The following is a 70,363-nucleotide window of genomic DNA, read 5'->3' on the forward strand; positions in this document are numbered from 1 at the left end:
GTCTTGGGCTTACCCTTTCAAAATAGGGTCCCTGTCTCCATGTAGAGTTCTTTCCCTAAAAAAAAAAAGAAAGAAAAAAAAAAAAAGCATTCTTTCCCTGACCCTGGCCTGTCCAAGCTCTTTCCCACTCTCTCACACTCTGCCCCACATCATGTAAGCACCCCTGTGACGGGTGTCACCCCACATGGTAAGACAGAACAGGGCACAAGCTGCACGCGGTTGAGGTGACCCCTGAGAACATTCACCCAGGGCTTGGCTTTCTTTGCATAGGTGGACCGCCCTAGGCAGTTCATCCATGGGCTGTCTGTTTTAAGCCGTTGTGGCCATCAGGGTAGGGGCAGGGGCAGGGGCAGGCAGAGGTGAGCTCCTAGGCACCCGCCAAGAAGCTGCATGTTGGGGTGAGCATATGGAGATGCGAGTCTGAACAATTCATGGGGAAAGACAGGCGAGACATAAATGGGCAGAAGACCAAAAGGCAACTAATGAGCGGAGTCCTGGTCGGGCCATTTGGACGACTGCCTGTTTGTTGAAGAGATCCCACAGGAGGCTGGGGCCCCAGGGGCGGTGGTTAGGCAGACTCCCTCCACAACTCAGCCCCCAGAGTTCTTTCTTGTGTGCCTGTCAGACTCTTCTCCCCTTTTCTCCTACAGGTGCCTAGAAAAGCTGCTTTCTCACCTGTTTCCCCAGTCTGCTTGGATCATCCTTTGCCGACTTTTACCCAAGCACATAGGATGTGAGCTAAGTACACGAGAACTCCTTTCAGGTTTCAAAAGACATTTTGCAGTTAATAATTGCAGGCAGTTCTTGGTTTACTTAGGCGTGCCTTATTTGTATTCTGGAATAGTGTTTTCTGGTAGGTCTTGAACTTACATAGAATAGCACTTTTGAGTATGGTATGGACTGCCGCCCTCCACAGTGACCACAGTGCCCACGCACAGTGTGTTATTGGGCAGTACCTGCCAGCATCGGGTCAGAGCTGATGCTCCGTGATATGGCAACCTATCCTACCACTTCCCTTTATTACCCTCCAAGTTTGCTCAACCTAGCTGGGTACCTTAGTGCTACGTTTGTGCTTATCCAACACTGAAAATTTTCTGTCGGTAAGCCCTTGAGACTTAGTGGCCACTTGGAGATCTGCTAGGATAAACCTAGGAACCTCTCTACCTCCTGGAATGTGTCTACTCTTTCCCCCTACCAACTCTGCCACTCATTCCAGTCATTTACAGGAAGATGGCGTTATACAGGCTAGGTAGGACACATGATGGTTCTCAACCTTAAGCATGCATCAGAATCATCTGGGGGCTTGTTAAAGCGTAGAAACCTGGGCCCCATCCCCAGGGTTTCTCGTCAGTAGATCTGGGAAGAGTCTGAGGTTTTGCATTTCTAACTAGTTTATAAGTGATGCTGATGATTGTGGACCGGGCCTGTACTTCGAGAACCCCAGGCTAGGGTTATGGACTATGATATCTCTTTGAGAGTATGTAACTAAACATTTGATTTTTCCATGCTTTCCTTAACACTCTCTTGAGAATATGAGGAAAGCCTGGATCAGGGTCCTGAATAGGAATTGACAAAATAAAACCAATGGTGGATCTTTGGACCTAGTTTGCCGTAAAATGTGGATTGGACTGAGCCTGATTTTTCACAAGCCTCTTGACTCATGCTTTAAGTTTCATTGAAGGAGGAAAAATTACAAAGAAGGAAGAGATTTTCTGAGCACCAATTAAAAAACATTATTTTTTAAAATATTGAATAGTCCATCTGTTTCCGTTGCTGATGCAACAAATTACCACAAACATAGCAACTTAAGAGAGCACAAATTTATTTTCTCACAATTTCTGTTAAGTCAGAAGTCCAGGTGGGCTAAGCTCCCCAGCCCAAAATCAAGGTGTTGGTGAGTCTGTGTTCCTCACTGGAGGCTCATGGGGATAGTCGGCTTCTAAACTTGTTTACAATTGGGGTGCCTGGTTAGCTCAGTCGGTGGAGTGTGTGACTCTGGATTTCTGGGTTGTGAGTTCAAGCCCCACGTTGGGTGCAGAGATTACTTAAAAATACAGTCTGTTAAAAAAAAAAAAGAAGAGGGAGTGCCTGGGGGGCGCAGTCGGTTAAGCATCCAACTCTTAGTTTCAACTCAGATCGTGATCTCAGGGTTTTGAGATCGAGCCTCGCGTCAGGCTCCATGCTCAGCACAGGGTCTGCTTGAGATTCTCTCTCCCTCTTCCTCTGTGCCTCCCGCTTGTGCTCGCTCTATCTCCTTCTCTCTAAAATGAATAAATAAATCTTTAAAAAGGAGGACATTGTATTTCAGGTCCTAAGTGAGTAGTCCCTTCTGACCTGGATGGTGTTCAAGCTCTGACTCAAAACAGCCCCGTCTTTTGAGCCTTTGGGAGGCCTATGGCTTCCTCCCCAATGTCTCCTTCTTTCATCTGTTCTCAGAGTTGTCTTCAGGTGTCTGGAGAAGCTTCATAAGCTGATCCATCTTCACCTAAAATAGCAAATTTAGCTTACAGCAGGCTCGGGCCCTCAAGGCACATACTGTCTGCCTCTTGTTTCAAGCCAGTTTCCTACCCACTCAATCCCCCCATCTCCATGAGCTGTCTCCACCCTCCCATTCTGTCCGGCAGAGGCCTCAATGTCCAGCCCCAGGGTCAGACAGAAAGGACTGAAGTATCCCAGAGGGCTCCTTGGGGGCTGCTCTGCTCATCCCTTCAGACTCTCTCTGGTGACTCACCAGCGACGGGTCCCCCAAATCTTGACTATCGCCACTACAAATGCTCCCAGGGGAAGTCACTACACGTTCAGACTCAGTCATCCGTGCAGGAAAGGGCGGGTGTTGCTCCCGAAGGCGTGTTCAAGGGCTGGGGAAAAGCAGACCAAGACACAAAGACAGGGCCTGGGCCCCGGGAAAGATCAGAAAGGGACAAGAAGTGAGACAGATGCAGATCCCCTTTCATCCATTGGGATGGATTTCCTTGTAATCTGTCAGTGAGCCAGATGGGGCAGAGCTTCCAGATGGAAGGTAGTATGCACTGTTCCCTATCCACATCACGAGTAGACTTCACTTACTTTCCTTTGCCGCTGCTCAGCGCCGGTCCTTCTTTCAGTTCCCTCGACCTCACCACAGGACCTTTGCTCTGCTCTTGGCCTACACCACTTCTTCCTCTGACTCACTTCTATCCACCCCTCAGGTTTATCTGAAATAACCTATCCTGTGGGAAACTGCCTTGTACCCCGTGCTCTGGGTTGGGTCTCCCTTCTATGCTATTCTTATCCTTCCATAGCCTAAATGTCATTATTTCAGAATTAGCTGATCATTTCTTCACATTCTGTCTCCCTATAGGCTGTGAGCTTCATGATATCCATTACATTGCCCCGCATACACCTGACCTCAGTAAATACTTGGTGAATGATTGAATAAAAAGGAAAACAGAAGCAAATAATTAATCATTCCTTCATCAGTGATCGCTTAATAAATTCCAGGCACTGGGAATATCAAAATAAAATTCGACATAGCCCCCTACAATCAGGAAATCCACAGCTGACAGCGTTCCAGGAAAAGAAGAGTCCGATTTGAGCAGGAGCAGGAGTGAGGGAGGAGAGAAGCCCAGGCCGTGAAGGCAGAGCGCTTTCCATCTGCTTTGAGTTCCTGCCTTTGAATTCTGGGATAGGACCTTCCTGGCCTATTTTTGCCCCAGATGACCACTTGGATTTCTGGAGAAAGTAAAAGTCTTCTTTGTCACCCTTAGTTACTGACCCCAGGAATCTGGTCCTCTTTCTCCTCACTGGCTTGCCCCTAGAATTTCTTATCACCTTTCCCCGGGTTCCTGCATCCCCTTTCTCTTCTCGGCCCTGGTGGGTTTTTTATCATGCACTGGAGCCCACCCAGGTGGCCCCTTCCCTCCAGCCTGAGTCAGCTCATCACCCTGACAAAAGCTGCATTTAAAGATTCATTATTTCATTTGCATATAAAAGGTAATCCTTTCTGCCCTGGGGCAATTCATTTCTTGTATTACATCTTTAAAAATATTTAAGACCCCTGTATTTGCATGTTAACACAGACTCCACAGGCTCCGTGTTTGGAGGTGGAGTCACCCCAAATCTCTCCATTTGTGTTTGGAGGTGAGGAAATGTTGCCTAGGAGGTTGCTCTGACATAGAACAATTTCAGATGCAAATTGATGTTCCTGGTTAGTTGGGGGTGGTGAGGGGTTGGCACACACAACCCCCAAGCCTGGATCTTGACCCCGGAGGGACTGACCCTAACCCTCATCACCAGTACAACTGAGAGGTGGTGGGGGAAGGATTAGGGGGTCCCTGGTCAGTCTTGAAAGGTAGGCCCTAATTATGGAGGTATTCTCTCATTTTTTTTTCTTTTTTAAGATTTTATTTATTTATTTGAGAGAGAGAGAGAACAAGCAGGGGCAGGGGCAAAGGGAGAGGGAGAAGCAGGCTCCCCACTGAGCAGGGAGCCCAATATGGGGCTCAATCCCAGGACCCCCGGATCACAACCTGAGCCCAAGGCAGATGCTTAACGGACTGAGCCACCCAGGCGCCCCCGTGGAGGTATTCTAAGCCCTATTTCGGGAATGTTTTGAAGACTGACATGGCCTTTTTCTCCATCTTGACCCACCTCCTCCACTTGAACTGGTCTCTGGGGTCATTTTCCCTCAGCTTGGAACTTCCGGTGTATCACCATCCACAGATTGTTTTCTTCCAGGGGACCTTAGTTTCTCTCCATAAACCAGAGCTGCAAGCACCTTTTCGTCCACATCGGGAGAGGGCAGTAAGGACAGTGTGTGGGCCTCAGAGGACAGATGCGCTCACCCCATAGCTGGTTGCCTGGGCTCAGCCTGGGCCTGCCATGTCTGTCCTTAGGAAAGCTGCAGGTGTGGAGACACTCCTTTCACTTTGTGCTCCGGGAGCAGAGGAACCAGGCTTTGTCCTCTAACTGCGTGCCACGTTGGCAGCATAGTCCCGAGAGAGTGCCCGAGGTTGGTGGTAAGCACAGGGGATCTTGTCGATGGATGGAGGAAATGTGATTATGTTTGAGGGAGGGCCATGGAGTGATGGGGGCAGAGGAGAGGGAGTGCTTTTCTCCTGTTCTCTCTACCTTCCTTTTCTCTTCTCTCCAGTTCAACAACCACCAGGCACCATTTAAATATGCCTCAAAATAAACCTTGATACTTGGAGCTCTGCTCTGCTGGACTTTGCTGACTTCCATCCCTGGTAAACCATCACTGGGGAGCAGAAGAGACTGGATGGGCCCCGTGTGGGATGAGGAAAGCATGTGTCATGTCCTCCTCTGATGTCTCCCTCCTCCGTCCTCTGGATGTTGCTCGGGGTCACGTCAAATCTCACCTCCTTTATGAGGCTGTCACCAGCTCCCCTCCCTGACTCCCAAGGGATTTGGGTCTTTTACGTGTGTAGACAGTGCCATGTATTGGTATTGAACTCTTCCTGGTGCACCTGCCTCCAGAAACGCAGTGGCTTTTAACTCTGGCCACACATGGGAGTCACTAGGGAAGCTTTAAAAAAAAAAAAAATACCAGTACCCAAGTCCCAAGCCCGGGGATTTCGATTTCATTGGTCTGGGGTGGGGCTTAGATGTGTGAGGCCTGTAAAGTTTTCCAGGTAATGTGCAGCTAAGGTTGAGAATTGGAGAGCTGGGCCCAGCATTCTGTAGGGCTTTCTTATGTCGGCATGAATGGAAGCATTGACCTGAAAAGGACTTTGGAAAGCAAGTGGCCTGAGAGCCAGTCACTGGCCCCTGGGCAGTCATGGGGGGAAGGGCAAATAGAAGTCTTTAGGAGGACGGTGGTGAGGGCACGTGTGGTAGGCATCATCAGCTCATTCTCCAGATGTGTGATGTGTTCATGGCCTCCTGGCTCGTCTTGGTGAAGGACACTGAGGTCCATATGGAGCCCTTGTTCAGAACCCTCTGCCCTCGGGCAGGCATAGTATAGTGGTCCTAGCTCAGCCACTGACTATGTGACCTGGATGGAGTTTATTAACTTCCTGGACTTTAGGTTCCTCACCTGCCAAATGAGGATGGACGGCTTGCTCACATCCCAAGGATACCGTGAGCATTCCAAGAAGTGATCCCTGTCCTGGGCCGAGCCCACGGTAGAGGCTCAGAGGATACTGCTCTCAGTGTTCTCACTTGGTCCCACCTCTTGGTGGCTGCAGAACTGACTCCATGGGTTGGCTATTGAAGCCTTGGGGCCTCAGTGTCCACACCTTCTGCAATAGAGACAATAACAGGTCCTTCACAGATTTGGAAGGCGTCAGTAGGTAAAGGGTAGAGCATAAAAGAGGCAGTCAGGAAGCGTGGACTGCTGCCCTTCTCGCTGTGCCTCTGTCTCTCTGTGTCTCCTTGTGCAGGTGCCTCCTGTGACCCCCCTGAATAGTCATAGATTGGGAGGCTCTGGATGGAGCTTTGGGGCTAAAGAGGAGGTGGAGAGATATAGAACAGGGATAAGGAAGTGCATTTTGGGGATAAAAGACCTGCTTAAATCAGAGTAACAGAGACCGTCCAGGAACAGCTCTGAGCCCTGTTCCTGATGCTCCCTCAGTGACAAGCACTGAAGCCTGAAAGAGGCAAGGGAGGCTATGTGGCCTCTTCCATCCCCTTACCTACTGAGTAACCACTGATGGAGTTGTCGTGATGTGCCAGGCACCGTGCTTGGTGAGCAAGAGTCTCTGCCGTCAAAGGAGGTGCATCCTTGTGGTCGAAACACACAGGTGCCTGGAAGATTTCCATGTGGTCTAAGTGCTAAGATAGGGGACTGAGCAGGAGAGGGAAACTAACCAGCCCCCCGACTTAGTTTTTGTCCTGGGGGAAGGGACCCAGACTTCTGAGAGTAAAAGTCGTGCAGGCTCTGACTGGAAAGTAGGAGTTGGCCAGGCAACGGGGAAGGAAAACCTTTTCCATGTGAACATGTGCTGAGTCCTGGAGGCAACAGGAGCCTGGCTTGTTCAGGGAGTGGCGAAGAATTCGGTTGACTAGCAGGAGATTGTGGGGTGAGCAATAAAACTAGCGAGGTGTTCTGGGAAACTTTCGCAGGGTTTTTGGAAGAATGACGTGATCTGCTTAGCTGTACTGACATCTGTCCTTCAGAGAGGAGAGGGTCCTGGAAGAGCTTGTGCCCTACAGGTAGATGAACAGAATGTAATCCTTGGAGGAGGCAATTCTCAGAGAGGTGAGGGCTCCCGGCTGGCTCAGTCAGTAGAGCGTGTGACTCTTGATCTCAGGGCAAGACTTCGAGCCCCACATTGGACATAGAGCTTACTTAAAAAAAATAGTCAGGTGGATGCCTGGGTTTCCAAGGCAGTTGGCCCTTTCCCTTCTGTGTTCAAGAATAACTCAGCCACCATCCATCCAGGAAGTACAGGACGTCCCACATTTGCCTGGTCAACAGATCGTAATAAAAGTCCTTCACCCCAAGAAGGCTGAGGTCCTCATGTCTATAGTAGAGAAAATGCTGGCCCAAATCGCACAGTCACACTAGGGGCCATTTCTTGCCACGTTGAAGGTAGAAAGACAAGGGTATTGGCATGATTAAATTTCTGAAGTAGCCAGAGCAAAGGACCAGAATACAGGCTCACAAGGTATGACAGGTGTAATAAAGAAAGAACCGCCACTCCACCCCCCAAAAATAGGAAAATAGGAAAAGAATAGGAAAGAAAAATAAGAACGGAACAAAGAAAACTATAGAGAGAACAAATGTTGGTGCTTGCAAAGAGTGTGTTGGAGACTAAAAAAAACAATGAAAGAAAAGGTGACTCTGAGACAAGGCTTGATTCCTAGAGATACTTCAGTGTTTACTGAAGATGGATAAAATGAAATACACACAAACAAGAACAGCCAGCCCAGGCTTATCGATAGGCTATTGGCATTTTTCATCACCTCCTAGGCTACCATGTGTGATTGTGCACGATGAGCACTGCACAATTCTAGGGGGCACCGTTTACATCACTGACATAGACTTATCTAGTTATTACAACAACCGTTCCGCAGACACCACAGAAACAGGCCATGCCAGTGAACAGCTCTGCTGACTGCCCAGCCTTTGCTGGACATTCTAATCTCATTGACCTCTTCTCCATTACACCAGGTTGAGAAGACCCAAGGGTCTACTACCTGCAACAAACACTCAGAATTTTCTTTTCCTCTCTACTTTCTTTCACTCACTCATTCATTCATTCATGTGTCCATTCCTGTCTGCCCACTTGCTTGCCTGCAGCAGATGTTTTGGGGCATCTACTCCAAGCTGGGCACCGATATACCTAAAGGACCCAGCAGTAAACAGCCCTTCAGAAAGCCCTCGAGCAGCTCTCAATCTGATATGAAGACGTGTATTAAACAACCAACCGTGGAAATATGTAGATATGAATTATAAACTGACATACATGCTGAGGAAGAAAAGAAAAGGATCTTATGAAGAGTGTCGCAGAGGAGCTCTATTGAGATGGCAGAGTGTTCACTGAGCGCGTCCCTGAGCGGAAGCAGTGACGCTGGAGCCTGAAGGATAAACAGGTGTTGGCCTTGTAGAGGAGTGGAGAGGCCATTCCAGGCAAAGGGAATCACACTGAAAACTCTTCGAAGAGCAAGGGTTCGCCACACGTGAAATGCTACAAGAAGGTTGGTCAGTGGGCAAAAGGGAGCAGGTGGGGACAGGGTGGAGAGACAGTCCCAGGACCAGATAAAACCTGGCCTAGTAGATCAAGAAAGGGAGTTGGGTAGATTTGAAAGGTTTTCAGCAGGAAAGGACAGGAGGGCCATGCTGAGAGTTTGTGCCTTTAGATCTGGAAAATCTAAAGCTGAGCTGCATGGTTCGCTGTGATAACTTTCCCTTGTCACCACAATTCGTATTTCGTGGCATTGGCCCTTGTTCTTTGTTTAATTTAGTGTTCTGTCTTTTCCCCTTATTCATCCTCACATTCGCTTCTCTGAAACTCCTAATACAACCAAACAGATTAGGCATTCTACTAATCTCATCTTGACAAAATGCTTTCCCAAAGCCTCTTTCACCAGTGGCAGCTGCTCAAGGACAGGTCCGCCCTCTGCGAACAGCCCAGATCCCGGCTCCGGACTTTCCTTTGCGAGGCTGGAAACTTCCTCAGTCCCTTCCTTGTGTTGGACCCTCTGTCTCCTGGATTCCCTGAATTCCTTTTTTTCTGGTTCACCCTCTTGTTTTAGATGACGTGGAGTTCTTTACTTCGTCCCCAGTGTTCTGCACTCTCACTGCAATGGCCTTGCCATGGTTCATTTTCAGCCGTCTGGTGGGCCTCTCAAGGACCCTTTCAATCTAGACTCTCATGTCTTTCTGTTCTAAGATATTTTCTTGAATTATTTCTTTGGCTTTTCTCCACTCTGTTTTCTCTTTCTGGAACACGTTTTCTTTCTTTCTTTTCTTTTTTTTTTAAATAAATCGATGGCCTTATTATTTTTTTTTAAAGATTTTATTTATTTATTTATTTATTTGACAGAGAGAGAGGCAGCGAGAGAGGGAGCGAGAGAGGGAACACAAGCAGGGGAGTGGGAGAGGGAGAAGCAGGCTTCCCGCTGAGTAAGGAGCCCAATGTGGGGCTCGATCCCAGAACGCTGGGATCATGACCTGAGCAGAAGGCAGACGCTTAATGGCTGAGCCACCCAGGCGCCCCTGAAACATGTTTTCATACTTTTGTTTTTTTTCGCTGTTCATCTTTTAAAAAAAATCTTTTCCCAGGGCCCTCTGGGTGGCTCAGTGGGTTAAGCGGCTGCCTTCAGCTCAGGTTATGATTCCAGGGTGCTGGGATTGAGCGTGTCAGGCTCTCTGCTCAGCCGGGAATCTGCTTCTCCCTCTCTCTCTGCCCCTCCACTGTGCTCTTACTTTCTCAAATAAATAAATTAAAAAATAATAATAATTAAAATTTATGGGGCGCCTGGGTGGCACAGCGGTTAAGCGTCTGCCTTCGGCTCAGGGCGTGATCCCAGCGTTATGGGATTGAGCCCCACATCAGGCTCCTCCACTATGAGCCTGCTTCTTCCTCTCCCACTCCCCCTGCTTGTGTTCCCTCTCTCGCTGGCTGTCTCTATCTCTGTCAAATAAATAAATAAAATCTTTAAAAAAAAATAAAATTAAATTTAAAAAATCTTTTTCCTCCACTTTTTCTTTTCTTTGTGTTTTTAGTCTACTTTCTGGAAGATGTTAACTTTATCATTCAACTTTTCTGTAGTTTTTCATTCTTACTCTCCACCATTTGTGCCGAGTTAGTTTTCACTCTTTGACTATCCGTTCTTTATAACACCCTGTCCTTGTTTCACGGTTATTGATATCTTCTCTTACCTCTCTGACAATAATATATTGGATGAAGTTTTCTTCTCTCTCCCATACTCTGTCCTCCAAGATACTTTTTTGCTCTGTCATAAAATAGCATACCTCAAGTGTAGTGGCTCCTGGATGTCTGCTTATATTTAAGAATGGGGGATGGGCACCTGGGTGGCTCAGTCAGTTAAGCCTCTCCCTTCAACTCAGGTGGTGATCCCAGGGTCAGCAGGGACCCTGCCTCTCCCTCTCCTCCCTCTCCTCTCCTGTCTGATCTCTTGCTATCTCTGTCACTATCTCTGCCTGTCTCTCTCTCTCAAATAAATTAGATAAAATATTTAAAAAAAAAGAGTGGGGTAATAAAAGGATGCTAGAAGCCCTGTGTATGTGGGGGAGGGGTGGTGGTCGGCCATCCCTTGTGCTATAAAAGTGATCCAATAAATGCCTGTATCTTTTTTTTTAAGATTTTTAAAATTTATTTGACAGAGACAGCCAGAGAGGGAACACAAGCAGGAGGAGTGGGAGAGGAAGAAGCAGGCTTCCTGCTGAGCAGGGAGCCCAAGAATCCTGACCTGAGCGGAAGGCAGAAGCCCAATGACTGAGCCCCCCAGGTGCCCCCGTCAGTATCTTTAGGGCTATTGCCAGAGGCTGGTGAAAGCCCTGGGGAAGGCTTCTCCCTTTTCTTCACAGTGGGTACGAAGCTGGTTGCTGATGTCTGAGAGACTAGTAGGGAAAAAATCTTGTTAAATCTGCAAAATTTCAATATTATCTTCATTTTTAGTAGGGTACGCCATCCTTAACTAGGCTAGAAACTGTTTCTCTTCCCCCAAAGAAATTTGCAGTGCTCTGCTAAAGAGAGTTCAAATAGAATGTCTGTGGCTCTAGGGGTTTCGTCTTTGCGTTTCAATGGTCTAATTTGGGAGCGCCAGACTGGCTCAGTGGGTGGGACATGTGAGTCTTGATCTAGGGATCGAGATCAAGCACCATGTTGGGTGTAGAGATTACTTAAAAAAATAAAATCTTAAGGGGCACCTGGGTGGTGCCGTTGGTTAAGCGTCCAGATGATTCTCTTGATTTCAGCTCGGGTCATGATCTCTGGGGCTCCATGCTGATTGTGGAGCCTATTGGAGATTCTCTCTCTCTCCCTCTGCCTCGTCCATCTCTTGTGCTCTCTCACTCCCTAAAAAGAAAGAAAGAAAGAAAGAAAGAAAGAAAGAAAGAAAGAAAGAAAGAAAGAAAGAAAAAAGAAATATTTTCATGTGTATTATTTAATACACACACACAAACTTACTTGGTAAAAAACAGTAGGAAGAACATGTTATTCTCCCCTTATTGCAGATAAAGGCATTAAGCTCATAGATGTTAAGAATTTTTTTTTTTAATCACACAGCAATTCCTTGAAAGAGCTTATTTTTTGCTTCCTGAAAAACTCTGGCTATTAAAAGCACAAGCTCCCAGTATTCAGAAAAATCATCTTTGCCCGATTATATCTGTTCCTGTGTCTCATCTTTGCTAATTGGACTCTCCTCCAGGGATCTTCCCTTCTGTCTTGAGGTGTGGTCTCCCACACCAGAGGCTCCCCACCACCTTGAAGACCTTCTGTTTCCTTGCTGCGTGGGAAGGCTGTGGGTGGAAACTTGCAAGTGCAGCTGTGTGACCTTGGGCAAGTTACCAACCTCCCTCCAGGTTCTTCAGTGTACTCACGGGTCAAGGAGAGCTAGCAATAGTCCTACCTTATAAGATCACTACAAGGATTAAATCAGTAAATATATATAATTCCCAATAAATTTTAGCTATTATCATTTCATTGTTTTAAACTCGGGGATCAGAGAACCTTATTTATCTTCTGTTGAAGTGGTATGTCCAGCGCTTCAAACCTTCCACCAGAGTTAAATCTCCTCTAGTTTGCTGAAGGTTACATATACCAATGGCATATAATTCATGGAATTGATGGGGGAAAGCAATGTTTTAATGAAAATACCTCTCGAATGTTTGTGTAGCCATACACCATCTTTAATTCTGAAAACCTCTCCTGTCTCCAGTTTTGGGGTCATACGCGCCTGTCCTTTCAGACTTGGTTCCCTTTAGGTTAGGCTTTGTAATCACTAAAAGACACTTTGGTTCCCTTTTTCTGCCCAGATTTTTAAACACAAGGCCAGTTCTGCTTCTGATGGTTGTCTTCAATAAAGTGTAAAAAGCAGAGCCCTGTTCCATATTTTACAGTCTCTGCGCTTGGCAGAATATTCTCCCAGAACGGCCTCTCCATTTTACACCGTGCAGCAGTTCCCCTCTCTGCTTCTGTCTCAACATCTGGGTCCTCTACTCCCCTGGCCCAGGTAGCTTCTGGCTGATGCAATAACTCCAGCCTCAGGACCCACAGCCCTCCCCTGGCTTTCTGTACTTCCCAGCTGAGTCCTGAGCCAGAGTCTCCGGAGCCAAGCGTTTGGGATGTGAACATTAGCTCTTACTTTTAACCAAAGCTTTTGGAAGGAGCTCTGCTCTGGTACCTTAAAAAAACCTTCTAATGACTTACGTTCAAAATGGGTGATTTTTCCCTTCCTACCCTTCTGTTAGTCAATTGGTCTGTCTTTACTACTTGTTTCTTGTGATTTCATGGACTTGTAAAAAAATTAATCTTGAACTCGTGATGAGGGAATTGTTAGTTCCTCTGTATTTTCACTTTTGGATTTCTTCTTGTTTATGAGACGATGACCTTTTTACTTTTTAGAGAAGATGATGACAAGGGGCCCCAAGGTTCCAGACGTTTAGAGACAGAAGAAGTGGAACTGCTGGACGGTTTGTGGGTGTCTCTGGGGTAGAAGGCCTTTAGAGGGGGCAGGGCAGGAGGGGTACTCGGCAAGTCTGTGGAACAGGCGTGTGTTGCAGAAGTCACTGGGATGGTCTTAAACGTCTTATTTAGCCTCACTCGATGCTCTGTCACAATAGTTATTTCCAGTAGTACTAACGGCTACTCTTTCTGGAGAACTTACTATGCACCGGGCACTTTGCATACATTCTCACAGCGGACCCTGTGTAGTCATTGATTTGTGACCTCCATTTTCAGATCAGGACACTGAAGTATAGAGAGTTTAAATAACATCGTCAAGGCCACACAGCTGCGAATGGCCAGGCCAGGGTGCAAAGGTAGGCCTGACTCCAGCGTCTGGGTATCAGGACTTGGTCCCACTCTTCTCTCCCCCCCGGAAGCTTCTGCCTCTTGCCCTCCAGCCCGTCCTCCCCGCCCCCTTGCTCTTGCCTCATACTTCCCTACTTCCTCAACTGTCCTGCTCCCACATCCCCGAATTTTCCCCCTAAAACATTTACCCTCTGTTATATGTACCTTTTCACCCTCTGTCTAGAGGGTTGCCCCACAATTCCCAGTCACCTTTGGAGGAGGGCTATACTTCCCAAAGTTCATGGGCAGATTTTGGAGTGCCTCCTTGTGGTGCTCGTTGTCTAAGACTATGCTCTGGACCCTACAAAGACACCCCAAACATAAACACACCCATATCCTCCCCTCAAACCTATAGAAGCCCACACACACGCATAAACTCACACCAACACATAGACACAAACATGCGTAGAACTGCCTCACAAACACATACTTAACACCCACACGCACACACGCACAGAGGCACGCGAACACATACAAACACACACAGAAATCACCCCACAAGCACATCAGTGCACACACACACATGCACACATGTAAACCCGTACTCTCAGGCCCACTTGCTGCCTCGGCTCTGCCAGACCCCGTCTTCCTTGCCTCTCTTTGGAGGCCTGAGCAGCATGAGGCTGGGAGGAAGTGAAACCCGAGCTGACAGGAAGTGAAAACAGGATGGTGAGCTTTTCTGGGGCTTCTGACACAGCTGTCGGGAGACTCGGCAAACAGTCTGCAGTTTCTGGAGCTGCTCTGAGGTACCTGGGATCCCCTGGGGTGGGCGTCTCGCTTGTGAGGTTACAGAAGGTAGCTGGGACACTGGCACTTGGGCTCTATGTACCTGCTGGCAGCCCTCCCTGACACCCCCCCCCCCCCCCCCCCCCCCCCCCCCGCCTGAAGGCGGTTTGTGCCTCCCAGTGGGGAGGAAGAGCACCGGCTGGCTCCACAACAGGCTTTTGAAAATGGCTGTAGACCCAAGGCCATTGACTCAGTCACAGATGTACATGGTCCATTTCTTTGTTCTTACTCTGGTAAAAAAAACTATAGAGTTTTCATGCACCCTCTTTTAAAAGTAAAGGAAACTTTTCATGAGGAGAGAGAGGAGTCAGCATAGCAAGTGTTATAGGGATGATTTTTCCTGATGCTCAGCCAACCTGGGCCAGGACCGGTGTTAGATAAACTTTTGTCTGTCAGGCCAGGAAATGTCCCTAGATGCTGGGCCGCACAACTGCTTCTGGGGTCTGTGGAGAGGACAGAGATGGAGACTGTGGAACTTAGTGGCCTCTGCTATGTGTCAGTAAGGAGAGAGGGACAAGGGGCTGGGGCCATTGATTGGAGGATGCAGCATGGGAGGGATGGGATGGTGGCATAAATGTCACTCTCCTCTTTCAGCTGTTGGCAAACATTGTAGTCTGAAGAGATTCGAAGGCTTGATGAACTTGCAGGGGTTCTTCGAAAGTCCAACTCTCTGATTAGGAAGGTACAGCCCCTACCATAGCTGTGGTATTAGAGTAAATAGTATCCAGTTCCTTCTGAAAATTCCCTCGTGGAGTCTGATGTACCTTAAAATAATTGAATTTAGCCTTGGAAAGAACCTGGGATATATTGTATTTCAGTGATTAGCAAGCTTTTTACCTTTGTCGTATCTCTGCATCTCTATTTACTTAATATCTTTCTTTAAAAAAATGATTGTATTTATTTGAGAGAAGGAGTGAGCGAGAGAGAGAGAGAGAGAGAGAGAGAGAGGAGAGCACAAGAGCACAGCAGGGGGAGAGGGAGAGGGAGAAGCAGGCTCCCCACTGAGCAGGGAGGCTGATGTGGGGCTTGATCCCAGGACCCTGAGACCATGACCTGAGCCGAAGGCAGATGCTTAACTAAATAAGCCACCCAGCCGCCCCTACTTAGTATCTTTCTTTCAGTTAACTTATTTAAAAAATTTTTTTATTCAACCTAAACAGTGGTATCTTGTATCACTGATGATACCTGTATCACACTTGGAGGGCCACTGATCTCGTGTAATTCACCCTTTTCACAGTGAGAAACTGAGACCCATAGACATTGAGCAGTTTGCCCAAGGTCTCATGGTTAAAGACATACTAATTTGAGACTGATCCTGAGGTCTTCCAAATTATAGCCCTGATTCTTTCCAGGATACTGTATCATACTTTCAAGTATGCAGAAAAAATTCCTTTATTTATTTATTTATTTATTTATTTATTTATTTATTTATTTATTTATGTAATCTCTACACCCAACTTGGGGCTTGAACTCACAACCCTGAGATCAAGAGTTGCATGCTCCTCTGATTGAGCCAGCCACACGCCCCATAATTCCTAAATGTAATTCAAACAAATGACCCAGGTGAAGTCCTAACATAATGCCCGGCATGAGGAGACCCAATAAAAGCAAGTTTCTTTCCTTCTGCCCTTAAATCCTTGCTCACTGCCAACCTGGACTAGCTGCTCTCTAGAAGCTTTTAACATCTTTTAGTGCTAACATTCCAAAATATCAAGATGATCTATCTTGGTGTAGCCAGTGGCAATTGTGCTATGCTAGGAGCTCAACAAGCCTCATTAAACCAGAGACTCAGGTCTTCCATTCTGGCCCAATTTTTTCTATTACTTATTTACTTTTTTCTCCTATTTTTTTTCTTTTTCCTTCTGATATGTCTATTATTTGGGGGTGGGTTTCCTGAGCCAATAATCATCTCATTTGTTTCTCTCTTATTTTGTCCTAATTTCTGAAAGATTGTCTTGAAATCCATCCTGTAATATTGCTAGTTAATTTTTAAAATTACAGCTTTTGTATTTTTAAAAAGATTTATTTATTTATTTTAGATAGAGAGTGTAGAGGGGGGAGCAGAGGGAGAGAGAATCTTTTTTCTTTTTAAATGATTTTTTAAATGTATTTTTGTTTTAAAGATTTTATTTATTTATTTGACAGAGATAGAGACAGCCAGCGAGAGAAGGAACACAAGCAGGGGGAGTGGGAGAGGAAGAAGCAGGCTCATAGCAGAGGAGCCTGATGTGGGGCTCGATCCCAGAACGCCGGGATCATGCCCTGAGCCGAAGGCAGACGCTTAACTGCTGTGCCACCCAGGCGCCCCTTTAAAATGTATTTGTCAGAGAGAGAGCGCCAGAGAGCACAAGCAGGCTGAGTGACAGGCAGAGGGAGAAGCAGTCTCCCTGCTGAGCTGGGAGCCTGATGTGGGACTCGATCCCAGACCCTGGGATCATGACTTGAGCTGAAGACAGATGCTTGACCAACTGAGCCACCCAGGCGCTTCTCAGCTTTTGTATTTTTAATTTCTAAAAGCTCTTTCTCATTGTTTATTTTTAAATTTATTTAATTATTTCGATTATTATTATTATTATTATTATTATTATTATTATTATTTTGAGAAAGAGAGCCCAAGAGAGCACAACAGGGGGAGGGTCAGAGGGAGAGAGAGAAGGAGACTCCCTGCTGAGCAGGAAGCCAGACGTGGGGCTTGATTCCAGGGCCCCGAGATCATGACCTGAGCTGAAGGCAGACGCTTAACCGAGCCACTCAGGTGCCCCTAATTTTTTTTAAGTAATCTCTGCACCCAGTGTGGGACTTGAACTCACAATCTTGAGACAAGGAGTTTCATGCTGAGCCGACTGAGCCAGCCAGCTAGCCATAGTATAAAAAATTACATTTTAAATAATTGCCTGTAGTTGTTTTATGGACACAGTATCTTTTCGTGTCCTTCTTGGGATATTAAGTATGGTTCTTTTGAATTTTTCTTTTATTTCCTGCATCGTCTCTGTTTCCCTTTTTTTCCTTCTCTCTCTGTTTTTTTCGTGTTTCTTTACCATGTTGGAGGCTTTCTTTATATGCCTTGTGATCTCTTGCTCTCTGACAATATTTAAAAGTGAAATACTAAAAAACTGATTGTAATGTCCTCTTCTATGTGTGAACAGGGCTCGCTAACTGAAAAGCTCCACTTTTTTCAAGGAGGGCTCATGGTGCCTTATTAGTTGGGAAACTCCTTGAGGTCTGTACCTGGAGGTCTTTCCTCTGCGGGCTTGGAGAAGAATCCTTCAGTATGCTGCCTCCTGGTAATCTGAGAACAGAGTGGGAGAAGGAGAATCAGAGTTTGACATTTAAATCTGTAGATTTTCACTGACCTACTCCCTTCTTTAGCCCTTTTGGGTTTCCATCTAAGCGATTTCCTCTTCCAGGCTTCCCGATGTCCATGGGTGGCCCGTTGGGGCAGCCAGCCCTGCTCTTCCTGCTTTTGGTGGTGGTGATACCTTTTTTCAGCTCAGCCATATCCATAGATGCAGCACGAACCCAGCTGTTGATGAGAGAGAAGATGATGCAGCTGGGGGGGCATTTGGTGCTGACCGAACAGGAGGAGCTGGCCAATGAGAGGCTCATGGCTCTTAAAAAGGCTGAGGTGACACAGGCCATGAAGATCCAGAATTTTCCTCCGAGCATGCACTTTTTCCAGGCCAAGAATCTCATTGAGAAGAGTGAGGTGTTTAATATCCTGAAGAAGATGCCAAAAGGTAGAGGTTTGGAGAGGGTGGTTTGGGGTGCTGGGCAGGTAGGGGAACTAAACTTGGAGCTAGCATTTTTACTGGAGCTGTTATTGTTCTAAATGGAGCAGTGAGGAGCATGTGGCTGGCTCAGTCACACAGCGTGTGACTCTTGATCTCAGGGTTGTGAGTTCAAGCCCCACATTGGGTGTGGAGCCTACTTTAAAAAATAATGATAAATAAAATGAAAATAAATAAATGGAGCAGCGAGAACCCCACTCAGCTATTCTGTACCTTTGTTCTTTCTTGGCAAACTAGGAAGGGGCTGGTCCAAGGTGGCTGCTGGTTTACCCTGCAAACCCAAAGCCCTGCTTCAGAAGGGACTCTGCCTCAGAGAGACAGTAGGGCATGGGAGCTGGGCATTACTGTCTTCCCTGACAAAGCGACTGCATCCACCCACAAGGGAGTATCTGGGCCCATAGGAGTATCCATTGACACTGTCCTCACGGCCCCTGTGCCCTGGAATCTGGACTTCACCTCTTTTGCTTCACCCCCACCCCCACCCCTCTTCCCTTTCCAGGGGCTGCCTTACATGTCCATGACTTCGGCATCCTGAGCATGAACTGGCTGGTGAAAAATGTCACCTATAGGCCCCACTGCCATTTCTGTATCACCCCAAAGGGGGCCCTGAAGTTCAAATTTGCTTATCCAACACCCCCCACCCCTCTGGCAGCAGAGTGTTCAGAGTGGGTTTTGCTGGAAAAATATCGAAAGGAGATGCAGAACGTCACTGAGTTTGACAGCAGGTGAGTGTGGCTTGGAAAGACTGTGTTACACACCCATCATAGTATCATAGTAGTGGGCAGTGTGCAGGTGCAGGTGTGTCTTCCTTAGTACAAACCAATATATGCAAATCTGGCCTTAAATAAAATCAGGAGCCTTTTTCTTTTAACTTTACAAGACACTTTACTTCACAAAAGCATTCAAATAGCAAGTTCCTGATTCATTTAAAATCCAATTTGATCTGTAAGAGGTATTAACAGTAACACTATTGTTGGATCAAATGAAATTTGTCTAGATGCTTAACACCAGAAAGATGAAAAGCTCCCAGCTCCTGGAATAATGACAGTGCATTGGTGGGTGAAACAGCTTGGAAATGTGATGGAGCAACTTCCTAACACACTTGAAAAGTAATATTATAAGTAATAACTGTTTTCATCATAGAACCATCCATAGAGTGCTTTTGTGAGCTTACTTCCCTTTACGAATAAGAAACATGAAGCTCAGCATGGTTAAGGAATCTGCCCATGGCCACACAGCTAGTACATGGCCACTCAGGGGTGAAGCGTGGGTGGTGTAGTTCCCATGTTTCCATCGTACATCCTGTATTAGCTTCCTGGGGCTGCCATAACAGAATACTGCAGACTGGGCGGCTTAAACAATAGAAATTTATTTTCTCACTGGTCTGGAAGCTAGATGTTCAAGATCAAGATCCTGGCAAGTTTGGTCTCTCCCGAGGCCTCTGGCCTTGGCTTGCAGTCAGTGGGTCCTCACATGGCCTTTCCTCTGTGTGTGTGTGCACTCCTGGTGTCCCTGACAACAGTCCTATTCTATGTGGGCCCCACTCTTATGACCTCATTTAACCTTAATTACCGCCATAAAGGCCCTATCTCTAACTATAGCCACATTGAGGGTGAGGATTTCAACCTATGGATTTTAGGGAGATACAATTTGGCGCAAACCCCGCCCCCCCATGAGAGCTTGATCTTGGATGTAAGCACAGTGGGGTTGGACTGGCTAAGCATGGAAGAGGGAGCAGGAGAGCCTGGTTGGTGGGAACATCCCACCTGAGCTGGGTCTTGAGGAGCATGAAGCACGTCTCAGGGAGCGGCCTCCATCAGACAGGAGTGCTTCCCCTCGCCTCTCATCACTGTTCACTTGATGCGTCTGGGTCAGCTGGTGGGAGAAGCAAGGTGGGAGGAATCCTGCAGGTGCCTGAAGGTGATGGCTTGAAACATGCCTCCTTAATTTACCCACTTTGTGTCCTGGACAGACTGCTAAAGAATTTCACTCTGATGACTGAGAACCCCGAGGTGGATTATGCAAACCAAAATATCGTCTGGGCCAAGTTTCAAAGGATCTTCTTCACAATCTCTGGCCTTGTCCACTATGCACCAGTGTTCAGAGACTATGTCTTCCAGGCCCTGGAGGAGTTCTACCAGGACAATGTGCTCTACCTGGAGCTCAGAGCCATGCTGTTCCCGGTGAGCCCACCTCTTTCCTCTGCTCTGGCTTCACTTTCAGATCTCAGTCTGTAGGTCTTCAAAGGCTCCCCACCTGAGTACTGGTATAGGATTGGATGCTGGTTTTATCCCAAATGGGATATGCGTCTTTCCAGGGGCCCCCATGAGCAAGGAAACCTGCACTGCTCTTGGCTGGCCCCCCAAAACTGTGAAAATCCCCTTTGTACCCCCTTCTCTCATGACCCCTACTTTTTACCTTCTCCTGGATACACCATGCCTCCTGGATGCTCAGGGTTCCCTGGCCTCGGACTCTGAGCAGTGCCTCATACCTGAACCTTTCTTGACCTGGTTTCCTTTCATATCAAAATTTAGCTTCCCAGAATCCCTCAAGACTACACTCTTGGTCCTGGGACAGCTGATGGGTCTGGTGAATGGATCACCTTGGTAGCACTGGGGAGAACGGATTGCGGTGTGAGGGTTGCCTGGTGAGAGAGGTGGGGATGGAGGCTGGGAGAGCAGGGAAACAGCAGGTTTGAGATGATGAGGCTGGGGGGACAGGAACAATGAGGAGGTGGAGATGTGCACTGTGCCGGAGGAGGACTCTCGAGGTCTTCCTGACTGACCATGTGAGGTGAGGACTCTATGATGACTGGTTGGCGTCCGGCTTGAGTTGAGTTAACTGGTGGTGACATTATTGAAGATAGGGGAAGTAACAGGAGGAGCAGGATGGGGAGGGAGAATAGAAATTTTGGTTTTGAACCTGTAGTGTTGGAGGTACCTCTGAGACAGCCCTTTGAAGATGTTTGGGAAGTGGTTGAATATGTGACTTTGGAGCCCAGAGGAGAGTTCTAGCCTGGAAGCAGATGTGTGATAATTTGTCTGCAGAAAGGTAATCCTTAAAACTGTCAGAGGGATGAGGTTCCCACAGAAACTGTGAGTTGAAAGGAGGCGTGGGCCAAGAAAGGGGCCCTGCAAACAGAAATAGGCTGGAAAATTCATGAAGTGGGCTGAGAAGGAGCCACTGTAGAAGGAGAGAACGAGGATGGCCTCCCCATTAGGGGACTCCTCATTGAGGAGAGCAGCTTCAGGTGATCAGATGCTCCTGGACCATTCCTTTGGGATGTCTGTGGGACAGACCTTCCCTGAAGACTATTTGTGGGGAGGAATTGGGTGTTGTGGGAGTAGGCAGGATTTCTGAATGTTCTATTTGGTGGGCTCACAAAGAGTTTGAGCTGGTTAAAGATTTTAAGTGGCTTGGGGAACCATGACCTTTGTGTAGAGCTCTCCCCTACATCATATCCTAACTAGTCCGCTTATTCATTGAAATATTTGTTGAGCATACCAATGCCTTGGTGACTGACCTTCAAGTTTGTGGCAAGGCCCACAGGGTGGCATTATTTTGGCTTTGTTACCATATTCCATGGTCTTTATAGTCTTGGAAATGTTATTGTTTGTGCACTCAGAAGTGATAGAGGACCAAAACACATTGACCAAATTCATAAGAGGCAGAAGTATAACAAGAAAGTCAGAATGCTGGTTTTTGGAGAAAACTGTCAATTAGACCAGACACTTATGCTTCTTTTTTTTTTTTAAAGGTTTTTTTTATTTATTTGACAGAGATAGAGACAGCCAGCGAGAGAGGGAACACAAGCAGGGGGAGTGGGAGAGGAAGAAGCAGGCTCATAGTGGAAGAGCCTGATGTGGGGCTCGATCCCATAACGCCGGGATCATGCCCTGAGCTGAAGGCAGAAGCTTAACCACAGTGCCACCCAGGCGCCCCCAGACACTTATGCTTCTTGACTGGGAAACTCTCTCTCCTTGAAGGCAAATCTTAGCCTTTCCTGAAGCCAAGTTATAGCCAGGATGTTGGTGAGCGGGAGTCCTAAGAAGCCCTGTCACTGGGCTCTGAGAATTTAAGAGAGTACACAACAGTGTACCTAATCTTTGGAAAATCTGATGAAAATGATCACCCTTTCCCCAGGGAGAGTAGAAAATGCTATAGTAAATTGACTTTATTAAAGACAGTGTTTCCACATGTATCCATATGTATCTATGAAACATTTTAGGAAATAATACAATGTACAGATATTGATACTTTTGCATTCTAAAAAATTTTTAAATTCTTGTTGGGATTCCTAAACTGATTTTACAAACCCCAGTTTGATCTAAAATCTTCAGAGACCCTCTGATGAAGGATATACCTGTCCCAAGAACCAGTAATTCCAGTTTGTGTGTCAGGGCTCCCTTTCCCTTCATCTGAGACCAAGCTTCCTCAAGGCTCAGCTCTCCGGACTGACCCACCTTTCCCCTCAGATATGTTAATACCCTCCTTAAGTTTAGCTCAAGGCTGGCCCTGGAGGATCCCAAACTGTAGGCTCTCAGCTAAGGTGCCTATCTCCCTCAGGATCTGACTGCTTGTTTGGTAGTTAAAGCCCTGAGTACAGTTCTTGGGAAATACGAGTGGGGCTGACCTTTGTCCACCAGTACAGCTTTCAGCAGTTTTGTGAACAGAGTAGGTAAGACCTGGACACAAATGATCCTTTTACAGGAAGCAAGGGTCCATCCACCTATTAGAAGACTTTCTAAGGGAGATGAGCTGGCATTTGGTCTGGCCTATGTGAGTTGGAAGAAATTGCGCTTCCCAGAACAATTTATTCCTGTGTTTTGGCCTGGAAAATCCTTTTCTCTCCAAGTATGGGCTCCACCCCATCTCAGCCCATCCTCCTCTCTGGGTTCCACTGAAACTGGTTTGTAGGTCCGCCAACCCCTCCTTCACCCCTGTATCAGGCCTGTGGCAGTCCACCTCTCCGTCTTTGTTTCCTAGTAATGTGGATTTCCAGCACCCAGTGTTTGTTGCCCCATGATTTAGGTCAGATTGTGAGATATTTCAGGCTGGCACCACATCTTACATTGCCAAGAGGCACCAGTAGAGATAATCGTGTTTGTTGACAGTGGTCCTCAGACTCAGAGGCTCGCATGAATAATCTGCAGGTACTCTTTAAAACTCGCGTTTGGGCCTCGACCTCCCCGGATTCTAATTCTGTCTTCTTGGGTAGGGCCAGGAAGCTGAGAAATTAACTCAGCTTATTCCCCTGCTCCCGGTGACTCTAGTGCAGATGGTCGCTCCCAGACCATACTTGGAGCAAGGGCCTTCTCCGCCTTGACCTTTACAAAGCTCTTGAGCTGCACAGCAAGCTTGCGCTTTACAGACATGAAAACTGAGGCTTGGGAAGGTCAAAGAGCTCGACCAAGATCACATCGGTGGTAAGGAGTGACTGGATAGAGGCCAGGGTGCTGGATTCTCTGAGCATTGAGGCAGCCATGCTCAATCTCAAAAGGAGCTGGTGGAGAGGGCATCCGGCTCATCCCTCCATAGGGGAAAGAGAGCCCCTGCGACTGGCTGAGCTAACGCTTCACCCAGAGTAGTGCTGGCCCCTGCTGGGGGCCGCTTCCTGTTGGGCAATCCTGGCAGTTTTCTCGGTGTGGAGCGTGGGGGGAGGTAGCCCATCAATCCTGACAGAGCCCTGGGTGCCTTAGGGGGTGGAGGGGAGGGGGGGATTGCAGAGGCTTTGAGTCTTGGTCCATTTGAGGGCTGTGACTTTCATCTTGAGCCGGTGGGGAAGCATTTAGGGGAAGGTGCTGAGAAACTGGAGGGAAATCAGTCGTTTCCTGTTCCATCCCTCCCCCTTTTCTCCTTCCCCCACAGAGGAGTGGGCTCTGGGGCATTTCACTTGGGGACCTTGCCTCGCTCCTAACCTCTTGTCCCACTCTGCTCCCCCCCCGCCCCCCCCCCCGGCCATCCTAGAAGGTGGAAGGCTGCTGGGATTTGGGATTCTGGAGAGGCTGAGGGGGATGGGATTTGACCATTTGTTCTGCTCTGACCCTGGAACAAAGGCCTCTTGCAATAGAGAGTCTGTGCCTTAATGCCCCCCATTAGCCAGAGTAGGGGGAGCCATCAGCACATTAACAACTAAAAACCGTCTGCACGGGAATTCTTTTGCTGAGCCGTGCAAACTCCCCCGTCTTGCTTGTGGGCTAATTCAGGGCCTGGGATGATGTTGATGGACTATCCTGGCTGCTCAGCCTCCTATTGTGTTACTAATGCTTGATAACAAAGGCTACTTGCCTTTAGCAACAGTTGCTGGGCGGGTCTTATCTCCTGGGCTCCAGTCCCTTCCCCCACGGCCAGAATCGGAGGCCCAGACTGGGTCCCAGCCAGTCTTCCGAGCCGAGCTCTTCCAAAACCCCAGAGGATTATCAACAGGAGATAGTGTTGCTGGCCCTTCCTGACAGGGGGTCTTAGGAGAGAGACGGCCAGTGGCAGAGAGAACCCATCGTGGTCGTTCCCGGACGTTTCCTTGGATGCTGTCACTTGTGTAAGGAACACTACTCGGGCTTTGCCTACCAACTCGCACCGCCAGGGTTTTTCCTGGAATTTTGGCCGAGCCGCCACTGAAAATTCCACCTGGCTTGTTGCTGAAGTGACCATTGTTTCCTGTTACTGGTGAAACTACGAGAATACTGACAAGCGAGGTTGGGGGACCCCCTTAATTGCTCCCCTTACCCTTGACTACCCTGTAGTCAAGCTGTTTACTTGTCTGTCAAGTCCACAAAAATGGTAGCTCTTAACCCTAGCTGTACATTGTATGTTGGAACCACCTGGGGAGGTTAAAATAAAAATGACCAACTGTGACCCCAGAGATTCTGATTCTGATTTAACTAGTCTGGGGTGAGACCGAGGCATCTCCCCCTGCCTAGGTGATTGTAATGTGCAGCCGGAGCTGAGACACTGAGACCCCTACCCGCCACTGGAGTATGAAGGTGAAGACAGGGGCTGCTCTGATGACAAGAGCCCCTCAGGGTCAGCAAGATTCTGAAACTCTGCAGACCCCCATTCCTCACTCCCACTGTGGAGTAGGACTGAGTTTCTTGACCTTTCTCAGCCTCAAAATCCTCATCTGTAAAATGAGAACTACCTGATAGTGTGGTTTTGAAGATTAAAGGAGTTTACGACGGAAGGCTCTTGACATTACCTGGCACATAATACAAGCCCAGTTAATGCACATTAAATGCATGGTGCTCGAGTTGCGTTGAGAGTTAGAAATTCTGAGTCCTGGTTTCTGGTTTGATACAAACTAATTGTGTGACCTTGAGCACCTGTCTGCTTTCACATTTCCTTTCGGTTCCTTCCACCTTTGGAATTCTGTAATTCCATGATATCATAGACAATAAAATTTTGTAATCTTACTTTGGCTTGCATAAATAGACAACTTTATAGTTTCACAATTAAACTGTAATGAAAAATGGAGATAATCTCATTGAATCCAGTGTGTTTTCAACTCAAGGGGGCTTATTACAGGGAGATAGTAGCTTTTGTATCACATAGTCTTAGGTAAATGACTGACACCACCTACTTGTACTTGCTAATTGTTCAATTCTTAGATATTAACTCATCTTCCTAGGGTAACTGCAGATTTTGAGTTTTTCTACATCTGGTGATAATAAGATTGGTAATAATAACATTATTATTAGTAGTTATCATTTCTTTTTTATGTTTTTATTGATCTTTTTAAGTAATCTCTACACCCAACGGGGGGGCTCGAACTCATGACCCTGAGATCGAGAATCACAGGCTCTTCTGGCTGAGCCAGCCGGGTGCCCCAACAGTTATCATTTCTGAGTGCTTTACAAATATTAAATCATTTGGTCCTTGCAGGGACCCTGGGAGGTATGATTGACTGGGGCAGAACATACCTCTACTGGGAGCCTGATTCCAGAAGGCTGCCCAGAACCCCCTCACCAGCTGAGAACTTTCCTTGAATGCCTGGCTTCACAGCAGTGTTCTAACTGGTAGTGGAGTGGCTTTGAGGCTGTCAGCGGTTGCAGGTCTCCTCGTGAAAAGGGTCTCTTGCTCCTTGAAATGGGGGTGCTCTTGAGCATTCAGGTCCTGTCCTAGGTGCTTCCATAAAGCCTGCAGTTTCTTGGCCAGGAGCCGGAAGCCCAGGAGCACAAGGCATGGGCAGACCCTGTGGTGATTTACTGAGGCACCAAGAGACAAGGGCTCTGGCATCTGCAGCCTCAGGGGCCAGATTCCATCTTCGCAGCTCTCCGTGCTATGGGAACTGGCAGTGGGGTTGGAACCCTGCAAGGCAGGAGTCCCGGATGCTCCCGCAGGAAGTACTGGAATGACAGAATTGATGGCTTGGAACTGCAGCCATATGCAAGCCCCCATCATGCCTCTGGTTGTGTCATTTGCATATCTGTACGTACTTGTTTAATATGCCAAGGAGCTTCTTTTAGGCAGAATTGTCATTTGTTGGTTGATTTTTTTTAAAAGGTTCTTTTGTTTCACTTCTGTTCTGCTAGCACTACTGTACCTGCTCCAATACCCACCTGTTCATCCCTTCTCTAAAACATGCTGCCCGAGGCTTAGGACTTTTGAAACTCCAAGTGGACAGTGCCCTTCTTAAGTGAACACTTATTTGTGGAGCTCCTACTCTGATGCTATAGGACGGAAGGTGGGAGGATTCAGAGGACCTGGAGCCCACCGCCAGTAGTTTAGAATCCTGTTGGCATGTCTGGCCGGGTGACTCAGGAATCACACAGCAGTCAAGGCATGGGGAAGAATTCTGTTTTTCCCTTCTGCAGATCAGCTGGGTAATGCCAAGACAGTGTCAAGTATCAATTCTAGGTTGGTTTAATGCATTGTTCTCACACTTGGACATTCAAAAATTTTGGAGTATCCCAAAGAGCTTTTGTTTATGTGGATTATATCTACTATATCCTGTATAATCTAGCCTGTATGAGAAATTAAAACTGAGGGGTGCCTGGGTGGCTCAGCCATTAAGAGTGTGCCTTCGGCTCAGGTCATGATCCCAGGGTCCTGGGATCGAGCTCTGCATCGGGCTCCCTGCTCAGTGGGAAACCTGCATCTCCCTCTCACACTCCCCTTGCTTGTGTTCCCTCTCTCGTTGTCTCTCTCTGTCAAATAAATAAACAAATAAAATCTTTAAAAAAAAATTAAAACTGAGAAAATTTCAAAACACAAGCCTACATAAGCACACAATCCATTATTTGTCAAAGCACTATTGTCACACATGGTACAACTTCTGGAAAATTCTGTACACTTATGAGAGAATGAGAATGAAAAAGACAAATAACATCTTAAAATCTTTATGAGGAGAGTTGTTGATTTTGCAGACTGCCTGGAAAAGTCTAGGGGACCCATAGGGGTCCCCTTACCACACTTTAAGTACTGCTGGGGTACAGGATATAGGTTCTCTGAGCATCAAAGATGTGAAGATTCTAACAGAGTGCCTGGAAGTCTGTTGAAGCCTTGATCAGTGACAGGAAGAGTTCTTTAAAAAATCCTTGGTAAAGTAGGAAAGGACGAAAGTAACTTTCCTTTACCCTCTTAAGGTTCTGTTTTGGGGGACTGCAAATTAAACTGACAAGAGCCACATTAACAGGAGAAAAGGCATGCACATCGTATTTGATATGAATATTTAATTTTTGTGTGCATGGAGGCCTTTGTAGAAAAAAATGAAGACCCAAAGAACTGGGTAGACCAGGTGCTTATACACTATTTTAACCCGTGGTGATAAGTTGTGGAGAAATGATGATACACAGGAAGAGGGGTTGGGGTTTCTGGGTCAGTAGATTGTGAAGAGAGAAATATATGGGGGAAACTCATAGAAGATAAGGGTTATGTTAGTAAGGTTTGCTTGTGCAGACCCATCTCGGTGGTGACCCTCTGTCTCCAGTGACAAGCCTTGTTCTCCTAGTATGGGAGATGGGAGGGGGAGCACCTTCACCAACAGTTTCTGTCCTGCTTGTAGGCAGATAGGAGGAGGGCAGAGAGCTCTGTCTGTGTTTGCTGCTTAATTGCCTTCCACTCAAAATAATCCTTATGGAAAAGTAGCATATTTTAGGGTGGTGTGTTCTGATCCCCTTCAGTAAAAAAAATAATAATAGTAACAGGCTAGTCTAGATACTGAGTTAGCCGTTTCTGAGATTCTCTCTTCTGGAAAGTTCTGGCCGCTTTAACATTCAATAAGCTTGAGCATGTCCACTCCTAGGCCAAGCAATCAGGGAAGAGCCACCTGCCCATACTGAGCCCAGTTGGCTGAGGCAGGCTTGCAGGGGATTGCATGAGAGGCCACGCCTCACTGGGGCAGCAGCAAGGAAACCAAAGAACCAAGGCCAATGGAGCCAAGAGGAGGGGCTAGAAAGAGCTGCCCATTCACCCCATTTCCCCCAACCCAGGCTGCAGAACAGGCCCCCTGGAAGTGAAAGAGCCAAGAGCCTGCTCTGTGGGCCTGGGGAGGCTGCCCTGGAACAGAAGGCAGCATCTCCAGGGTGCAGCTGGGAGGGAAAGGGGAGGTTCCCTGGGCCGGTAAGAGTGAGCAAGTGACTGGCAGGGGAAGGAGAAGAGCTTCCTGGATACCACCGGCTCTAGGACATAAGAGATGACCCCAGGGAGGAAAAGGGATTTCTTTCCCTTAGGTGGTGAGAGGGCTCGTGGCTCCCATTCTGCCTCTCTGCCCTCTAGCCTCTGCTCCCTGGCCATGCAGTTCTGGCTCTGTAGAACGACCGCTCTCTACACAGGACTAGCAATGCTTTAGCCAGAGGGGCCAGCCTGGAGCAGCCTCCTCAGGCCCAGCGCCATTTCACCCGGAAACTTCTCTGACCCTCTCCAGTTAAAAGGGACCCCCTTTCCTCTGAGTTCCCATAAACCTCTATTTAGCACTTAAGTCTTCCTGCTTTATATCGTAAAAATGAAGAGCCTGTCTCCACTAGATCGGGAACTTCTTAAGGGCAGCCATCTTGTCTTACTAGCATTTGCCTACCCCTTCCAGGGCCTAGCCTCATTCCTTGCACACAGCAGGTTTTTAATTGATGTTCATGAAAATAACTTCTGCATATTATTTCTTCCCATCCTCCCTTGCCCCACAATCTCTTTGGAAACTCCCACATCCTGTCCTGACCCTGAATTGCCACTTTGTGCAGGGCTCAGAGCTGACCCAGTGACGGGAGGGCAGAGGGAGCGGCAGGGACGCGTCACTCCAACCCCCTCCAGCTTCTCAACAGCGGGCTTGGTGTGGCCCAGCCTGCAAAGAGGGCACTTTAGAGGGTACTTCTTTATACCTTTTCCTTCTCCTTTGCCTTACCCACTCTCCATTGCTGGCTCTTTTCACTCTGCCTCTCACCATGTCCACCTCAGGGGACATCTCGCCTAGGGGTGGGAAAGTGGGGGAGATGAAGTGGGTCCTCTCCCCCACTGACCTGTTCTTCGTTCATTACACAAATGCCTGCTGGGTGCCTGCCATGTGCCAGGCACTGTTCTAGGTGGAAGGACCAGCAGTGAATGAGACAGGCAGACACCCAGCTTTGTGGTGTTCAAGAGCATTATCCCAGACAGGACTAGGATTTCTGAGAAATGGCTGAGGCTCTTGAAGGCATTGGTCAAGAAAATTGTGAAGTCCAGCATGGTTTTACAGATTATTGGCAATGGGAATGAAGTTTCACTCACCTCTGATGTCTGACCATGACCGTGCTTCCTTCTCAGGTTTATGAACTGAATGGGACCATCCATGACCAAGAGTGGTCAGTGAGGACTTATAGAGAAGTGGCTTGTATGTTTGCAAAAAAGCATCCTGGGTTTATTGGAATCAAACTTATTTATTCGGATCACAGGTGAGAGAGAACAGGTTGAAACTGCAGGATTTGGGAGAACAGGGTGCAGTCAGAGCCACTAAGAAGGGAGGGGAGGAGAGAGGGAGAAAGAGGGAGTCTGGGAGGCTGGCATCAGAGACCTACCCCCAGTGCCAAAGAGCCATGGGCTCTGAAGGTACGTTTGTGCATGGGTGCAAACATCTACCTCTAAAGTCACTTCTAGTTCAAATCTTTGCAACTAAGTTGAAATGAAGAACTGTGGCAATTTTCCAGGTAATTCTAGGCCCTGACCCCATATTGGCCTGGGTAACTCAGTTATGGATATGTTTTTGCCTGTATGTTCAGATAACTGGCTCATTTCTTAGTTTTAATTTGCCTCTGGGGTTCTGCCTGATGTCATCCAAGTGCTGTGGATGGCTGTGTGCAAGGCCTTGACTGGTGACAGAGCCCTGAGTGACAGGTATCTTGGAGTCTGTGTGTGGACACCCCATAGGGGCATGTTTGTGGGACCTGATGGTGTGAACAAGGACCACTCTTCCCTCAAGCAATCACAGAAAACTTTATAGCTTAATTTTCCTTCTGATTGTACCAAAGGATGGCTCTTTCCTCCTGTCAAAGGGCAGCCAGCCTAAGGCCTGTGACCCGTCTACAGGGCTGGAGATGTGGGGGCAGCAATCGGATGGGGATTACATGGAGTCAGGGCTTGGGGAGCGGCAGCTCCTCCATTTGCTCAGCCTACCCTAGAGGCTGGGCTCTGAAGGACAGTCAGACTCCTCCCCGCCCCATCCCCCCTGACTCCCCTTCCCTCCTTGTGAGGGCTGGAGGGGTGAGGCGCAGGAGCAGAGGCCTGCCCGTGTGCTAGTCAGCCAGGATGGAGCTGGCAGGCTGGGGTTTCCCTCAGAAGCTCCCTGGGAACCGTGGCAGGAGGGTGTGAGGGCTGGGCAGCAGCTAGTTGGTTAATGGTGTTCCCTTAGAGCTCTGTAGGAGAGGGAATGAGCAAGTATGGGGGAAGGGGGCAGGAGAAATTTAGGCCCACAGAACTGAGGAACAAGTGAGCCAGCTGCTGTGCAGAGACCTTTGTCCTGTCACAGAGCTGTACCAGACTTTTCTTGCTGGTGCTTCTGTGGTTGTGCTGTTTGCCTCAATCCCCATCCAGGACTTGAACAGAGAGGGTGAGGAGAGAAGACAGACAGTTCAGTTATATGGTTTCTGGAGTTCCCAGGGCCTTGCTGATTTAATTCAGGGCAGAGGACCTATCGTTTCCAGGTCCAGCTGACCTGACAGGGACTTGGGGGTCTGTTGCATTTCATAGGTGCCCAGTGAACAGAGAGCCAGGCTCTACTGCACCCACTACTGGGAGCCATCCTCTCAGAGATGCAGGGCAAGTTTTGGACGAGCCCTCTTTGCTTCATCCAAATGTAGATTAAATGAAAAGTATCCCACAGGTCTCCCTCACTTGCTTTTCAGACACTATGGATCCTTCTGGAGCCAGCCAGAGTCCTCGATAGGGTTGGATTTCGGTGAAATATCTCCCAGATGTAGCCACTCGTAGGGATCACAGTAGCCCGGTCAGGATAGGGTCCCGTGGACCATGGGGAGTGGTTGCTGAGTACCTCAGACCAGCCCAGCCCCAGGTGCCGACGGAGCCACTCTGGGGTACACAGCAGTACCAACGCCAAGTCACGCTGTCGTCCCTGCTTCTCTGTGTCTCTCTTGCAGAATAAGAAACGTGTCCTTCATCATGAAGTCCATCCAAAGAGCCATGATGCTTCGAAACATGTTCCCCAGGATGGTGGCAGGGTTTGACCTGGTAATGGACTCTGCACCACAAAGCTATCTGAGAGCGGGGCCCAGCAGGCCGCTCTTCCTGAAGGCTTTGGCGGCTCCCACAGAAACCCTCTGCAGGCCTGGCCAGAGTTTAGCATTGACCTTCTCTGGGGGCCTGCAGGAGGATGACAGTCACAAGAGACAGGGGAGCAGAAAGGGCCAGAAGGCTGAAAGGGGGAGTTCCAGAATAAGGAGAATTCAAGGAGGTTGGGCAGTAATGGTGGGCTTACTCCTGTTCCCCTGCCATCCGCCCTCTTTCTAGCCCACGTTGCCTACCCACAGCTGGCTCTTAAAACTGTAGCACATGGTGTATGCGTTGAGGGGGAGGTCTGGAAACCGAGATGGGGCCAGCCCTGGACAAAACTGTCAGGGATGCAAAGTTGTCCCCTGCCCCTCCAACCAAATCAAAGCCCTAGCCAGGTTCTGTCAGCCAGGGCGCACTTCCCAGATGACAACTCGTCGGTCTCATTAAGAAAGTTAAATTAGTTTGAACTAACTGGCTGAAAGGCACTCCTGACTCCCTCTTACAGAATCTGTACATTTTTCCTGAGTCTGTGCTTAAGCTCTTATTTTCAGACCATCCAGAGCTCAAAGGAGTGGATTTCAAAGACTCATTTTGCTTGGACCTGGGATGTCCTCCTGGGATCCCTGGGGATTGCCCAAAGGATGTGGTCCTCCTGAAAGGGGCAGAAGGCCCTCCCATCTCACCTTTTCCCTCTGCATGCAGCACTGACAAAGGGGGCTGAGAAGGAGTGCCTCTAGTATAGAGCTTCCAGAACAGTCCCTACGAGGGCTGTAATGGACAAGTCCTAGAGGGAAATTGGGGTCAGAAGGGGGATAGGTAGTTGTTCAAAGGGATCTACTTGCAAGTTCCAACTCTCTTTCAAGCCTGCACTCCATTCTACTACATTGAATATCCGTATTTGGCTTATTATAAAAATGTGTCATTGTCTGCCCCCTCCCCCAAAATTAAAATAGGCATTCTGAAGGAGGTACCCTTTTTATCCTAAGGCACCCTTACTCTTGGCACACAGCTACAAAGCCCTGGGGATAAGTGTGGTTTAGTTTGAGAAGCACAATTTTGTTGTAGTTACAGTTGAGGCATGGACCAAGCAGATGGCTCCATGTCCCCTGCTCTCTATCCTGCAGGTGGGGCATGAGGACACTGGCCACTCCTTGTATGACTACAGGGAGGCTTTGATGATTCCCAGCTTGCATGGCGTTAAACTGCCTTACTTTTTCCATGCTGGAGAGACAGGTGAGCCATATGGAGACAAGCAGGACAGAGGAGGTGATAGATGGGAGGGCTCCTCCTCACCATTCAAGAGAACTGCTGGGATCTTGGGGCAGTACTGATATTGTTGATAGTCCTTTTATAGCACTTGTCCAATTTTATGCATTATTTCACTTAATCCTGCCAGCAACCCCCTGGAGAAGGAATAACAATGATAATAGTATCTGGCACTTTACATATATTCTTTCTTTTCTTTTTCTTTTTTTTTAAGATTTTGTTTATCTATTTGACAGAGAGGGAGCACAAGCAGGGGAGCAGTAGGCAGAGGGAGAGGGAGAAGAAGACTTCTCGCAGAGCAGGGAGCCCAACGTGGGACTGGATCCCAGGACCCTGGTTATCATGACCTGAGCCAAAGGCAGACACTTAACCTACTGAGCCACCCAGGCACCCCACATATATTATTTCTAATTCTCACCCCAGTCCTGCTAGGAAGGTGTTTTATCCCTCTTTTATTTTATTTAAAAGATTTATTTATTTATTTATTTATTTATTTGAGTGGGGGAGGGGCAGAGGGAGAGGGAGAGAGAGAATCTCAAGCACACTCCCCACTGAATACAGAGCCGGACTCCGGGCTCCATCTCAAGACCCTGAGATCATGACCTGAGCTGAAATCGATAGTTGGATGCTTACCGAGCTGAGCCACCCAGGCCCCCTTCTTCCCCCATTTTATAGGTGAAGAGCCAAAGTCTCCAAACAGAGTAGCCTTTTCTGATGATCTCCATTTTATAATGAGCAAATTGTGCTTAACAGATTAATTCACCTGGGGCACCTGGGTGGCACAGCAGTTGAGCGTCTGCCTTCGGCTCAGGGCATGATCCCGGCGTTGTGGGATCAAGCCCCACATCAGGCTCCTCTGCTATGAGCCTGCTTCTTCCTCTCCCACTCCCCCTGCTTGTGTTCCCTCTCTCGCTGGCTGTCTCTATCTCTGTCGAATAAATTAAAAAAAAAAATCTTAAAAAAAAAAAGAGATTAATTCACCTGTCCAAAGTCATACATGGGTTAAATGGCAGAAGAGGGACTACAACCAGGCCTGCTCTAGCAGCTGGGAGGCTCTGTCCACACTCATCAGTGCTGAAGAGGAGACCCCACCCAGCTCAAGCAGGCCCGCTGCTATTGTTTCTGAAATGCCATTAGCCTAGCCACAGCTTTGTTCCCCAATGCTCTCTCCATAGGCTCATGCGTCCTCTCTCAGACCGACCTTCGCATATTCCAGTCCTTAAAATGTTTAAACCCTAAGCAAAAAGAGTCCCAGATTATGGCTGCAATTTCAGGTCAAAATGAAGATGTTGGGGGTTTAGATCAGGAGGAAAACTTGCTGCTGCATCCCACCTGGTGTCCCTGAGTACCTTGGGCACCAGTCATCATTAGAATACCAAGGAGATAAGTGAAGAGCAGTGGGGGCTTGAATTTCACAACCAGGTTCAAACCTTGGTTTATCACACCATCTCTCAGAAGAAGGGTCCATGTGCATTAATCCCTTTTTTTCTTGACATTTCAAGTCATTTTGGATCCATTTTAGATCAAAGTTGTTCTAGGAGATTTGAAGAATTGTTTGTGGGAGATGTGGCAAGGGGGTAAAGGTTGTTAACCTTGAAGAACTTGTGATCTAGTTGGGAAAATCATACTTACCTGTGTGAAATCATTTCAACAGTATGAAACAGTGCAACAGGATCTAACCACATTCTAAGATGCACGGCCCTAGGAGGGGATTTTGCCAGGACCTGGGTATTTAATACTCAAGAGTCATGTTCTTATTTTTAAAAAGGAAGAGGGGCACCTGGGTGGCTTAGTTGGTTAAGCATCTGCCTTCGGCTCAGGTCATGATCCCAGGGTCCTGGGATCCAGCCCCATGTTGGGCTCCCTGCTCAGTGGTCAGGGAGTCTGCTTCTCCCTCTCCCTCTGTTTCTCCCCCTGCTCGTGCTCACTCTCTCTCACTCACTGTCTCTCAAATAAATAAAATCATAAATAAATAAATAGGAAGATATCTTTGAAAAGAAAGTTCTAGATAGGAAACCAGTGAAAATCCACCTGAAACGCATACCCTAACCAGCAATGGGAATTCTGGGGTTTTATTACTAACAGAAAAGTGGAATTTTCATATTTTAAATGTAGATCAGTTAGGATGCTTTTGGCTGCCAGGAATGGCATACACACATTTAATAGGTTTTACAACAAGGTCATCTATTTTATTTATTTTTATTTTATTTATCCATTTGAGAGAGGGTGAGCACAAGCAGGGAGGGAGTAGGAGGGACAGAGGGAGAAGGAGAAGCAGAGTCCCCACTGAGCAGGGAGCCCCACATGGGGCTCCACCCAGGACCCCAAGATCATAATCTGAGCTGAAGGCAGACACTTAAACGACTGAGCCACCCAGGTGTCCCAAAGTCATCTATTATTTTCTATAATAAGTGACCTCTGCTGTCCATGTCAAGTCCAGGGTTTCACCTTACTTGGTTGTCAGGTAGTCAAGTTCCATCTAGGCATAACCAATCCAGTGAAGCAAAAGACAAGCTATTTCCTCTAGCTCATCTCCTTTTATCAAGGAGGAAGCCCAAGAACTCCCCACCAATAACCTTCCAGGATAGCATTAGGACTATCTTAGCTGCAAGGGAAGCTGGGAGAGTCAGGACCTGTTATTTTTGCCCTCCAAAGAAAGCCCTGCCAGCAAGGAAGATACAGTGGGGATGGCTGGTAAGTAGGCAGCTGACAGTATCTGCCACCACTTTGTGCTGGTCGTTGTATCTTGCAATTGATGTTGCAGTTGATATTGTTGAAGATATAAATTGAGTAAGTACATACAACTAATTATATTGAGAGAGTTTGCAACACGTTGTAAAGATAATAAAAAAATTTCTAGAACATAGCTCTGGAAACAAACAAAAAACGAAAAGAAAGAATATAGACTGTGGAGTCAGATAGACCAAAGTTTGAAACCCAGTTTTACTACTTAACTGAATATGCTCCTTCAATTTACAAAGCCGGTGTAAGTTTCAACTTCCTCATCTGTTACATACACATACATAAAATAAAGGCTTGCCATACCTTCCCTTAGCATTGTTATGAGAAAGATTGTGTGTGTGTGTGTGTGTGTGTGTGTGTGTGTGTGTGTGTGTGTATGTGTGTGAATGTTCTTTTTTGTTCTTGGGGATCTGGAGCTTTTATCTGAGGATGATCTATGGACCAGATCCATCTTATTGAAGACTATCCCTTTTTCTGCAGACTGGCAGGGCACTTCCATAGATAGGAACCTTCTGGATGCTCTACTACTGAACTCTACCAGGATTGGCCACGGATTTGCTTTGACCAAACACCCAGCAGTCTGGGCCGACTCCTGGAAGAAGAACATCCCCATAGAAGTCTGTCCCATCTCCAACCAGGTATGTGTGATCCATGCAACCAACCCTCCAATTTCAACCTCTGTTCTGATTTCCAAACAGAGGAAATAATTTCTGTATAATTTCTTGCTCCTTAGCGCACTGGTTTTCTATATTCCTCCACTGTCTCACTCCCATTAGTAAGTTATTTAGGAATGGCCCTTTGCCTTACCCATTCATAACAATGAGGCATCAGTGAGGGTCCCCAGTGGGGTAGAATTTTGGGCAAAGCTATAGACAAAGCTAAAGGGACAGTGAGGAAGGCCAGTGGAGTGGGAAGGGCCATAGGATACTGCTTGGGGTTCTTTGTGCATCTGCCTGTCTTGCTGTGTTCAGGAGAGCTTCTCTGAGCCGGACCAAGAGAGGGACCAAATATTTGTGGTGGTGAAGAAACTTGGAGAAAATTAGGAAGAGCATGAGGACTGGCTCTATTCCTGTGTTGTGCCCAGAAGTCATCCCAATGTTCAGTGGTGATGAGGATAAGAAAGGAGCTAGTTATGCTCATGGTCTTGACTCTTTTGTGACAACTCTTTTTATGGGCCAAAGTTTGTCTTTTTCCTTTGCCTCTTATTGGCAGGTTCTGAAACTGGTGTCTGACTTGAGAAACCATCCTGCTGCTGTTCTGATGGCCACTGGGTACCCCATGGTGATCAGCTCTGATGACCCAGCTGTCTTTGGTGCCAAAGGCTTATCCTATGATTTCTATGAGGCCTTCATGGGCATTGGGGGAATGGCAGCCGATCTGAGGACACTCAAACAGCTAGCCATGAACTCTATCAAGTGAGTATCCTGTGTAATTCCCAGATCCCCAACCCCCTCTTTCATCCCACAACTTGTGTTTATCTCTCTTGGAGTTTTGGGGCAGAAACCAGGAAGGTTTCTGTGTGTTTTCTGCACATTGCCTCTGTTTCATTGCTGCTCTTGGACTGGGGAGAAATGTGCTCTGCAAGCATCTGAGATCCCCTAACCTTTTGCCCAACCCTTTCTTCTGGGGCTGACCTGGGTGCTTTTTCTCCTACAGGTTCAGCACTTTGTTGGATATTGATAAAAAGGCTGCCATGAAAACTTGGGAGGAGAGATGGAATAAATTTGTAGCTGACCTGGCCAGGAGGCCAAATTGAGAAGATAGCCATTTATTACCCTATTCCTCTGCTTCTCTCTGCAAGCTGTTTTCACCTCTGTCCATCATTCTTGAACACACTCCAGTATAGTTTCTACCTCCATTGCTTTATCAAAACTGACCTCATAAAGGTCATCAATGGCCTCCACATTGCTTGACCTCTCAGAAACACTTAAACAGTCTACCAAACTCATCTTTTTGAAATATTCTTTTCTCTTAACCTCAGTGACTTCACCTGTCTTGGTTTCCTCTTTTCTCTCTAGCCATTGCTTCTGGGGTCCTTTTTCCAGATGCTCTTCTCTATCAGATTTCTGTGTTGCATTTCCTCAGGGCTTAGTTTTGCTTCTCTGTTCATGTCTGCTTTTCTCCTCTTCTTTTCTCTCCCACTCTATAGTCTTTTCCTAGGTAGTCTTATCCACTCCTTTTCTTTTAAATACCATTTATTTGCTGATGATTCCCAATTTATGTATTCACTTGGAAGGTTCACAGAAATCTCAGAAACTACTATGTACAATTCTGAACTCTCAATCTCTTCCCTTTCAACCTTTTCCTGGTCTTTCCCATCTTGGTAAATGGCACCTCCGTCCATTCCATCCAGGTGCTCTAAGTAGAATTTTTCAGTGAAATTCTTGATACTGTTCTCTCCCTTGCTCCCTACATCAAAATGTATCTTGAATCCTCTATGCCTCTCTATCTGTATTGCTATTGTCTGAGTTCAAGCCATCATCACTTCTTGTCTGAGTTACAATAGCCTTTTAACTGATCTCTCCTTTCTTCTCTTTGCCTTCTTCATTTCATTTTTCACAGAGCAATGACTTTTAAAAAATTAAATTAAACCGGGTTACTCCATTGCTTACAACTCAGTGCACTTAGAAAAACCCAAATGTTTCAACAGGGCATATAGCATCCTATTGAACCTGGATCCCTTCCAGCATCATCCTACGCCAGGCTCCCCTAGTGTACGAGGTTCTGGCCACACTGGTCCTTTGTTTCTCAAATATCCCAAACTCTATGCTACATCAGAGTCTTTTCTCATTCTATCTGCCTGGGATATTCTTTCTTTTCACTTTTGTATAACTGACTCCTATTCACCCTTCAGGTTTCACCTCTAATGTCACTGTCTCAGAAAAGTTTCCTAGACCCCTAACCTGTTAATATCTCTCATGGCACCTTGCTTTTTTTCCTTCATGACTCTTAATCATAGTTTGTTATTATATATTTATTTCTGTGTTTATAGTCTCCCTCCCACCAGACTGTAAGCTCCATGTGGGCAGGTACTAATGATTGTTTCACATACACTGTGAACACAGAGCCTGTTTCCATGCCCCAAACCTAGTCAGTATTCAATAAAAGATATGTTGAATGAATGGATATAACCTGTATGTATTGAGCTGTTTGCTAAAGCAGGAGGGAACAGAGCAGAGTCTCCCAAAGAGAAGACCTCATGTGATCGAATTCTGGCTCCTAGCCTGGTCTTCTGGAGAAGGAAGGCAAGAAACCAGCCCTGTCTTCACTTGACTAAAGGAAGTGAAGGAGGATCAAAGAATTCCTTAGAAGTCCCAGGTGGATTCAAATGTCTTCTCCTCCATCACCCATCACCTGCATCTAGGCTCAAATGCAGCAGCCAACCCTCTCTCCATTAGTAGTTTATCACTGTTTGGTTCATGACACTGGAAATAGTCTTGCTGATTAGGGGTCCTCAACCACAGTCTGGTACCCAGATGGAGCAAGATGACCTTTAAGATCCTATCTAATTCTGACAGTCTTTGATTTATTGCCTTAGCCAATCCCAGCAGCTAGTACATAGGTCCCAACTCAGCTGACTTTTATTTAATAAATGGTGAAAATGGAACTTAGCAGAATGGACTTCTGTAGCAAGTTGTCATGACTACAGGGGTCTCCCAGGAGTGTAAGGTCTCTGGCCTGGACTTGGTGTGATCTCTGATTTGGCAAATTAAACCAGCTATTAGTCTTGTCTTCATGCCTTTTCAGTAGGCTGAGTCCTAGCAGAGAACTAGAAACATCAACAGAACCAGACATTAAATTATGAAGAGCTGGGAAACAGGTTGCAGACCCTTTGGAACTAAGTAATATTTCTACCAGGAGTAGAGTCGTTAAATCTGATTTCACTTATTCCTCCTGTGGCACTTCCCAGAAGGTACCCTGACGTATGTTTTTGGGAAAACTTGTGTGTTAATTGAGTTTTTGTAAATGAAATCATGCTGCACCTGGGGCTTGCTATTTATTTAAAGGAAATCTGAAGCAAATCCTTCTGCTAAAACATATTTTTGTAATTTGAATTATGTAGTCTATATTTATTTATTTTTTGGAGAGAGTTAAATGCTTTTTCCTTCTTCATCAGGTGAATTTTCTAGTCTGGAAAAACCTAATGACCAGGGACACCAAGGGTCCCTGACTTGCCAGGCTTATTGTACAAGTCCCCATTATCTGGCCCATGATGAATGCCCTGGTCCAGCCCCCTCCTCCTGGGTCCCGGAGCTTTTCATCAGCTGGCACATCTCCCAGGGAAGGGCAGGGAGAATTCTCAAAATTCAAACTGAGGGGGGTGCCTGGGTGGCTCAGTTGGTTAAGCAGCTGCCTTCAGCTGGGGTTCATGATGCTGGAGTCCTGGGATCGAGCCCCTCGTTGGGCTCCTTGCTCAGCGGAGAGCCTGCTTCTCCCTCTCCTCCCTGCTTGTTCTCTCTCTCACTATCTCTATCACTATCTCTATCTCTCAAATAAATAAATAAAATCTTTAAAAAAAAAAAAATTTCAAACTGAGGGAATGTTGTTGGAGATGCGAATCATCCTGTTTTCCAGCAGGTGAGAATTTGGGATCCAGCCTTAGGGAAAACCATGGAATATTTTTCTTTCTTCTCTCAAAATAATGTGAAACCTTCAGAAAAGTCGCAGTAGTACAAAGAACTCTGACATGCTCCTTGTCTAGGTTCCCCCATTATTGACAACTTACTACATTTATTACACCATTCTCTCAGTATATATATCTGTATCTCTTCCAATGTCTGCATAATAGATCCTATTTTTTCTAACCAATTGAGACTTAAGATGCCATTAAGACCTATTACTCGTAAATACTGCAGTGCCCATTTACTAAAGACCCTGTCATTCTTCTGTGTTACCACAGTATAACCACCCAAAGCAGGAAATTAACGTTGATAAGATCCTACCATCTGGCCCTGACCCTTCCAGGCATATTTCTGTTCTGGATCAGAACCCAACCCAGGATCACATATTACATTTAGTTATACTCTGTCTTGTCTCTTTCACTCTGGAACAGTTCCTCAGTCTTTCCTTGTCTTTTGTGACCTTGACATTTTTGAAGAGTACAAACCAGTTATATTTGGTAATGTCTCATTTCAGGTCTGTGTAATGTTTCCTTGTGAAGAGATTCCCGTTTATATGTTTTCAGGCAGAAGGCCTCAGAAGTGATGTTTTGTCCTTCTCAGTACATCACATCCAGGGGGCACATGGATCAGGGCCTCCTGGAGGTCGTCAACAAACAGTCACTAAAATTTCAGCCTGTTGTGAAATCAACGGTGGTCTGAAATTGGTATTTGTGGGAGTTGTTTTTATACTTTTTTTTTTTTTTAATGTAAGCTCTAGGCCCGATGTGGAGCTAAGTCTCACGACCCTGAGATGAGTAACATACCTACCAACTGAGCCAGCCAGGCAGCTGGGTTGTTGTGGGAGTTTTCATGCTACAGAAATCAGCAAATATTACAAATCAGTAGCCCCCCACCCCCAGCCTGTTGTTAATCATTTATCAGCATACCAGTGACTACAATGTCAATCTGTCCCATTATGATGATGGTCACTTCAATCACTTTGTTAAGGAAATGTCTGCCAGGATTTGGAACTGCAAAATTATCCACTTTGTGATTGATAAATATTTAATGGGGAAACACTTCTGTAAAACTCTATGTAAAATTCTTATTCTCATCAAACCTGTAACCCATTAGTTTCTGTAGCCATTGAAGATCATTGCTTGAATCTATTATTACAGTCATTGCTGTTCTAGTTACTTATTTTTTTTTAAGAAATTTATTTTTTTTAAAGATTTTATTTATTTTTCAGAGAGAGAGAGAGAGAGAGCACAAGCAGGGGGAGCGGCAGGCAGAGGGAGAAACAGACTCCCACCTGAGCAGGGAGCCTAATGCGGGACTTGATCCCAGGACCCTGGGATCATGACTTGAGCCGAAGGCAGATGCTTAACCGACTGAGCCACCCAGGCACCCCTCTAGTTTCTTGTTGCTGTGTAACAAATTATCCCGAAACTTAATGGCTTAAGAAATAATATAAATTTATTATGTCCTATAGGTTTTGTGGGTCAGGGATTTGGAAAGGGACCAACTAGGCAGTTCTAGTCTAGAGTCTCTCATGCATTTGCGGTCAAAGTGGTGGTGGAGCTGGAGTAAGCTGGGGGCTGGGCAGGCATCTCCTTATCTCTATACAATCCCAAGGCTCAGCCATGGAGTCTCCACAATGGCCAGTGTGGGCTTCCCCGCAGTATGGTGGCCAAAGACTTCAAGAGTAAGTGTTCAGGTAATAAAGCAGAAATGCTCTTGTTTTTTCTAATATGACCTTGAAAGTCACATGGTATCACTTCTGCCACCCTTGGCTGGTCATATCCCTTCGATCTAAGCCTCCTAGTTTCAAGAGGTGGGGACTTTTTGATGGAAGACTATCAAAGTCACAGTGTAAGAACATGTAGGATTAGAGATACCAACAGAAGATATTTTAGGGGGCGCCTGGGTAGCGCAGTCGTTAGGCGTCTGCCTTTGGCTCAGGGCGTGATCCCGGCGTTCTGGGATCGAGCCCCACATCAGACTTCTCTGCTGGTAGCCTGCTTCTTCCTCTCCCACTCCCCTGCTGTGTTCCCTCTCTCGCTGGCTGTCTCTCTGCCACATAAATAAAAAATCAAAAATCTTTAAAAAAAGAAAATATTTTAGGGGCGCCTGGGTGGGCTCAGTTGTTAAGTGTCTGCCTTCGGCTCAGGTCATGATCCCAGGGTCCTGGGATCAAGCCCTGCATTGGGCTCCCTGCTCAGCGGGAAGCCTGCTTCTCCCACTCCCACTCCCCCTGCTTGTGTTCCCTTTCTCGCTCTCTCTCTCTGTCAAACAAATCAATAAAATCTTTAAAAAAAAGTTTGTAAAAAAAAAAAAAGAAAATATTTTAGAAAATATAATCATCGAATATTGATTACTTCCATATTTATTGGTTGCCATTCTATTGTAAGAAAGAGCTTTCTCGTTTTATTTAGTTATCTATCTATCTGTCTATCTATCATTAGGGTTCACAGATTCTGATTCTATTCAATGGGCTGCACTCTAACACTATCATTATTTCTTTTGAGATGCTCACACTGTTAAAGACTTGGCCATGGGAACTCTGTTAAGCTGTCTGCTGTGACTCTGATAAATTCTTACAATATTTTGAGAAATTCCTTACTTTTTGACACAATTAAATATTCTAGGTTCATTTTGCACTTTCCTTGTCTCATTCTGGGCACGAGCTCTTCTGCAAAGAACTTTGGTTCCTTTTAGTAGAGAATATTTAGAAACTTTGACCTGAGCATTAGATGTGCTGCTTGTTACTGGTGTGTGTGTATACAGACATAAATATAATTCATATATGCACATGTGTAACTATGATTTATATTGTTAAAAAGAAAATCACACTTGTGGAAGCCTCGGTGGTTCAGTCAGTTAAGCATCTGCCTTCAGCTAGGGTTGTGATCCCAGGGTCCTGGGATGGAGTCCTGCATGGGACTTCTTGCTCAGCAGGGAGACTGCTTCTCTCTCTGCCTGCTGCTTCCCCTGCTTGTGCTCTCGCTCTCTCTGACAAATAAATAAAATCTTTAAAAAAAACTAAAAGAAAAGAAAACCGTGCTCCCAAAATGGTGTCACTTAGGCCAAGTTACCAATCGGGCCTTAATACCTAACCTAAGTGCAGTTTCAACTTCCCTCAGAAATGTAAGTCTTAACTGGTCAGTCAGGAATTTTCTGATCAGTACCAATGAGATAATCCACCACATAGGCCGTCTCCATCCCCCAAAGATGAGGTAATCCACCTAATAAGAGCCCGTGCCCTTCACGCTAAGGGGAGATGACCTTGCCTGGAATGATCTTTTCTTTTGTTAATGACTTCTCACCCCACTGTCTTTCGTATAAAAATCTTCCATTTTATATGGCTCCTCAGAGTTCCCCTCCACTTGCTAGATGGGTTGCTGCCTGATTCTGTGAATCACTTAATAAAGCCAATTAGATCTTCGTATTTACTCAGTTGAATTTTTGTTTGTTAACTGTATATATTAAAACACATGTATACTTATACGTATACATTTACTTCTATTTTCAAGTTTATCTATGTATATTAAAAAGCCATGAGTTTGCAGGGTGCCTGGTTGATTCCGTTGGTGGAGCCTGTGACTCTTTATCTTGAGGTCGTGAATTCAAGCTCCACGTTGGGCCCAGAGCTTACTTAGAAAAAGCAAACAAACACGAGTTTGCACCTCTATCTCCAATTCCGTTCAATACCATGGGTTTATTTCAGCCTCAGCCCTTCCCATGTCTAACTCTGTTCCCCATCAGTGAGAAACCTGGCTCCCACTATCCTCAATGTATCTTCATAGTTACTGACTCCCCATGTATGCGGTCCCTCTTCACCCCCCACTACCACCTCCTCAGCTGGCCCTGCAGGTCCCTCTGGTCCCAGATGCCTCATGGGAAGGGAGGGGAACCAATAAACCAAAGGGAAGGGAAAGGAAGAGAAAAAGATTTGGAAGAAGGAGAGAAACAGGTGGACTTTTTAGAGTTTGAAGACATCTCCAAATGGGAACCAATTCATTGTGGTGTTACTGAGGCTCCCTTTTCAGGGCTTGGATGTGCATGGACCTCTTCCAAGAGAACTTGTGTATTAGTGATTTAAAATTCTTTTTCTTTAAGAGGGTCCTTCAAATATGTATAAGCCTCAGGGTCCCACAAGATCTGGATCTGGGTCTTGCTCTAGTTAGCTCTTCATTTGGAATGGGGAAAACAAGGGGAAGGTATGTTGGCTGAAAAGAATAGCAAAACTGAGATAAACAATATAGGGTCTCAAACTGGAAGGGATCCTGAAAGCTATCTAAACCATCACCACTTCTGGAAGAGCTGCCCAAATAATTGGGAAGTTGTGCCTGCTTGACTTTTAAAGCTCACCAGAATAGGATTCTGTAACCTGCTTCAGCCACCCAGAATGTCAGAATGTCCCTTTTCCCAAAATCAGGATTTTGAGTGACTGATGTGATCCTTGCCTCTCACAAGAATTGATCACTAGAGGACTGGAGATATATATATATATGTATATATATATCCATCCATAAACCAACTATTAAGTTAGCATGCTGGATTATAAATATTATTTTCACATATGTAATATGTTCATTATATAGAAGTTACCATAAAAATAACTTCACCTTTTTGGTCCTTTCTTCTCTGTCCAGGAAGGGTGTAAATAGAAGGTGTGGGGGCTGGCAGAGCTGTGGGGTGTCCAGGAGCATGGTGGGGACAGGGAGCACTTCCAGCTGGCTTCGCCAGAGCAATGTCCATACCACTCAATCTTACACGTAATGGTGCCGCCGACACAGAGCTGCTGAGTTTCATTTTATCCCAGCTTTTAGCCAAAAGCCTTTTCCTCCTCTACCTTCAGGGTGGCCTTGATCCAATCTTCCAAAGGGACTTTGCCTGGGGACTGGCCAGATACCATACATAATGGGGATGAGGTCCGTCCTGGTCCAGCCAGACCTTCCGGGAGCTAGGCCCCTTCTGGGGCAAGGAAGGGTAGGAAGACTGGAATTTTTAGATTCATAAAATATTGGAGCTGGGAGAGGCCTAAAGATCATCTTATCTAACTCTGTATTACAGAGGGCTCAATTACCGCCCAGAGAGGGTAAACAACTCTCTCAAGGTCACATAGTGCATAACAGCAGGTTTCCAGAGTCTTAGGTTGGTGCTCACACTACAACACTGGGCTGTTTTCTCTTCTTGTCTGAAGCACCTCTCAGTAACAGGTTTCCATAAACTCCTGGGGGGCCTTGGTCAGTTCTCCAGCTCAGAGGGTGGAGTTTGGGCAGCCGCAGCCCCTAATTCACCCTCAGACAAGCTCTCCACCAGTCCCCTTGCTTGATGAGGACAGAACCATTAGCCCTACTGGGAGCGGCAATCTTCCTCCTGGGACAGGCTGACCCCTCCTGTGACCCCTGGCTCTCCTTTGGCCGAGTTCCAGTCCCGGAAACCGGCTCAGTTTCCTGTCCCCCACCCAGGAGGAATGGATCTTTGGAGCCTTCTCTTTGTCCAGAGTCCCCAGGCAGGCAGAGCGCAGGTTCCAAGAATCTCCGCCAGCGACCCCCTCCTCCACCGGCCCCCAGCTTGCAGACAGCTGTGGCCCTCCGAGACCCCCGTGACTGCCATTTAGTGGAAATGGCCCGAGACAGAAGCCTGTGGAAAGCAAATGGCGATTAGTGTGAGACTGAGGATGGCAGGAGCCTTTCCCCGGCGGGAGCCGCCTCCTCTTCACCTGTGGCCCGCGGCGGGCAGACTGCGGCGTGCTGCTGACCCCTGATGGCCATTCGCGGAACCACAGAAATGCCTCCAGCAGCTCAGCGCACCTTGTGGTTCCCTTATCCTCTGCTGTCTCCTCCTGTCGTTGCTGGGAGTAACACTTAATGTAGTAAGTAACATTTAATAATACTTCCTGGTTGCAAAACATGCTTGTGGTAGCAAATTTGTAAACGTTAAAAAGTGTCGATGAAATAAAAATCACCCATATTGGAGCACCTGGCTGGCTCAGTCAGAGAAGCATGTGACTCTTGATTTCGGGGTTCTGAGTTCAAGCCCCAAGTGGGATGTAAAGATAACTTAAATAAAACTTTTAAAAAATTCACCCATACTTCCATTACTGTTACTATTTTGGTCCATTTCCTACCCACAGTGTAATAGTCCTCAGGGACTCATTCCAGCCCCCTGCTTCTGCCTTACCACTTGCTACTACTTCCCTCGTATGCTTTGCTTTTGCTGCCTCATCTCCCCTCCCAGTAGACAGGTCTGCTCTAGACTTTGGGCCATCCCGTGGGTACAAATTTAGAGCACATGGTGTAGGCTGAGAGGGTAGTACCCTAATAATCTCTAAGTTTTATTATATTAAAATAAAAATTTTGAATATGTATGCAATCATATTTTTAAAAATAAAAAAATGTGAAAAGGATAGATTGGAAAGTCTTAATGCCCATCCCAACTTCACCCTATCCTCTTTCCCACCCCATCTATTTTTTCCCACCGTATTTATTAGTTTCTTGTGTTTCTTTGTGCAAAATAAACAAATGCAAACATGAATATTCTGTTTTTCCTTTTCTGATACAAAAGGCTGCATATTACACTGTTCTGGGCTTTGCTCTTTTTGTTTAACCATATGCCCTCGGGATCTTTCTATTTTGGGTCATAGAGAGTAATTCCTTTATCTACCTCAGTGTTTTATTGTGGGAACATGCCATAGTTCAATTAACAGCCCCAACAAGTTGGCATCTGGATTGCTTTCCAATGCCCTTTATTGTAAGCACTGTTGCAATACAATAAGCACCTGCTTTAGTCGATGAATGAAGAAGAGGCCAAGTCACCAGAGCCTTGCAGGCACAGGTTTATAGACTTGTGTCTTTCCCCTTATTCTTCCATGACAGCAGCTCAGGCGGGGCCCAGAGAAGATGCTAAGTCATCACCCACGCATTGGCTGATGGGAAGCAGGGTCTTGCTTTATAGGTCACAGGCCTGGGCCAGGCAGATTCAAAATACAAATGGAAAAAAGAAAAATGTGCCAATGAGATTTCTGAGGAAAAATAAGGGATCTGTTTTCTTTTCTTTCTTTCTCTGTCTCTCTCTCTTTTTTTTAAGATTTATCTATTTGAGAGAGAGAGAGCGAGCATGGGGGGTGGGGAAGGGCAGTGGGAGAGGGAGAGAGAATCTGAAACAGACTCCTCGCTGAGCAGGGAGCCTGACATGGGGCTTAAGCTTAGGACCATGAGATCATGACCTGAGCTAAAACCAAGAGTCCCACGCTCAACTGACTGTGCAATCCAGGCACCCGCGATTTTCTTTTCTATCAGACACAATTTTCTGTTGTACATAAGGGACTTTTGCAACACTGTCTGCTCTGGAAAGAGGGTGGAGTGCCAAGGGGCCAATGCCTTCTAGACTGTGAGCGCCTGAAGCTCTTCCTTCTCTTGCTTCAATCATCTCCTGATGTTTGGAGCTCATCTAAGTTCCCAGACCTCGTTCAGAAAAGTTAAGTTTATTTCTAGGTATTTCATTATTTTTGGTGCAGTTGTAAGTGGGATTGTTTGTTAATTTCTCTTTCTGCTGCTTCATTATTAGTGTATAGAAATGCAATGGTGGGGTGCCTGGGTGGCACCCTGGTGGCGCTGTCAGTTGAGTGACCCACCCTTGGTTTCAGCCGAGGGCTTGATCTTAGGGTCATGGGACCAGGACCTGTGTCAAGCTCTGTGCTCAGCTTGGCATCTGCTTAAGATTCTTTCTCCCTCTCCCTCTCCCCCTCTTCCCTACCCGCCCCCCCCACATGTTCTCTCTCTAAAATAAATAAATAAACCTTAAAAAAAAAGGAATGCAATGGATTTCTGTATGTTGATTTTGTATCCTGCGACTTTACACTATTCATTTATCAGTTCTAGTAATTTTCTGGTGGAGTCTTTTTTTTTTTCAAGATTTTATTTATTTATTTATTTATTTAACAGAGAGAGCATAAGCAGGCAGGATGGCAGGCAAAGAGAAAGCGAGAAGAGGAGGGAGAAGCAGGTTCTGCTGAGCAAGGAGCCTGATGTAGGGCTCATGACCCAAGTCGAAGGTAGACACTCAACTGACTGAGCCACACAGGTGCCCCTTGGTGGCGTCTTTAGTGTTCCCTGTATATAGTATCATATCATCTGCATATAGCAAAAGTTTTACTTTTTTCTTACCAATTTAGATGCCTTTTATTTCTTTTTGTTTGATTGCTATGGCTAGGACTTCCAGTACTACATTGAATGAAAGTGATAAGTGGACATCCTTGTCTTGTTCCTGATCTTAGGGGGAAATCTCTCATTTTTTCACATTGAGAATGATGTTCACTGTGGGTTTTTCATGTATGGCCTTTATTATGTTGAGGTATCGTCCCTCTAAACCTACTTTGTTGAGGGTTTTTAGCATAAATGGATGTTGTACTTTGTCAAATGTTTTTTTCTGCATCTTTAGAATGTCATATGTCTTTTTATCCTTTCTCTTGTCGATGTGATATATCACATTGATGGATTTGCAAACATCAAACCAGCCTTGCAGCCCAAGAATAATTGCCACTCAATTGTGGTGAATGACTTTTTTAATGTATTGTTGGATTCAATTTGCTAACATTTTTTGAGGAGTTTTGCATCTATATTCATCAGGGATATTGGCCTGTCATTCTGTATTGTCTTGTCTTCCCCTCCCCTCCCCTCCTCTTTGCTTTGCTTCGTTTTGCTTCTCTTTGCTTCCCTTCTCTTTTCCCTTCCCTTCTCTTTCTTTCTCTCTCTCTCTTTCTTTCTTCTTTTTTTGTAGAGTCTCTGATTTTGGTATCAGGATAATGCTGGCATCATAGAATAAATTTGGAAGCTATCCTTCTTCTATTTTTTGGAATATTTTGAGAAGTCTAGTTAATATCTTTATGACCATTACTTTAAATCCTCTATCAGGTATATTACTTATCTCTGTTTCATTTGGCTCTCTTGCTGTGATTTTGTCCTGATCTTTCCTTTGGGACATATTCCTCTGTTTTCTCATTTTATCTAACTCTCTGTGTCTGTTCGTATGTGTTAGGAAAGTCAACTACATCTCCCACTCTTGGAAGTAGTGGCATGGAAGAGGTCCTCTAGTGCCCTGTAGTGCAATGTCCCCTGTTCAGAACCTGGCGTTTCAGGGGTGTCTCCCGTGTGTGTACTGTGCACCTTGCTGTTGTGGCTGAGCTACTTTTGCCTTCAGTCTAGTCATCTGCAGTGGATCTTTGCCTGTTCTGAGCAGGATTTGGTCCCTGTGTTGTTACTGGGCCTGTCTGGGGCCACCTTGACTTTGAGTTGAGTCAGATCAGGCATTTGCCAGAGCTGCAGGTGTTCTCCCTGTGCTATCCTCTGAGAAGCTTTCCTTGGTGAACATGGCCTGCAGTCAGACTAGATGTCTGCCTCCAGCCCACTGCTGGGGTTGCAAACAGTTGTGTGTGGTTTTCTTCCCCTCTCCCTTGGGTAGTGGTCATTTTGGGGAGTTGCTGGCCCCTGTCGGGGCTGCTTGCACACTACCATCCTTGTGGTGAAGCTTTGGATGGACTCCTGCCAAGGGTGTACTAGAGGGGACAGGTCTGCTGGAGAATGCAGGGACAGGGCATATGGTGTCAGCGAGGTCCTAGCCAGTGGAGAGGACCTGTAGCCACTGAGGGAAACTCCTGCCTAGGCTAGCTTGGAGGGGGTGCATCTGCAGAAGGGCACAGGGGCACATGGTTAGCAAGTTAGATAGAGAATGTTGGGACTGCACTGGTTGCCACAGGTGTCCCTGTGTCCAGGCTGAGGCAGGGGAATGGTGCCCGCCAGCTCTTTTGTTCTTGCAGAGGTCTTCCAATGATCCCTGTCCCTCCAGCACACACTCCGAGATGAGTAAATATATCTTCCCATAAACTCCAGGCATTTTTCAAACTGCTGCTTCTATGCTGCATCGCAGTGGGGCTGTTTCTTGTACTATCTCTTAAGAGCAAGTATTCTACCCTCCTGCCTCTTTCAGAGCCAAACCCACTGCGTTTTAGTGTTCAGGTGTTAAGCTCCCCCAAGTGTTTGGGCCTCTCTGGTTTTCAAAGCCAAATGTTATGAAAATCCATGTTTCCTATGCAAGTCCCTTGTGCCTGGGATGCCCTGCTTGGGGATCTGCCCCTCTTCCCTCGGTACGTGTTGTGTCCTTCCCTGTTGCAGATGGTCCCTGGGGTCCATTTACCTCCTGACCATGTCTCCACCCTTCTTGCCCTTTTTGATGTGCCTTCTTCTCTGCTGTAGGGAATATATTCTGCCAGTGTTTGTGTTGTTTTCTGGGTTATTTATGCTGATATGGATGTTATCTAGTTGTGTCCACGGAAGGAAGTGAGCCCAGGAGTATTCTTTAACATGTTCCCCTGGCCTGCATATTTCCTGTAAATTGGTAGTTGGAATTAGAGTCTTTTTTTTTTAAGTAATCTCTACACAGAATGTGGGGCTCGAACTCATGACCCCAAGATCAAGAGTCACATGCACTACTGACTGAGAGTCTTTTTTTTTTAAGCATTTTATTTAAAAAAAATTTTTTTTTAAAGATTTTATTTATTTATTTGACAGAGATAGAGACAGCCAGCAAGAGAGGGAACACAAGCAGGGGGAGTGGGAGAGGAAGAAGCAGGCTCATAGCAGAAGAGCCTGATGTGGGGCGATCCCACAACACCGGGATCACGCCCTGAGCCGAAGGCAGACGCCCAACCGCTGTGCCACCCAGGCGCCCCCTGACTGAGTCAGTCTTGATAAGACTTAGAGTCTTAATAAGATTTAGGTGTGATTCTTTGCATAGGACTGTTTCATTCCTACCTCGTACCAGTGAGGAGCAACCAGTCCAGACAGTCCGTGACCTGTGCAGGGCTGGAGATGCAGGGGCAGTAACCAGATGGAGATCACACTGAGTCAGGACTTGGGGAGAGGCAGCTCCTCCATTTGCTTAGCTCACTCAAGAGGCTGTGTTCTGGAGGGCAGTCAGACTCTTCCTGCCCCATCCCCCCTGAATTCTCTTCTCTTTTTGTGAGGGCTTGGTGCTTGCAGGAGTGGAGGCCTGCCCCTGTGTGCTAGTCAGCCAGGATGGAGCTGGCAGGCTGGGACCCCACTGGTTCCCCTCAGAAGCTCCCTGGGATCCAGTGGCAGGAGAGTGTGAGGGCTGGGCTGCAGCTGGTAAGTGTTCCCCTCAGGGCTCTGCAAGAGAGGAAATGGTGAAGGAGCCATATTTGGAGGATCCTGGCACTGCCCTGACCCAAAAGTACATTGCAGCCTGGGGACTCAGTCTGGGGAAGGTCCGAGGAGCTGAAAATGCCCAAGAGGGCTGGTCTGAGTGCAGTGGTTTCACAATTAATTCATCACACCCAGTTACAGATTTCTTTGTTCCTTCTCCACTTCCACGGCTTCACGTGACTAGCAAAAAAAAAAAAAAGAAAGAAAGAAAAAGAAAAAGAAAAACCTAGGAAGGGCAGGTAGCAGGCAGTCAGGGCAGGGGAAGGACCACAGGCTTTGAGCAGGGAGGGCTGGACCCCTGGGGCTGCTAGGAACCCCTACATTCTCTTGTTTTCTTCCCTTTTCTTCACTTGTCTTTGTGTAGGGTTTTCAGCATTTCCTTATAAGTCTTCTCTTGCCTCTTTCTTTTCTCTCTTCTCTTCCTCTCCAGCTTCCCCTTTCTTTCATTCAGCCCTTCTTCCCTGTGCTCAGAAATCCACCTGTATTTCTCACAGACATGTTGGACAGAGCACAGGTGTGGCAGGGAGGACCAGGCCAGGTGTGCCGGGCTGAGTTGACAGCTCATTTCCTGAGTCTTTGAGGAGCCCTCTCCTCACTGCCTGGTCTTGGAGCACGACCCAGCTCGGTATTCAGGACAGCTAAACCCTCACACATGGCCTGCAGTTAACAGGAGCAGGTGGTGAGGGAGTGGGGGAGAGGGCAGACCCAGGAAGGGAACAAGAGCACAGGGCAAAGCCCAACACACTGCAGTTCTGGGGAGAAGGAGCGTCTGAGCGGGAGCACGGGGCTGTGAGGAGAACTCACCAGTGTGGCCATGCATTCTTTAGTTTCTATGGCTGGGACAAGATGTCAGAGAGTCGGCCTTCCATCCCTACAGCCAGGGGTAAGGAGGGCAAATATCTAGGGGGTGGGCTCAGCGACACAGTACTGGGAGGTTTAAAGTTTCTCTGTAAATGTTACCTAGGTTACAAATTAGGGTCACATAATCCAAATGAGACTGCGTCACCAGGATTCCCACCCCCAGGGGCAGCACAGTGACAGGGAAGCTCAGACAGGTCTTTGAAAGTGCCGCCTCTTCCAGAGTCTCAGCTGTACAGAAGGTCCTGTCATGCTTAGCCCAGGACTGACATGGCCACATCCACCATCTGATTTTTTCCGAGCAGGGGAGACTGGTGGGCTAGGGAACTGAAGGAGTGAACCCAAGCAGGAACTCTGTGAGGTGCTGAAGCTTCAAGCCCTCAGGTCCCTCTTTGGGCCTTTGCTTTGGTCCTGTCATTGTCATCTAGTGTCTTTGGCACTGACCTTCCTTCCCACTCAAAAAACTTGCTTTCAGGAGAGGAGGGATAATCAGTTATTTACAGCATGCAGTGAATTGTTTCGACTTCCGGTGTCCCTGTTGTCCAGGTCTCAACTCAGAGCTCTAATTGTGGTGCAAAAAATATCATTCTTTGGCTTGGAGGTCTGGAGCGGCCAGGAGCTGGCTGGGACCTCTGGAGCCTCTCTACCACACTGGTGGCCAGTTATTCTGCTAATTGCCCAGGTTTGGGAAGGCAAGTAGGTGTTGCTAGTCTGAGGCCAGTGGTGATGGAGGTTCTAAGGATAAGTCCATAAATGCTCCTCACTTTCCTGCTTAAATCTGACTCCGTTGAAAAATAGGCAGGGGACAGATGGAATAAATATCAGATTTATTACTGTTAAAAGCTTGTTGTAACAGGAAACAACAGGTGCTGGTGAGGATGCGGAGAAAGGGGAACACTTTTACACTGTTGGTGGGAATGCAAGCTGGTGTAGCCACTCAGTATGGAATTTCCTCAAAAAATTAAAAATAGAACTATCCTACAACCCTGCAATTGCACTACTAGGCATTTACCCAAAGGATACAAAAGTAGAGAATCAAAAGGGTACATGCACCCTGATGTTTATAGCATCATTATCAACAATAGCCAAACTATGAAGAGAGCCCAAATGTTCATCGATTGAAGAATGGATAAAGAAGATGTGGGGTATATATATATATGTGTGTGTGTGTGTGTATGTATTATATATGTGTATATATATATAGATAGATAGATAGATAGATAGATAGATAATGGAATATTACTCAGCCATCGAAAGAGTGAAATCTTGCCATTTGCAGTGATGTGGATGGAGTTGGTGGTATTATGTTAAGCGAAATAAGTCAGAGAAAGACAAATGCCATATGATTTCACTCATATATAGAATTTAGTAAACAAAACAGATGAACATGTGGGAACAGGAAAAAAAGAGGAAGGGGGAGGCAAACCGTAAGAGACTTTTTTTTTTTAAGATTTTATTTATTTTTCAGAGAGAGAGCACAAGCAGGGGGAGCAGCAGGCAGAGGGAGAAGCAGGCTCCCCGCTGAGCAGGGAGCCCAGTGTGGGACTAGATCCCAGGACCCTGGGATCATGACCTGAACTGAAGGCTGATGCTCAACCAACTGAGCCCCCCAGGTGCCCTACCGTAAGAGACTCTTGACAATAGAGAATGAAGTGAGGAGATAGAGGGAGGCGGGTGGGGGATGTGGTAATGGGTGATGGGCACTTGTTGTGATGAGCAGTGGGTGTTATACGTAAGTGATGAACCACTAAATTCTACTCTTGAAACCAATATTATATTATATGTTAACTAACTAGAATTTAAATTAAAATTTGGGAAAAAAGAAAAGTTTGTTGGGGAACATGGCTTATTTGGGAAACAAAAGGGGCTTGCTACTTGAATCACACAAATGCAGAGGTCATTGGCACAGGTGTAAAAGGCAGCCCTCCTCACTACAGCGGCAGACTGGAACACCAGGTCCCATTGTTGGGCTGGCTCCCAAGGGGGAGAGACGACAGAGCCACAAGTGCCTAGTTCTTTCTTACAAGCCCACCCATCAGGTCAATCAAGTGTTCTGTGTCCCAGGTGGAGAGAGGCTAGTAGTGTTGTTAATAGAAATTACATTTTCAGGGGCACCTGGGTGGCTCAGTCAGTTAAGCATCTGACTCTTGATCTCAGCTCAGGTCATGATCTCCGGGTTGTAACATCCAGCCCAGCTTTGGGCTTCATTGCTGAGTGTGGGCCTCCTTAAGATTCTCTCTTTCCCAGTCTCCCTTTGCTCCTCCCTCCTGCTCTTCTCTAAGAAAAAAAAGTTGTATTTCCAGGAAAACATGAGGAGAAGGGGATAAGTATCACTCCCCAACAGAGATGAACTCTAACCTCTTCTCAGAATTTTCCCTCAGCAAGACTAGGTGAGGCCTGGGGAAAGGGGAGTGTGTGTGTGTGTGTGTGTGTGTGTGTGTGTGCACATGCTCATGTGTGTGTCCGTGTGTCCATGTCCCTTTACGGACCACTGCCCAGGTCCACCCACCTCCCTGTCGTCTGCTCCCCAACCCCTACTCACTTTCTTCCAGCCGCAGCACTCTGCCCTCACTCTGGGGACCCATGAACTCTCTGGGTTTTTTTCTTTTGTCTGCCTCCTAGTGTGAGACAAAATGCCAATTTCCTTTATTCCCTTTTTATATGGAAAAGGAAACCCCTATTTTTAATCAGGCACAAGGCTGCATTTTCCAACCTTCTTTGCCACTAGGCACGGCCACGTGATTAAGTTTTGGCCAGTGAGGCATAAGCAGGTGTGGTGTACAGGCACAAGTGGGAGACATAGTCAGTTCAGTTCCAGACCATGGAAACCAAGGGACGATCACAATAAAGCAAGTCAAATATATTTTTTGGTGTCTAGTGCACTTAAAGTTATGTTTATACTATACCGTAGTCTACTAAATATTCTATAGCTTTATGTCTAAAAAACCAATATACCTCAATTAAAAAATACTTCATTGCTAAAAATGCTCACCATCATCTGAGCTTTGAGCAAGTCTAATCACTGATCACAGATCACCGTAACAAAAATAATAATGAGAAATTGTGAAATATTTCAAGAATTACCAAAATGTGACATAGAGATAACGAAGCGAGCAAATGCTGTTGGGTAAATAGCACCGAGAGATTTGCTCAATGCAGGGTTGCCACAAACCTTCCATTTGTAAAAAACGCAGTATTCGTGAAGTTCAGTATAAAGAGGTACGCCTGTCTAAGACTTCTGGGAATTGTATCTATAGGGAGATGGCATAGCCTTTTTTGTCTTTTTTCCTGATGCCTGGAATGTGAACATAATGTGTGAGTCTGCGCAGTTATCCTGGATCATGAAGTAGAGCTTTGAAGACAGCTGAGGAGCAAATAGGAGCCCGGGTACCTAATAAGTTGGTGGAGTCACAATACCAAGCCTTATTGTTCTTTCCCAACTTTGTGTACGTGAAAGAAACAAATTTAGATCTTATTTAAGCCACTAGTCTTTGGGGGTTTCTGTTTCTTAGAGCCAATCCTAGCCCTAACTAGCACAAAGTATGTGCATAGGGATGAGTGGGCTTATGCACACACGTGCACATACAAGCACATGTGAGCAAGTTTAGAGGGACAGTAGGAGTATGAGTATTCACTCACTTGTCTACTCATATTAATTGAACACCCATCAAGTGCCAGTCACATGATAGGACCTATGAGGAAGATGAAGACAAATCAGAGAGGGAGCCTGCTCTCAAGGATTTTTCTAGTTATAGATGTTTCTTTCTTTCTTTTTTTAAAAAAGATTTTATTTATTTGACACAGAGAGACAGCCAGAGAGAGAGGGAACACAAGCAGGGGGAGTAGGAGAGGAAGAAGCAGGCTCCCAGAAGAGGAGCCTGATGTGGGGCTCGATCCCATAATGCCGGGATCACGCGCTGAGCCAAAGGCAGACGCTTAACGACTGAGCCACTCAGGCACCCGGAGTTATAGATGTTTCTTAATCTTTTCTGGTGTCTGGGTGGCTCAGCTGGTTAAGCATCTCCTTCAGCTCAGGTCATGATCCTAGGGTCCTGGGATCGAGCCCCGCATCAGGTTCCCTGCTTGGCGGGGAGCCTGTTTCTCCCTCTCCCAATCCCTCTGCTTGTGCTCTCTCTTTCTAATAAATAAATAAATAAATAAATAAATAAATAAAATCTTTAAAACAAAACAAAAAAAGAAGTCCTAGAGAATTTAAGGAAGACTTATCAAGTGACAAGTTACCACCCTGGTCTTGGACTTAAAGGTTGAGGATGTAGGGGTATTGCTAACCTCTGAGTTGGCACAGTCTCTGCCCATCCCTGACCCACACCTTGCTTCCCCTAACCTAAATACATTGTAGGCTCAGCCATTCTTAGTATAACTATATGCAGGGGCAGGTTAAAGTGTCTGAAAGGGGGCATCTTAAATTTTTCAAATGGTGGAAACAACTGTGCTTTCCCGCTTTCGGGACAATTATTTTCTACCTTGTGTTATAGTCCTGTCTCAACCTCCCTGCAAAGTGTGGGTTTGCGGGATTATTCGTGTATATAGTCTCCCCAGGAGTTAGCACAGAGCTGGGCAAGAAGGAGGACCACAGCGAATATTTACTGAAAGACTACTAGACTACAAGAATGACAAATTGGTGTCCTACAAGTATTCTTTTTTTTTTTTTTTAAATCTTAAGTCCCCTGACAATTGTTTATTATAAAGATGAACCCTCATCCTCACGATAGGCTTATCGGTAGGATTTCTGGTAGCGAGCACGGGCACCAGGACCGCCATACTTTTTGGATTCCCAGCGCCGGGGATCAGCTACCAGCAGGGTCCGGTCGTACTGGCTGAGATGTCTTTGATCTCCTTCTTGGAAGCCTCATCCACGTATTTCTGGTAATAAGCCACCAGGGCTTTGGAGAGGGACTGGCGGATTGCGTAAATCTGGGCCACGTGACCACCACCCTTCACTCGGACTCGGATGTCCACCCCAGCAAATCGCTCCTTGCCCAGAAGCATAACAGGTTCCCGTAGCTTGCACTGCAGCGTGCGCGGCTCCATCATCTCCAGGCGCCGCCCATTCACCTTGATAAGGCCGTTGACCTGTTTGCAGTGCGCCATGGCCGTGGCCGTCTTCTTGTGTCCGCAGACCTGCACGGACTGCAGAGGACCCTTGGACGGCATGGCTGCGAACGTAGGTAAGAGGTCCTCACCTACAAGTATTCCTTGATTGACTGGGGTTCAGGGCACTTGAACACCAAAAGAAAGCTTTGCTCCTCCGCGCCCGCCTCCCTCTCGCAAATAAGTATTAGTTCCTTCCACAGTTTCTCTTTTCCCTGACAGTCGCTGTGGGTTGAGGGAGCGGGACTTCAGTCAGAAACGCATGTTCCAGGAAGTCCGCAGGTACACAGTCCGTGCACACTGGCCTGCTCACCTCAAGTCTCCGTCTGAGGCCGGACCTTGCCTGCCTCTCTCCCCTCCAACAGAAACCCCTACCTGCTCCACCCTCCACCCGGGGCCAGCAGGGCAAAAACGTTCTGCGTCAGGGCCGCTCCCGCTCCGGCCTCCCGCTGCGCCCTGCTTGACCCCGCGCGCTGCTCAACTCAGAGCCCTGTTAGACCCCGAGCCTAACGTGCCCCGCTCCCCGCCGGGCTCCAGGACACGGACGTGGGACTACAACTCCCGAGATGCCTCGGGCGCCACCCGGCCCGAGCGCTCACCGGCTGCTGATTGGCTATGCAGCGGGGGCGGGGCCCACGGACCCGGGCTGGGGCTGTCTGCACGTGCGCACGACGGGTTGCTGGATGGCTGTTCTCCGCTGCCTCGCGGCCGTCCGCGCGGCGCCGGGGCTCTGGGGGCGGGCGGCGCGCGCCTCGTTGGGTTTGCGGGGCCGCTGCCCCGGGAGAGGCTACGCTGTGGACGCCGCACAGGTGAGAACGCCCGAGTTCCGGCCAAGCAGGTCCTGAGGGTTGGGGGTGGGGCTGGAGTCGCGGGGAGGGAGAGGGCGCGGGTTGGGTTGCTCCTGGACGTGGCCACTGACCTCTAGTGCACTTCGTTCTTTTCCTGAGCGCTAGTGTCCCCTGCACGCCCTGCCTCCCCCTCAGTCGGGGGATTTGTCGTGCCTTCGGCCTGGATGAAAAGTTACTTCAGCTAGAGAATGAACAAAACAAGCGTAAAACGCGCACCAGGATTGTTTCTTCGCCACTCGCTGCTTTTCGTCTCCAAAGTTATTCGGCAATTTCTGTGTTCCTATTTTCCCGGTCAGGGTATAATTTCTGCACGTCCTCTGTGATTTTTTCAGGATGAGAGTCTTTAGGTTTTGATTTTCAGCGACATTTGAAAGAAAAATGGGGACTCGTGATGGACTCCCCTCTGGGAGCTCCACCTGTAAATGGACAGCCCAGAGATGAATGTGGCTTTTGTGCGGGCTTTATTACTTTGGTTCCATTCGCTTGTGAGCCTTACTCATGATGAGCAGCTGTTACGTGGATGATCTGAGGGGCGAGAGGAAGAGAACTGGCGCAGGGTCCCTAATTGGTGCCAGGTGCTTGAGTCAAGTTTTTAAGTACTTTTCTTTGTAAGGTGAAACAGCTGGGGGGAGACTGTGCCAGGACGCTAAGCCAAGTGGGCAGATCTGTCACCCTGACTTTCCTCTGGGCTGTTTGTCTTTTTTTTTTTTAAAGGATAACTTCGTTTTCTAAAATCACAATTTCTGTATGTAATAATATCGTTCATGTTTATAGTGCTTTCACAGTAACCCTTTGACAATTTTAAATAATTACTTTGTTTTAAAAACACATAGCACTTAGTGCCAGACACTTCACAATTACTAATTCGTACACTTTTCATAACAACTCTGAATTAAGTACTTTTACTCCATTTTACAGATGGAGGAACTGAAGCACGGAGAGGTTAAGCAGCTTGCCCAGGGGCATACAGCTGGTCAGTGGTAGAATCCTGGAATCCAGGGAGTCTGGTACTAGAGTTCTAGCTATGTTATCACTGTTACCATTTTGCATATGGAACGGCTAAGAGTAAAAGAAGTCAAGAGACTTGACCAGTGTCACAGAGCTACAAGTGGCCACACTGGAAGCATGGAATGAGAATATATTGTGAAAAGGACTTTACTGTCATTTAAAACTATTGTATTGACTTTAGCATCTCTGCAGGTCCTGAAATATTTCTAAGTGACTTTCTGATAGAGTAGGAAAAGAGAAGAAAGGGATGTAGCATAGGCGCAGCATTTCAGAGTACTAGCTTTAGAACTGAATCCTGCCTGTCCTGTTTCACTTAAGGCAAATTACTTCGCTTTCTAAGCTTCAATTTCTCCAACTGTGTATTGAGGATATTACTTACTATGCAGTGTTCTTGTGAGAATATCTGTAGGATACTTTTTGTGATATATGTAGGGTACTTTGCGCAGTGACTGGCACGTAGTAAGTTCTTTTAAATGTGGAAGTGGATGGAGTAGACAGTAAAGTAGACGATAGTTCTAATGCTGTTGTTGAAAACCTACCAAACTAATTACAGGTAAGAAGCAGAAACACAGAGGAACATCTTAGTAGTCCTTTCACTTCAAACTAATCTTAAAACCACACATTTAATCACTGCCACAGATATGAATTTTACTTAGAGGATCTGGCCTAATACCCAGGACTCGTTTTTTAAAAACCCAAGTGATAAAGAAAAATACAGATACAGAAGAGAATGAAAAGAAAAATGAAAAAAAAAGAAGAGAAAAAGTCTTTCTCCTTCTCTAGGTACCTTCACTTAAAAAAATTAATAAACTTTATTTTTTAGAGCAGTTTTAAAGACAGATTGAATAGAAAGTATAGAGAAATCCTATATATATGCTCTCTCCCCTCAGTTTCCTGTATTATTAATATCTTGGCAGTAGTGTGGCACATTTGTTACAGTTGACTTGCACCTTTACTTTCTTGTTGCTGGGTGCCTGGTTTCTCTATGTACATTCACCTGAGGGTTGGAGGTGTATGATTACTCATTTATATAGTTAGAGATGAGGGAGCCTTAGGGATATTGCTAAACTGTCCTGAAAACCTTCCTGTTCTAAGTAGCAGAGGCTGTGGAGTCTGTCTTTTTTTTTTTTTTTAAGATTTTATTTATTTATTTGACAGAGAGACAGCCAGCGAGAGAGGGAAGAAGCAGGCTCCCAGCGGAGGAGCAGGCTCCCAGCGGAGGAGCCCGATGTGGGGCTTGATCCCAGAACGCCAGGATCACGCCCTGAGCTTGAAGGCAGACGCTTAACAGCTGAGCCACCCAGGCGCCCCATGTGGAGTCTTGCTTCTAAGAGAGCAAATTTTGTGACTATTTAGGACATGACCACTAACTATTAAAACTGTATGGTTAAATTTTGTAGCCGTCAGCACAAATGAGACACTTTATTTTTTAAAACTATGTAAGTTTTCAAAAATCCAAAAACAGAATAATATTATGAACCCAGATTGACCAGTTTCTGACATTTTGCTGTGCTTGCTTTGCTTGTCTCCCTCCCCTCCCCTTTTTTTTCTAGCTGTCAGATTTTAAGATGAACGAGGATTTCTTGTTACTTAACCCCTAAATTCTTCTATATGTACCTCTAAGAAAATGACATTTTATTTTTTTATTTTTATTTTTAAAGATTTTATTTATTTGACAGAGACAGGCAGCAAGAGAGGGAACACAAGCAGAGGGAGTGGGAGAGGAAGAAGCAGGCTCCTAGCGGAGGAGCCTGATGTGGGACTCGATCCCAGAATGCTGGGATCACCCCCTGAGCCGAAGGCAGACGCTTAATGACTGCGCCACCCAGGCACCCCAGAAAATGACATTTTAACCATAACTACAGTGCTGTTGTCATACCTAACAATTAATAATTCCTTATTATAACTCAAAATCCTGCCCTTAAATGTCTCTGTCTCAAAATTATGGGCATGAGTTTTACATGTAAGCTTTCAGAACAGTATGCCATGTGTCCATACAGTAAAAGAAAGAAGGCCGACCATGCTCTAGAACAACATAGTCCTTACCTCCAGAGGGACCTGTCTTCTAAGAGTCACCAACTGTTTTCCCTTGGGAAGGGATTTGGTGGTCAGGAAGGTCTGAGGGGAAAGGTCTTCCATATGTTGGCTGAACCCTTCATCCTTTGGGTCCTTCAACATTCAGTCAACCTCTGTTGAGTACCTACAAGAGTTTAAGCACTGTGCCAGGGGTGGAAGGTTAAGGGAAAAATCATACCCCTCCTCCCTCTGGACCTGTGCAGTGATTCTCTTTGAGAAGAATAAAATGATGAAATCAGAAAAGAGATCCTTTCCCCAGGAAAAATGCACATAGTGTTTTAAGGGCTTTTATGGCCACTCTGAAATCTATCCATGGGCCCCTGGTTAAGACCCCCATTCTAGTGGGGTTTGTTGAGGACGTGGGAGGGGCTCCAGGGATCCTTGAGGGCCATCTGGTGCATGAGCACACTGAGTACAGAGAAGAACTCGAACTCACATGACTGGGGGCTGGCGGGAGGTGTGGCAGCAGCATGTTCCAGCACAGATATCTTGGTACCTCTTGGATCCCTTCCTTACTCTGAGGTGCTTATTGCCCTGGGGGCCACTGAATGAGCTCTGACTTTGCCACAAGCTCAGTTTAAGGCTGACATCTGGATTGAGCGCTTGTGAACTGGGTCACCTTTGGCTAGTTCTTCCTCTGAATCTGGTTTCTTATTCATCCCGTCAGATTATCCAGTGAGTCGTATTGAGCATTATGTATAAACTAGGCCCCTTTTGCTAGGTAATGTCAATTGGAGATAATGACACCCACCCCCAGAGGGTTGGTACAAGGATTAAGTAAGCATATCTTTGTTATATGTTCAGCTCAGAGCTCAGTACAGTCTACCCATCTGAAGTGCAACAGGATTGGGATGCCTCGGTGGCTCGGTCGTTAAGCGTCTGCCTTCGGCTCAGGGCGTGATCCCAGTGTTCTGGGATCGAGCCCTGCATCAGGCTCCCTCCTGGGAGCCTGCTTCTTCCTCTCCCACTCCCCCTGCTTGTGTTCCCTCTCTTGCTGGCTGTCTCCCTCTCTGTCAAATAAATAAAATCTTTAAAAAAAAAAGTGCAACAGGATCAGCCTTTGGAGCCAAAAGTCAGAGACGCTGTTCAGGTATTTCCCTCCTGGCCTGCGGGATTTGACAAGTTTCTTCCTAGCAGTTGTGTTTGCTGGTGGTCAGAATTTCTCTGTTGCTGATTTGAGTTGCTTTCCCCTCTATTTTTCCAGGGTCCTTTCCCACCTTTGACTTGGCACCGAAGCTGCCAAGGTCGAAAGCTGAAAGGTCCTGTGCACAAGCTAGCATGAAGGAGCTAGAAGACTTCCTCCCTGGTGGTCTTCCCTGTTCAGTGGAGGGGAGATGGGATCATTACTTTACAGTCACTCCATTTCCTAGTTTACTTGTTCCAGAAACAGAATAATATTAAATAATATTAATTTAATAAATTAAATAATATTATCCCTCAGCTTCCTTGACTCCACACCCTCTCGATTTTCCTCCTCATACTGAGTGTTGCTCCTTGTTCTTTTGCTGGTGACTCTTAGGTGGCCCTTCCTTAAATGGTGACGTTCTTCCTGGTTCTCTGCAAGCCTTGCTTCCGCTCTCACTCTGCTTGTGCTTCTCGGGCTCTTCTCTCCCTTCCCAAGTTTTGGCTGTTCTCTACGAGCAGAGAGCTTCTGGATTTTCATCTCTAGGACTTTATTCAGTGCTGATGTCTCCACTTGCATGTCTGACAGGTCCAAAGTAGGATGTATCTTCTGCCCTCCCTGACCTCCCAGCTCCTGCCCCAGTAGAGTTTCTTGGATCAGTGAGTAGTACCACCATCCACCCTCCCAGGGTCCCAAGCCAAAAAAAAAAAAAAAAAAAAAAAAGTATGGGAGTCCCTGTGGCCCCTCCATCCCTCGGGGTCCTGGCTGTTCTGCTTCTGTGTATAACATGCCCCTTTCTTATTGTTCTTGTTGCCATTACCTAGTAAAACCTAGTTAAAGCCACCATCATCTCTGTCTTAGATTGTAGTTGGCCCCAACTGGTCTCCTTCAACTTGGCTTTCTTCAGTTCACTCAATCTTGACTTTGTAGCCAAGATTTTACTACAGTGCAGGTCTAATATGATGTCACTTTCTTGTTTTAAACTCCTTAAATTGGCCTACGACACCTGGGATGGCTAGTCTTCACCACCTCCTACGGGTTAAGCTAATGAGTATCCCTCATTAAGGCTCTTGGGGTGCCTCACTTCCCCTCATCTCCTGATGTAGCACTCAGTGCAGACTGTTCTGTGGCTGCTTGTTTAATTGTTTTCTGCATTGAACTGTGTAGACAGAGGCCACTTCTGGCTGCTTGTCTGGTCTGGTGCTGATCAGGCTCTCAACAAATACTTGTTAAATGAAGGCAGTTACCTCTTCTGTTGCTTAGCTCAAAATTCTCTTCTAAGAAACTACCTTTGTCTAATTCTGTTTATTTGCTCAGAACTTAAGTACTCAGAATTGATTTGCAGTTGTGAAAATCTGCAGTTTTTGTGGGTTTAAGTGTTTCCTACACTGGTTGCTTTTTCTTTGACCCCAGCTGAAAAATGCAGGGCCTGGAGCACTTGCTCCTCACAGACAGAGCCATGTGCATAGAGTAGGTGTGTGAGTAACAGTGGCTTGATTTATTGGGCACCAACAAAAGGAAAGTAGCAAACAGGTTAGGTTGGATTTTTTTGACATTTGAAAAACACCTTATATGTTAATAAATGGGATGAATTTTTTATTTGTATTTATTTAAAAAATTTTTTTCTAAAGATTTATTCATTTATTTGAGAGAGTGGGGGGTGAAGGCGGTGGGGGAAGGGAGAGGAGGGAGAGGGACAGAGAGAATCTCCAGCAGACTCCCCGCTGAGGGTGGAGTGAAACCAAAAGCCAGGTGCTTATCTGACTGAGCCACCCAGGTACCCCTAAACTTTTTTTTTTCAAATTTTTATTAATTAAGTAATCTCTTCACCCAACATGAACTCACCACCCCAAAATCAAGAGTTGCTTGCTCTACTGACTGAGCTGGCCATGTGCCTCTGGAATGAATTTTTTTCTATAAAGGACAGTGTTCAGGGATGTCTGGGTGGCTCAGTCCATTAAGCATCTGCTTTCAGCTCAGGTCGTGATCTCAGGGTCCTGGGATTGAGCCCTGCATCGGGCTCCCTGGTCAGCAGGGAACCCGCTTCTCCTTCTCCCTCTGCTCCTCTCCCCTGCTCATGCTCTCTCTCTCTCTCTGAAATAAACAAATAATAAAATCTTTTTTTTTTTTTTTTTTAAAGAACAGTGTTTAGAGCACCTGGCTGGCTTAGTGGAGCATGCAACTCTTGATTTTGGGGTCATGAGTTTGATCCCCATGTTGGGGGAAGAGATTACTTAAAAAAAAAAAAGACAGTGTTCAACTTTATAAAGTCCCAAGAAATGCATTTTGAAATGAGATACCATTTTTTTAAACCTTTAAATTAACAAGATGTTTGATAATTAACTCTTTGATACATGTGAAAATCAATATGGGCAAGGATAAAGTGTGTTACCAGTGGCCATGTAAATTAATATATGTTTTTGGAAAACAGTTTGTCAGTAGGTGTTATGTTATTAAAATGTTTGCACTCTCGTTACTCCTGCTTTTAAGAATCTAGCTTAAGGGAAAAATCAGTAAGCATGAAGAGGTTCCTTATAGCATTATTTGTAATAGCAAAAATGTAGGAAAATGTAAGTGTCCAAAATAGGGGAAATATAATGTTAGTGGAATATTGACCCAGACTTATGTAGTCAAAAATGATGTTTAGAAGATAGAGCTATGTATATTGATATGGAAAGATAACTAAGATATACCATCTTAAAAAAGGTCAGATGGAAAAGAAAGTACAATATAATGCCATTTGTGTATAAGTTAACAGATAAAAAAATTATTACTGTCTATCCACACACAGTTTCTGGAGATCTACAAGAGAGGAAATAGCACTGGGTGGAAGGAGGCAAGGAATTTAAATTTTTTTTAATATTATCTGTAGCACTTGAGATTTTTTTAAAACTGTGTGTGGTGTTGTAATAAAATTGTAAAAGAATATTATGAAGGCTGTTGTAACATACAAAAATATTTGAATGTCAAACAACAAGGTGAAAAATTGAACATGTAAAGTGTATTTGTCTATGTGACAAAAGAATAGAAAAAAAGACAAGATCAGTCATGTTAAAGTCCTGGGATGTTTTTGAATTTCTCTATTTTCCATTTAAAAAACTCTTCTATATTAATTATGTGAAGATAGTTTTAACCAAATAGTTACATGCTTAAAAATACATGAAGAGGGACTAATTCTTCATTATAGATGGATTTGCCCTATCAGAAATCCCATTCCTCATTTTCTACTCAAATCTCTGGGTGACCTGGGCATAATGTGGTGCCCCTTGTTGTGAGGGTCTTTTCCTTCTACCCCTTTGCCTCTTGACTCAGGCTGTGGGGATTCTCTTCCTTCTGTGCAGAGCCCACCCACTTTTGGGTTCCTGTTGGACATCGATGGAGTGCTGGTGCGGGGTCACAGAGTGATCCCCGCTGCTCTGGAAGCCTTCCGCAGGCTGGTGAACGCTCATGGGCAGCTGCGGGTCCCCGTGGTCTTTGTCACAAATGCTGGGAACATCTTACAACACAGCAAAGCCCAGGAGCTGTCTGCCCTGCTGGGGTTCAAGGTAAGGAGGCACTGGAGAAATGGAAGCCCAAAGAGCTGGTTGCCAGTGGATCCCGCATTCCAACTCTGACTAAGATGCGTTTCCTGGGTTGGGGTACGATGTTGATAAGCCCTAGGGTATGGCCCGCTGGGTCAATAGTAGAAAATAACTTGAAGCTCAAGCCTAGCCTCTTGAGTAAAGCCTTATCGCAAGGGCATTTTTTGATATATCAGTTCATGTTGAGTGCAAAAGTTCTGCGCATGGATTTGGCAGTTTCAGTCTGCTGTCTTTGTATCCATTTCTTTTCTGGGCATCAGGGTTGTCTCTTTTGGATTGTCAGCCCCTGGAAAGTGAGGGTCATGTTTTCTAAATGTCTGTATACCAGGTGGTACTCTGAGGTAGTAGCCTTTGTTTCTCATAAATAAGGGGTACATATTTGAATGAGCATTGTCCCCCAAAAGCAGCCCCTCTTCACCCACTTGCAGTTCCATGTGGTATGTCAACCGTGGCACGTCCTTCTTTATTAAGGGTGGATTGAGTTCTTGGAAAGAGCCCTTTGGAACCAAGAGAGTAAATAAAGTGGCTGATTGGGTAACACTGCTTGAGGGTGGACGTAGAACAAAGGAGTACAACTGGTTCCCTTCTGTGGTTTCCGGAGAGGGTTCCAAAAACATTTTGAGTACTGGCTGCATCGTAGGAGTTAGTACTATAAATGTTGAAAAGCTAAGCCTTTAAGTAGAATAGAAAACAAAGTCAGAGGCAGATTTCTGTGCCTGTGACAAGGAACATGTGCATAAACCCTGAGCTCTCCAGATGGAGGAGCTGAGCAGAACAGGATTGGTGAGTGGTCAGGACCCACGGCTGATGGCATATCCTGCTTGTTTGTTTTTTTGTGGCAAGAGCCAAATTAGACAGGTTCTTCTCACACCTATTTGGGTAATGTCTAGAAGTGCTGGGTGCCAGAAAGGGCTCCCTCCTTCTCTCTCCCCTCTTTTTCTCTGGGCAGTTTTTTCCCTTCCTAAGTGAAAGAAGCCACCAGTCTCCCCATTATTTTCCGTCAACTTTATGTCTCCTCTGCCCTCCTCTGTCTTTTGACTGTCCCTACAGGTGGAGCCGGATCAAGTCATTCTCTCTCACAGCCCCATGAAGCTCTTCTCACAATATCACAACAAGCGGATGCTGGTGTCTGGGCAGGGGCCCCTGGTGGAAAATGCCCGAATGTATCCTTTTGGTGCTTCTTGTTCTGGCTGAAGAGGAGGGGGAAGGACTGGAGTTTTCCTCCCATGGCTGGGGTGGGGGTACACAGGACCATAATGAGGTGTGCTGGCTGCATGGTGCCAGGGCTTAAGGGATATGAAGTGGGCTTATGAGGGAGAGTCGATGGCTCCCAGGTATGGCTGGTCCTGGTGTCATAGTTTCCAAAAAGCCAGTCCACTGAATCAGAACCTACTGGGGAGCTTAAAATACAGATTCTTGGTTCACTAGGTCTGAGAGAAAAAACAACAGTCTGTATGTTAGAAGAGAAAACTAGGTGATTTTCTAATTAGGTTTGGAATCACTGCTCTAGCACTGTTCTTGGGTTGCTCAATCAGCTTCTCAGCTAATATTAATTAAGTATCCACAGTGAAGCTTCTGGGCCTGTGCACCTTCAAGAGGCAGAAGAGTTGGTCCCTGTTCTCAAGCAGCGTATGCATTTGCTCATTCGGCAGATCTGTGTTGAGCACTTGCTGGGTACCAGCCCCGTGCTGCATGTTCTTCAGGGGCGATGGGGACCAAGAACGGCATGTGGGATTCTGTCTTCATCAAAGGGCTCATACTCGAGGCAGGAGTAACACACCTGCAAAGGATAAAGGAGTATTTAAGATGGGCACCTGGGTGGCTCAGTCGGTTAAGCGTCCAACTCTTGGTTTTGCTCCGGTTGGAATCTCAGAGTCGTGAGATTGAGCCTCTCATCGGGCTCCGCGCTGGGTACAGAATCTGCTTAGGAGTCTCTCCCTGTCCCTCTGCAACTCCTTCCACTCCCTATCTAAGAAAAAAAAGAAAAAAGCAGATTCCCAAGCCTAGACCTCAAGCCCAGCCGGGATCTGCATGTTTAAAAAAAAAAAGATGGCATATGATTGAAAACTTGAAAGCGCAGTATAGGTTCTGAGAGTCCCAGGTATTGGGGAAGGAATACCCTGGGAGTGGCCGTGACTGGTGGCTTCACAGAAGGATGTGGCTGTGCTGCCAGAGATAGTTATGGTTAAGGTTTTCTATGCAGGGAAGGAGCTAAGGAGGCTGGAGAGAGAAGGAAAGGTGAGGATCCCTGAAGCAGGAGATTGGATTGGGATAGGGTGGGGAATAAGAGAACAGGAGGAGCGGTGCCTTGGAAGGGAAGCCTCAGAAGCAAAGGCAAGAGGCCAGTGAGCTTACTTATGAGAGCAGGGGGAGTATGTGCCGGTTCTGTTGCTGTTGGGTGATCTGACAGAAGCAGCATTTTCAGGAGATTCATTTTGAAAGTAATCTGAAACCATGTCCAGTTAAGATTGTAAGTAGGAATTGAGGACAGAAAATGGAGGCAGGTCTCAGAGAGATAAGGTTGGCACTGGCTTTCTGCTCTTCATGGCCTCCCCGACTTGTCTGAATCTGGCTCGTCCTCAAGAGTTAGCTCAAGTCTGACTTCCCTAGACTCTGCCCAGCTACCAGCCCAGTGACAAGTCTCCTCTTTTCAACTCTTCAAAACCAGCAGTGTTGGGGGCACCTGGGTGGCTCAGTTGGTTAAGTGTCTGCCTTCGGCTGAGGTCATGATCCCAGAGTCCGGATCAAGCCCTGCACTGGGCTCCCTGCTCAGTGGGAAGCCTGCTTCTCCCTCTTCTACTGCCGCTGCTGGTGTTCCCTCTCTCACTGTGTCTGTCTCTGTCCAATAAATAAATAAATAAAATCTTTAAAACAAACCCAGCACTGTTCACAGAGTGCTGGATTAGATGGGCCCTGGGCATGTGGTGGGCTCCTTGAGGCCAGACATTCTTGCGTGCCTTTGCCGCCCTGGTAGTCCCGGTGTGGGACCTGGCACCCTGCTGCTGCGTCACTGTGGTGGGTTGCATCCCTGCTCTGCCTGTGTAATCATGGCCTGTCGGCCAGCACATTCAGGATTGGTGTTGGCCTTCCAGGCTGTGTTTGGGTTCTCGCTGCTTCACTCCTCTCCGCACTAGTTTGGTTGGGACTGTGTTGGTTCCCCTCACCTTTAAGGCCTCTTCCCCCGGAACTGTCCACCTTTGCTTCCCTGATCTTGCTGTAGACTTGGCTTTGAGAACGTGGTTACTGTGGATGAGCTGCGGATGGCCTTTCCTGTGCTTGACATGGTGGATCTCCAGCGGCGGCCAAAGACCACGGTAATAAGGAGCATGCTCCTGGATGTCTCATGTTTAGTTTTGTCCTTTTGTTCCCCACGTAGGTTTCTCTTACCAACCTTGCAACCCTGCCCACTGAGAGCTGCATCTTGTCCACCTTAGAGAGACACAACTGGCCAAGGATTTTGTTCTCCAGATATACAAGGATAGCCCAGAGGAGCTGCGAGCTCCTAAGGGCTTTCCTTTCTGCATTGTTTGTAATTAGCTGAGAACCCCTTTCAAAGCCCTAGCATCTCCAATGAGGAGTTTTCTGTTTTACCAGCTGGCTTTCTGAGTGTTGTTAATTTCACTTTTGTGAAATTAATCATTGCTGGTCCTTTATCCTAAAGCTTGCTATGGAGAGCTGTCCTGATGAGAAACAGGTTGCTTGTAAAAGTAACTGACAGTTCTGAGTATGCCCATGTTCCTTTCGGGTTTGGCTCATATTTGAACCACTGGTTTGATTTCTTATCTCTTCTGATCACTAGTCATAGGGCCTCTCATTGATCCTTTAGAGTATGATTTCCTGGCTCTTGATGGCCCGTGCCCCCTGTCCCCTCATGTGAACTCTCTATCTCATGGCCTGCAGTCTAAGTCAGACCACTGTCAAATGTGGGGAAATGCAGTTATGAACAGACAAGCTTACTTTTGTTTGTTTATGTAGCCTTAGTCCTTCTTCCCCTAGGGCTTTTTTTTTTTTTTTAAGATTTTATTTATTTATTTGACACAGAGAGACAGCCAGCGGGAGAGGGAAAACAAGCAGGGGGAGTGGGAGAGGAAGAAGCGGGCTCCCAGCGGAGGAGCCTGATGTGGGGCTCGATCCTGGTGCTTAACGACTGAGCCACCCAGGTGCGCCCCCGCCCCC

At 46.5% G+C, this 70,363-nt stretch overlaps 2 protein-coding genes and 1 pseudogene across 5 annotated transcripts in view; 2 read left to right on the forward strand and 1 right to left on the reverse strand.

Moving 5' to 3' along the window:
* Nucleotides 1-13,427: 13,427 nt before the first annotated feature.
* Nucleotides 13,428-38,878, forward strand: ADA2 (adenosine deaminase 2). 4 transcript variants are annotated; one of them, XM_034644684.1, is made up of 10 exons: nucleotides 13,430-13,450; nucleotides 17,675-18,004; nucleotides 18,555-18,780; nucleotides 20,028-20,238; nucleotides 29,786-29,913; nucleotides 31,612-31,702; nucleotides 32,869-32,977; nucleotides 36,233-36,390; nucleotides 36,965-37,167; nucleotides 37,409-38,878. In XM_034644684.1, the coding sequence occupies exons 2-10, from the start codon at nucleotides 17,683-17,685 to the stop codon at nucleotides 37,506-37,508; spliced, it is 1,548 nt and encodes a 515-aa protein (XP_034500575.1). In that variant the 5' UTR covers nucleotides 13,430-13,450; nucleotides 17,675-17,682; the 3' UTR covers nucleotides 37,509-38,878. The 4 variants fall into 4 exon arrangements, with proteins under 4 accessions (XP_034500576.1, XP_034500575.1, XP_002914162.2 ...); XM_002914116.4 differs by lacking the exon at nucleotides 13,430-13,450 and adding an exon at nucleotides 14,090-14,227; XM_034644685.1 differs by lacking the exon at nucleotides 37,409-38,878 and having other exon boundaries at nucleotides 13,428-13,450; nucleotides 36,961-37,131.
* An 18,217-nt stretch (nucleotides 38,879-57,095) lies between these two features.
* LOC100478711 lies at nucleotides 57,096-57,629 on the reverse strand (annotated as a pseudogene).
* A 551-nt stretch (nucleotides 57,630-58,180) lies between these two features.
* The window catches only part of HDHD5 (haloacid dehalogenase like hydrolase domain containing 5), a 19,812-nt gene continuing 7,629 nt past the window's right edge, over nucleotides 58,181-70,363 (forward strand). Inside the window, exons 1-4 of the mRNA XM_002914117.4 lie at nucleotides 58,181-58,360; nucleotides 65,948-66,151; nucleotides 67,238-67,350; nucleotides 69,408-69,501. Of these exons, the coding sequence (XP_002914163.2) occupies nucleotides 58,235-58,360; nucleotides 65,948-66,151; nucleotides 67,238-67,350; nucleotides 69,408-69,501 (537 nt within the window). The 5' untranslated portion in view covers nucleotides 58,181-58,234. The remainder of the gene's footprint in view (nucleotides 58,361-65,947; nucleotides 66,152-67,237; nucleotides 67,351-69,407; nucleotides 69,502-70,363) is intronic.

Source organism: Ailuropoda melanoleuca, chromosome 16 (genome assembly GCF_002007445.2).
Source record: "Ailuropoda melanoleuca isolate Jingjing chromosome 16, ASM200744v2, whole genome shotgun sequence".
NCBI classification, from domain to species: domain Eukaryota; kingdom Metazoa; phylum Chordata; class Mammalia; order Carnivora; family Ursidae; genus Ailuropoda; species Ailuropoda melanoleuca.

Coding starts and splice junctions, on each gene's coding strand:
- ADA2 (XM_034644684.1), top strand. CDS start 17,683: ATGTCCATGGGTGGCCCGTTGGGGCAGCCAGCCCTGCTCTTCCTGCTT. Junction 18,781..20,027: donor GTCACTGAGTTTGACAGCAG/GTGAGTGTGGCT, acceptor TGTCCTGGACAG/ACTGCTAAAGAATTTCACTC. Junction 32,978..36,232: donor TTTCCATGCTGGAGAGACAG/GTGAGCCATATG, acceptor CTTTTTCTGCAG/ACTGGCAGGGCACTTCCATA.